Below are 71,270 nucleotides of genomic sequence, written 5' to 3'. Positions count from 1 at the left end.
GATATACAGATATTTTATTATCAGTTCCTATCTATAGGCCTTCCTTATTTGGTATAGGCTACTGACTAGACATTATTGAACAAACATACTCATCTGATAGATAGATAGATACTGTAGATAGATAGAAGGGGAAATTCAAGAATCTGTAGGCTATTAGGCTATCTCAGTAGGTTAAAGTATTTTTAGATACAGTACCTCCCTGAAATTACTTTTTGCAGGTTGTGATGCCTTAGCCTATATATTGTAAACGTTACTGCAATAAAGTGGGTAGGCCTATTTGCAAAACCGGTTGCCATTTTGATGTTGAGGCGGCGGGGGGGGCTTAGTTTAAAAAGTAACTATCTAACTTAGTTACTTTTCAAATCAAGTAATCAGTAAAGTAACTAAGTTACTTTTTAAAGGAGTAATCAGTAGTCAGTAATTGGATTACTTTTTCAAAGTAACTGTGGCAACACTGTTAAGGAAGCGCTTTGCCACCGCAATGCACAAAGTATCTTAATTTGTCTTAAAAGCCGAATTAGTTGAAAACACCTTCGAAAAATGTCCCCTCCACTTCCAATCAACTACCAGCCTACAGCAGCCTATTCATCAAACATCTGTCAAAAAAGGAGCAAACAACGAGTAGGCTATGTTATTAATTATAAGGCCACCATAATTTAAATGACATATGGTATTAGGCAGACATTCTGCTGTGTTTTGCGAGTAAATGCATGTAGCAAATAATATATAAATGGAATCTACAGCTCTTTAAAAAAAATCACGTGGAGGTCTCATTTGAATGACAGCTAGCTGAACCAATCAGATAATGTAATTACCTGTAGAATCAACTTATCTTGGATGTTAGCCTGGTCAGGAGCAGGCTAGCTCCACAGAATAAATCGCCATGGTAACTTATACCATAACATATCCTGCTGCCCCCTATCCCGCTTTTGTGCAACTGGATCACGGATAAATTGAGCCAGGATAACCAAGATATCCCGGGTTAATCCCTTATCCTAGTTTTGTGCAATAGGCCCCTGAAGACTTGTTCACCAATGGTGATTTTATTTATTGACTGCTGTTGTCGTGAATGCATGATTTTTTCTTAACGCAACTGCAGTAAAATCCACGTGTGTATGTGTGTGTATGCTGTTTAGATGTGTTCATATCTCCTTACTTATATTATATGTGAATTAATAAATGTTTGCTTGAAATCTGGTAAAGTTTAGTCAAGGGAATAGGCCTACTGTAAGTAGTGAGCTGATATTACCTCTCCAAGCTGTGAGTCCTCAAGTAGCCAACAATACTTAGTGAAAAGAGTTATGGTTGGTTGTGATTAAGAGTATGTGGAAGTGATGTATAATAAAGCTAAACAACCTATTCACTCAGACTTGTTTTTTCCCCCACAGATGGCTGGAGACAAGTAGGCCTAGCCTATGTGCAACTACATGGTGGAAGCACCCGACTGCAAATATGAAGTTGTCTGAGTCATTTCTAAATAAAATGAAAAACATCGTTTTCCTTTTGCAAACCTAATACCTGTTCCAGTGTCTTTGTCATGTTTTCATAGTAGAATGTAGCACACGGAGAAGCAGTCACCTACAGTCAGCTATTCTGTACATCAGCTTTTGCCTGTCCTCCACACTTTTGATTTAGCCCCCATATTTAGTTAAAGATTTAGATGGTAAAACATCTTGACAATGACCATTATCTGTATTTTTGGGGCAAATGTCAAAAACATGAAAACATTCTACCCTTTAAAAATTCTAGTAGTTACTGCAACTTAAGTTATGAGTGAATTGATTATAACTTCTGATCAAAGGTGATGAATTGATTGGTTTTTTTTTTTCACTGAGTAGATGACAACATTGTGAGTCTCAAATACACTCTAGGTTTATCTGTATTTACAACAGAAATTGGGGGAAAATTAGATTAATCTTGATAAATTGGTTTGTAGGGGTTACATTTAAAAAAAAATATGTGTGTTCTCCTCAACCTTATTAAAGATATTTTATACCATGTTAACAAGCTCTTTCTCCTGAATACAATGGTGGGTATAATGTATCTCTGTTATGTAGCATAACCACTATAGACTGAAAAATAACCACACAATAACCCTTTCTGTGCCACAAGGGCATCAAGTATAAACAAATGGAATGTTCTGTCGAAGCATTATGACACGCATATTTAGGAGACAGGAAGTGTGTACAATTGACCCTTCCAGAAGTCCCGCCCTCCATAGTTACTGTTGCTACGCCTGTCAAACTTTCGCACCTTGCCCGTCTATTACAATAGCCTCGCGAGCCATCCACGTACTTCCGGCCAAGGATTGCCTCCACTACGAGTCTGGCCGTGCTCCTCTGTGGAGCATTCTGCTCGGTAGAATTGTAACAGAAGGCCCCCCCTCCAGAAAGCAGCCAATAAACGAAGAGACGGGTTGGTGGGGGCGAAAGGGGGAGGGCGCTCGTGACGATGACGTTAAACGCCTGCGCTATGTTGTTATGAGTAACTATCGCCGATTGGGTGAGAGCTGTCCAATCAATTCAAACCAGAACTGGGCGTTACTTCCGGTTACTTCCCGCTTCCTGCAAGCGCTTCAGAGCAAAGAAATTCCAGACCATAATACGAAATGAAATGGTAGTATTATGGGATGGTTAGGACCAGGCTACTATTACAATGGAGGAGACACGGGATTTTTTAAACAAATGTAATTTACAAAGACATCGCACCACACCGAAAGCTCATATTTGGTCACTAGCGAGCTACATCTGTCCTCTGTCAACTACCGTTGCATTTTTAGCTATGAACAAAACCGTTCATGAGTTATTTAAACAAAAGTCGAAGGTACGCGTTGTTTTCGATGGTTCCTCCAGGCTAGTACGAATGAAACGGGCGGGGGACAAAACTAGCATAACGTTTTAAGCTATACTTCCATAACGTCAATATTTGACAACATAACATGATTGGTACTTCAAATAGGTATTATTTTAGACAGAATTGCTGACGGGCTATACATACGTCTCGTTGAATGTCTGTTAGGAACTTTTTGCCGCCATCGTGAAACGTATCTCGTGGTTATGGAAATATCACGCAATATGCAAAATTTAAAGTTAGAAAAATACGTATTTCAAACTATATCATGTCTTTATAGTTCAACATGTTATTTCACCGTGATTTCACGTGTTTGGGGGCACCACACATCCAAATAAATGCCCTTAATGGCCCACAGACTATGCAGTCTCCATAGGTTAACATGGCAAAAACTCGAAAGCTTGCCAGGCCTTGCTTGCCTAGCTACGGGTTGCTAAGCCACGATTGGCCTGTGGCGGTTTTAGGGCGTGGCTCTGGAAGGGTCAATTCCATCCCATTGTAAATGCCTGAGCTGCTTCATCTTTGGTATTTAAGTATCTTTGATTCTGCGCTTTGATTTAACCAGAGACGGCATTCCATGTTCTTTGATTTAGCAGTTGCATAGCAACCACACGCGTTCTGAGCTAGGCCTACTTCGCATAGCGGAGGAACTGGGCTAAAAAACAATGGCAAATAATAAATTATCCTTCCTAAAAATGCACTTTGGTATCTTTTTTTGTTGGCAATGGAACTGTTGTATAAAAGCATTATCGCACTCGTGGTCATGGTGTTGTTGGACTATATCGCCACGGCTGTGGTACCTACGGCACTCAGCCTTCGGGTCCGTGCCTATGGCGAACCACAGCCGTGGCGATATAGGCCAACAACATCACTCCACTTGTGCGATAATGCTTAAATAGCACGAGTGAGAGTGGGGTTGTTAATGGATATTCCCACGAGTGTTGTTGAACAACAGCCGTGGGAATATCCATTACCAACCTCACGATCACGAGTGCTATATTGCTTTTATACAACGATTCTACCACTTGTTTTGCGTATAATTCCCCATTATAAGGTAAACGTTTAATCGCTAAAACAGTCTTGTTTGTAGAACTACTTCTTTCCGCCACAAATTCTATTACTTGCAGGACAAACTACCGTTACTAGTTCTAAATGGATGGTTGCTCTGGCCAAAGGCCAGTCGTTATAAAAGGACGGTTGCTATGCCCAAAAGCCAGTCGTTAGTTCTACTGTATCTCTCCCGTTGTCAAGCAATGTAGCCTAATAAACGTTAGCTCGCATTGAGTCTGGTGAAGACATGCTTTTAGCTTTGAAACATCACTAATTAGCCTACATGCCATCCAGCTAGCTAAAATCCACCTCCGTCATATACTATGTGCTGAGCGTCTGTATTTCAGCTTGGATGCAACGTGACAAAACGTGTTTAAAACTTCACAACTTCACATTGTATCGCGTGATTTATTATTAGCTGTGAAAAGTCATAGGATATTTCAACTCGTCTCTTGGCCAATCAGAAACAAATAAACAGCTCCATAGAACTCAATTGTTATATACAACAATTGGGTGTGGAGCTGTTTGTTTCTATTGAGCTGTTTATTTGTTTTTGGTAATGGATATTCCCACGGCTGTTGTGGCCTGCGCCACTCAGCCTCCAGCCTCGTGGCTACGGCCGAACAACACCTGTGGGAATATCCATTAACAACCCCACTCTCCCTTGTGCTATATTGCTTAATCAAACAGAAGAGATTTGGAATCACCAACAGTCTGGCTGCTCAGCCGATCTAGCAATTAGAGATGAAGGGCCTTGGTCAGATAGGTAGGGGAGCGCCGGGTCAATTGAGACACTTTCCAGTTAAACGATCTTTTCAAAGATTACGTTATGTACACAAACATTTTTATCATGTGATCAACAACTCACATGTGTTGTGTCTTAGTTACAAGTGTAATTTAACACATATGTTGGATGATCGCGCTGTTTTCAAACTTTGAACGTAAGTTGACATTTGTCTCAAATGCCCCACCTATGCGTGTCGTTTGAGACACATAGGAGGGGCAATTAATACAGCATGTTTTAAACAGAAACTACTGACCTTACTCACGTTTTTATGAAGCATATCGGACAACATACTAGTGTACTCGTCATCCCGACAATGTCACATTATTTCTCGCAATATAACTAGGTCAAACAAACATTTTTGTCCCGTGCGTAACTTCTGATCAAAAAAAAAAATCTACCGCATGTAATATTTGTTTCCCTCACTTCGCTGAATATCTGTGGATTCATGTCATACACATGTTTTGTTCATTCAAAATATATGTTGTTCATTCAAACAAGTTGTTAACTCAAATCAGTTGTTGTTCCTCGCAAAACAGTTATTAATTCGGTGATTTATAGATATTGATCGTGTAATGTGGCCACATCCGGGTTATAGCGTTAGGGACATTTAAACAGCTGTACCAATTGAACCTCCAGCGACTACTGACACTTAAACCTGTTTTGCTTCTAAACTTCAAAACTATGACATTGCATACTTTAGGGTCTGTTTAAGTACGAATTCATCTGTTGTTTGATCATATTATTATTGCATGGCACCCAAAATAGAACTTTTGATCACAAAAAAACTACCGCATGTAAGATTTTACTTACCGTAGACGAAAACCGGTTCCCGCTAATAACTTTTGAATGGCGTGACGTAATTTCACGAGATTTGCCAGGATTGGTAGGTGTTATGTGCTAGACGTAGTGTCAAAATCTGACGGCTCAAGCTTGGATGGTTTTCGAGGAAATCGCTGTGTATCAATTGCCCCATGTCCCAATTGACCCGGCGCTCCCCCAATGTTCTCTATGAATGAGATCCGGTGTTCCTTTGGAGATGGGAGAATTTTACAGAAGGGAAACCATCGGAGCAACACACATAAATCAGGCCATCATGATAGAAGGAGCAGACAGCTCAACACAGCTTGTTTTAAAAAATTAAAAGATACGAAGGCACTCATCTAGTAGAAATGTTAAAAAGCCTTTATTCTACTTGGCAATTCATTGATTAACAAACGTACTCCGATGCGTTTCGGCTGGAAGCCTTCGTCAGGGAGTGAACAGTCTCTGTTCTGAGGTAATTGATCATTTTGTGAAGGTTATCAGGTGTGTTAATTGGACCAATCAATCAACCAATGAGCTGCTCCTTGACAAAGGTGACCATGGCTGTCTGAGATAACAATATCTCACCCCGCGTACACTGTCTCCGTCCGTCAACGGATCATGGAGGTTGGATCTGCCGTATGTGTATTTGCATACACGTGATCTGATTGGCTGACGGATCCGTCGCTGCCTGAAAAGTTGAACATTTCTCAACTTTCTTGACGGAGGCAACGGAGCTGAAGCGACGGACGGACCCACAATGCATTTCGAGTCCGCCCCATGCAAAGTGAATGAGATCCGTTGACGGACGGAGACATTAGGCGCGTTCAAGTTGGCTGCGCAGCACAAAAACTGCGCAGCACAAGATGCACGTGGTTAAAAATCTGTCCACGATGGTCTAGATGGGCGTGTTTTCGACTCGGCAGTCGGTATCACATGGCCTCAACTTATCGCGGGAGCAAGGCGTGGCCAGGCGGCTGCTCCGCAAAAGAGCAGCCGGTCTGGAGGTACTGCGGAGAGCAGCGGAGCCTAGACCCTGCCTTCATGACGTCAGGTCTTTGCCCTAATTGGCTTTTACATCCCTGACGTGTGTGCAGGTGTTTAGATGCCTCCCCATATCCACAAGAGTCCGTGCGGGTCCGTGCTTTGTGATTCGTCACATGGTCAAGTCTAGACCACGGGAAGTAGAGAGTGTACAACTTCATAGCAGCGTTTGTATCCCTGCCCCTGCTGCCGCCAGCAAATCTCGCTGCTGCAAAAGGTCAACTTGAACGCGCCTAGTGTGAATGCAGGGTCAGACAGCCATGGTCACCTTTGTCAAGGAGCAGCTCATTGGTTGATTGATTGGTCCAATTAACACACCTGATAACCTTCACAAAATGATGTATATCAATTACCTCAGAACAGAGACTGTTCACTCCCTGACGAAGGCTTCCAGCCGAAACGCGTCGGATAGTAGAATAAAGTAGAATAAAGGCTTTTTAACATTTCTACTAGATGAGTGCCTTGGTATCTTTCAATTTTTTGGACACTTATTAAGCCTTTGACCAAAGAGCACCATCTAGCACCACATTTTCCAGGTAGCACTCCAGCTCAACAATCTTTCTTTGTACAGCTTGTTTTAACTTGGAATAGCTATCAGGTTATTTACTATCAAAATGTGTAGCCTCAGCCTGTAACACTATTCTCATGGTTTTAGATGTAATACATTCTTATGACCATTAGTGTGGAATGTTTAGGAGTTAACTGTAAACTGTGAGTAAGGGGGCAGGGAGTAGTGGATAGCAGGTCATTGTAATCATTTCCAACCGTCTGACTCTCTCTCTCACTATCTCTCTCGCTCGCTCTCTCTGTGTGTGTGTGTGTGTGTGTGTGTGTGTGTGTGTGTGTGTGTGTGTGTGTGTGTGTGTGTGTGTGTGTGTGTCTATTCACATGACAAAGTACAAGGTAGAGGTCACCACCATATCTGTTTTGTCCAACAGGATCATCCAGATATTTTTTTTTCACTTCAAGTGGAATTGATTTGCCTAACTGCTATTGTTTTGAATGGAATGGTAGGGTTTTTATTTCTAAGTTATGAAATACTTGCTTTGTTTAGACCTGCAACCACAACCAGGGCTTTGAAACTGTTTTGTGAAGAGTTTCACATGCTCCTTTACTGGGATGTTGATTTTTGGTGCAGGTCACCTTTGCACCACAGAGGGGCGTCTGTTTTTTAGACATTGACTTTTTGAATGTTCTAGTGACTTTCCCTCCTCTCCCCTCTAACCCTCCCTCCCCTCCTGCCCTCTCCTCGGCCCGCCCTGCCAGGCAGGGCCCATTCAGGCAGGGCCTCTGCATGGGGGAGGGGAGAGATCGAAAAACCAGGAGGAGCATAAGGCTGGCCAGCCAGCGCAGCAAATAGCACTCAGGAAGCAAATGCAGTGTAGTTTGCTCTGCAAGAAGAGTGGAGAGAATAGTTAGTGAGGTTAGGAAGAAGATAGAGAGAAGAGAAAAGATTGATTAAGGAATACTTACACTCATCCATCAGAAGCAACCCTAAAGGGAAGATGGATCCCAGCAAGGCCTCTGCTCCCCCTCCTGGCTGGAATCACGATGAAAAAGCAGGAATGGCTCATCCACCACCACCCTACCAAGACCATCTTCAGTACCCAAATTCGGGGGCTTACCCACCCCCAGGGGCCATGCACCCCCAAGGGGCCTACTACCCGCCTGGGCCTGGGGGTCCTCCAGCAGGAGTCCACATGGGCCAGCCTTACCCTCAAGCCCAGTACCCTCAAGGCCAGTATCCGCAGGGCCAGTATCCACAGGGCCAGTACCCGCAGGGTCAGTACACCCAAGGAAACACGGTTATGGTCCAGCCTACGACGGTGTTTGTGACCCACTCACCTCTCACCCATCCGGTGCCGGACTACTTGGCTTATTCCATATTCACTCTGTTGTGCTGCTGCCTCCCACTTGGCATTGCAGCCCTCATCTACTCTATTTCTGTGAGTACCCTGTGTGATCCAAACCCAAACCCAAATGTGTGTGCTATTACAGCTCAGTTTAGAAAGAGGTAAAAGTTTCAATGTTCTTAGAAAGATTTCTGTTGTGTTTCAATGAGTGCCCTATTCAAAATATACTTCTTAAATATGTTTTTAACAAGCAAAACACAACTGTTTGTTTGCTTATCTTTCTAAGTGTCTTTTGACACAATTTGACTGGCCCTCAAGTTGTTGTATGATTCAGACAGATATTATAACCTATATAGTGCTCCCTCTATCAGGATCACTGAACCTCAGGAAAGGAAACTGGTCATCCTTTTCTTTCTTTCCTGTTAGTTTTTCTTGGTGCCTTTCTCAGTGAAAAATCCCAGCAGTTAAAAACAGCAGCAAACCCTCATGGAATAAGTGGAGATCAGAGGAAGTTGTTGGAGCAAAGAAAGCTACTCAGCTTACAAGCGAGAGTTAAGGAAACACTGACAGTTTGGATGTTAGAAAAAAAAGCTGTTATGGGCTTCTGTCCAGCATTCCATGAAAGAGGGAGATGTGAGAACAGCAACAGTGATGAGGACACAAAGAGAGTCCAGGCTCTCATTTGTCACGCCTCATACTGAAAGTGCGTGGATGAAGTGTGGGGGAGGTGGTTACTGCCAGGAAAAGGAGTGGTTTGTAGAGACTTGTATTATTGTTGTTTGTACAGCTGTTTGTTTATCGATTGGGGTCAATGTGGGGGAAATTGCTACAAATGTTTTATGTAAGAGCTTCAATAGTGTCACTTCTCAATAATGATTTCTAAATTTAAAGTAATTTCTAAATCAATAGTCAAGCTATACATGTGCTTGCTTACAGTACTGAATGATCACAAGTTATTCCATATCCTATTGACAAAAAGTAAAACATTCACATTGTATCAACAGCTGCATCCAGGTTTATCATTAGTTCACAGGAAGAATTATACATCCCCTTTGTGGGTTTATGACAGGAAAAATACTCATAAGCAGCTGTCTGTCAGTGTCAAAAACCTCGACACATGGACATGCTAATGCTAATTTCATCCCTGCCTGCTAATTATTCTACAGTAGAACAAAACTTGGGGGAGTGGTAGACTACTACAGTGTTTTAAGTCTTACTTAAGTTAGCTTGATGTGCTGACAGTATTTGCCATGGCTTTAATGGTCCCTTGTAAACTGTCAGAAAGTATATGTATCATCTGGTTCCAACAATAGAGGTTTGGGGTGGCAAAGAGTAAAGCAAAAGGGAATGAAATGCGTATTACTGTTAGGACTAATCTTCATTATCTACCAGTTTGGAATTGATCTACAAGCAGGTCTCGATAAAGGCCTAACAGGATCTCTGTTTAGGCCTGTAGCACACTAATATGTGCTGCTGTGTGTTATATCTGGGGAAGTTTCACAATTTTAAGATGTAAGGATCATACTAAAGTATGTTTTTGTCATTGGCAGTGATTGAGTCCAGAACTTGTGTATCGCTAAATGTTCATGTATAGTTGTTTATCTGTTTCTTGTGACACAGACAAATCAGATATCACAGGACATGTCTCTAAAACTAAAATTAGCTTTCTAAAATTATCCAAGCCATATTCTACTGACACTTTCTCTAGCAAAAGTACCATGCTCATTAAGTTTTTGTAGTTATATGTTCTGTGATTAGCCTATTTAGACACACAGTCATATAGTCTGACATAATTGTGTGTGCATGCCTGGTATGGGCCCACATGCAGACCGAGATAATTCAATTTGAACGTTGTTGATATGTTCGAACTCTACACTTTTAATTCATCCCCCCTTGTGTTAAGAAACGATAATTGGATATCTTTTGGATAATCCATTCGTCTTGTGAATCAGTTTTCTGAACAGTGCGATCTGAACAGTGGTGAATAGAACTTGCTGAAAATCCACATGGCATTGCATTCTAAGTGACGCTACAAAGTGCAGACCTCTTGCAAGGCTGTTGAACAATACCACAACTGTGGTAGTTTGGCTGAAAACAGGCAGTGTGCAAAGAAATCACGTGCAAACATATCTCAGAGTGTCATTCGGAAAGTCCCAGAGGGGTTGATTATGGATAGCAAACTGTTTTGTTTTTTTCACAAGAAGAGGAAGAACAAGAATTGTAAAGGGTATGGTTATGGCTGTATTGTGACTATGTGTGTGTGGGTGTATGGGTGGGTGGGTGTATGGGGGGTTTGATATCAGCTCTTATGTCAGAGACTTGCTTTACTGTACTGGGCCTGACCAGGGGAAAGGAAGGCACAGTTCTAAAGAGAGGCGGGGTCATTGACTGGAATTTCACCACACTCTCACAGAGGATCTTTTCAAAGTGTAGTTGCAAAGCCATGGGGCCCATTTCAGGGTGTGCGTGTGTGTGTGTGTTTGTGTGTGTGTGTGTGTGTGTGTGTGTGTGTGTGTGTGTGTGATTAGTAAATCTAGCCATATCTGGAGGTCGGAAAGAAACTGCTGTTCTTGGTCATTCCAGGAAATGGGAGGAACTAGAGATCACAAGTTAGTGATGCAACAATAGAAGTGGCCGGATTATCTATGTCAATAGAAGTTGCTAGGAGACAGCTCTCGTATTACCTTCGCTGGGTTAGGGCCACTAGTCCCTGCTGGGAAATGGCGTGTGTTGTCACATGTGCAGCTGGAATGTCTGTGAGGTCAATCCAACAGTAAACCTTCCAAAGAGCAGTTTTTTATGTGTTGGGTTTACGATCAAAGTAGACGACTTCCCGTCACTACAGGCTTTTGAGAATTATACCTGTAATGAAATAATTAAAAAAAGTATCACCCTGATGATTATGGTTATGATTATGATTATAGTTGTGGCTATGGTATTTAGCAGGTGCTTTTGTCCAAAGCCGCAAAGCGACATACAAATAACAACTTATGGTTAAATGCAATAGTGAATTCAAAAGTTGGTAGTACTACATAAATAAGGAGAATAGCAACAGGCTAATAAACAACAATGTCAATTTTATCGATAGCCTAATGAAACTAAGTAAATATTATAATATACAAAGCATAATGCATACGAAACGCTGAATAAACTAAGCGCATGTTGAGCAGATATCTTTAGACCCCTCTTGAAAGACCCAAAACTATCACAGGAACGGAGAGCACTGGGCAACTCATTCCACCAACAAGAAGCCACTGAGGAAAAGAGTCTTGAATTTGACCTACTGTAGCATTTATAGCTGGTCAACACAACAGACGCTCATCTGCAGTGGGTGGTTGGGGATACAGATTTAAAAGTCATAAAATAATGTCTGAAATCTGAAATGTGATTGTCACCACTAATATTTGAAGAGAATCCATGAATTCCGGAATGAATAAAGGAGAATTCTGGCCGTACTGTAGTACTGTCTGCGTAGCAGATGTGAAGTGGTTAGGACCAGTTGAAAGGACAGGCCAAAATGAACGATGTTCTCACACACAGAGAAGGATGAGGTACCTGCAACTCTGTTTACTGGACACAGAATAGGACGGTTTAGAATGCGCGCATGCACAGCGGCCTCTCTCCCATCTACTTTGCAACTCTTATATCGGTAACTGTAAATAATAAGTGACAAGAATCCAATATAATACGATACAGAAGTTATACAATATTAGAAATAAATAACAAGTTCATATACAATACAGGTAGGCCTATAATAGGCCCCGTAGACTATGCCTTTATCATAGGTTTTGGCTGAACACAGGCCATACATAGAGCGAATCATGTAATAAAATATGCACTATGGCATATGACAGGCTATATACCTAGATGTAAATAGATGACAGAACCCACTTCATCTTAAAAGAGAACCATTAGATGTTTACCTGGACACAGAATGAGGCAGTTTAGAATGCCAGTCTCTCACCATATGACAAATAGGCCTACCAATAAAACAGTATTTTAACTCATTTTAAACCTTATTTCCTTATTTTCTTCCGATAGAAACGGCATTATTGAATGGAAATCACCTGAAAACAATGTCATTATTAATCACTTGTTTTAGGGAATGTTTAAGAGAAATCAATAAAAGAATTCAACCAGTGGTTCCCAACATTTTAACAGGCATGTACCCCCTGAGACATTATAGATCTTCCTGAGTACCCCCACACCACCAATTGTTAACAACACGTTTTTTTAATTATTAATATTCATTCGTATCAATTTTGTCACAGACAGATCTCACACACATTAGGCCTACAACACATGTCCAAGATCTCATTAAAGCTATTGTTAACTTTTCACATACTGATAACAAGTATTGCTTTTCATATATTAATATTGTATATTTTCTTAACTTCTCTGCTATAAAGTAATAATTAAAAAGGAAGCACATTAACAATAGTTAAAATTGGAGTAAACCACACAGAATAGGCCCACCTCTCCACCCACGTCACCAATCAATGTGAGGGATGTGCCTGGATGTTCTTGCATAATGCAGCGATGTTAGGCCGAATTGATGACAGTTTCAGTCTTCGATCATTTTCAACAAACAGTCTGTACTCTTTTAAAGGCAGACCAACGCTGAGAATCCAGTCTCGCATAATAAATACGTTGTAGCAAATGGCATCAACGTCTTAATAGCTCGGTTTGCCTGGACCGGATAGGCTACTCTGCCCGCAAACTAACCCAGACATCTGTCACTGTCTTCTGACCGAACTCTGATAGTTTTAGTTTGCTATGATAGTGTCTTGACCTGAAAAGCTTGTCCCGACAGCAGGTGACAGCAGCTCCTTTGACGTTTCTGTTGTTGCTGCGTGAACCCGTTGCGTTTCAGCCATTTATCCATCGATTGCAATTTTCTTTGTCAAATAGGCTAGTCCAGAGCCATATAGTCCAGAGCCATAGTCGAAGTTTACGTGCGACAAATAGCAACATTTATTATGACGCCGAGCTGTAATCAGCGCTGCAACAGGCTGCTGTAAAGCTCTACTTTACCATCTCTGTCTCCACTCTCCAATATTTAGTTAATGCGGAGAAAATAAGTTTTTAATGTGCAGTGCAAATGCGAAAGTTAAGTTACCTCCGTGGGATATAAAAAACGTTTGGAAAGGCATATGATTTTGATATTTTTTTTCACGTAGCCTACCCCCTGAAATCGGTCCACGACGTAGGCCTACCCCTGGGGTACGCGTACCCCAGTTTGACAACCACTGGGCTAAACAATTATCTAAGTCCTACATAAAGTGGTTGGCATTCAGCAACGTGTGGAAACAATGTCATAATATTCTGTTGTGCACATTATTATCATATTGTATCTGTTATTACGTAGTAGGCTAATGTTTGAAGCTTTGAAAATAGCTGAAATAGTTTTTACTGTTATTTTTACAGTGTAGGACTGTAGTTGCCTGGCTATGGCTGCAGCAACTCTAGAACCGATTGTTTTCAGGTTGGGTTTTCGTAGGCCTGCTGTAAAAAATACTGAGTCTATTTTCTTCAAATCTTATAGTGCTGCTAACTTCTTCTCCTTAGTTGCAAAGTGGATGCTTTAACTAGTTGAAAGCTGTGATCTACTCAAGGAGAGCAAATTCTAACTTCTCTAGGCTACCTGAAATGGGAGCAGTTTATGGGGATGAGTCTAAAGAATTAGACAGAACAGCATAATAGTAATCCGCATAGGTATCTACAGAGGCAAATAGGATCGTGTCGAAACCTCAGGATGGTGTTTGTTTGGCCTTGTTGGATGTTTTGATTGGAGTATGACTAGGCTGATTACTGATGACTGAAAACTTAAATCTTTCTGTGAATACAGTTCTTTGCCGGGTCATTCTACAAAACAAATTGAAATGCTGGTCCTTTGCAGATCCCACAGCATAAATCATTTAATTTAAAGCAATAATAATATAATTATAGAGTATATATTCAATAAATGTAGACTGAGATTATAACACAGAGTCTATTGATGTAATGTTCTGTTTTTATATTTTTAACAGTTTATGCCTTTTAAATGCGTGGTCCTGAAAATTACCTGTCTCTCTGATCATACAGTATATGGAAATTAAGCTGTGCACTTTCATTAAGCTTTACTTTTTATGGATTCATCAATACAAGTTGATTAATGCTATTAAACACGTTTTGGGTAAGTTGAAAGGAATTGAAATAATATTGAAATACATTTAAGCAGATTTTCATCACCCAGATTCTACCTTTTCTATAATGAGTAAACAGAAAGTAACACATACACATACAGTAAATTAATAAAAGTTAAGAACGTTCATACATGTTCATTTGGTAAGGAGTCTTTATAGCATTTGGTACCCAACTTGTCCAATTACAATGCAAATACAGTATTATGCAGCAGACATGTGTCTACCAAAGTCACAACTACTAAATATGGTGCACTGTGTATAGTCTAGGCCTACAACTGCCAGTTCTGAAGGGTGTTTTGACTTGGCTGTCAGCTGTTTTCTCTTCTAATTTTAATAGAAGGCATGAGGCTGCAGGAATAACTCCAAAGCCACTGGCCCTAAATAGTTTCTCCCTGAAGTTTGTAGTGCATGACGTTCTTTCAGTGTCATTGTCTAACAAATATAATTCAGATCTGCACAACCCCACTGGAGTTGAAATTGAGTTAGTAGGGATTACCATAGTAACATAACCGTAACCGTAACCCATGAACCTATCATTGACCATGTGTTTATCAACATTAATGATTTACATGTATTTAGCAGACACTTTTATCATGGATAGATGTAGGCCTACTGTGCCAAAACAAAGGAGGATGAATGCTACAGCCTATTTTTGTCACTATAAAATTTGACTTCAACTGAACATGTCAGATGCACAAATGCTATAAGGATGCCCATCAGTCTGTAGAGAGACAATATCTGCTACAAATCATCAAAACATACTCTACATCTTCTTTAGAATTGCCAGTCAGAAGACCTTTATGCTGCCAGCTTGTTTGCTAGAATTGATTATCTAAATGATTTGATCAGTGAGTGTATATGTCTCGCTGTATAAGATGACGCTTGTTGGGTTGAGATATTAAGCTATGCAGTGTAGTCAGTGTTGTCTAGCATATCTTCTTTTTCTGGGCATTTGATGCATACGGATTTAGGTCTATTATGATGCACACTCTGCACCTTAGGGCGCTTTCACACCACTAATTCGATTATTTGGTCTGCTTCAGGCAGTGAAATTGTTATTATGTAGCATATACTACAGTGAGGTCCGCTTTCACACCAGAAAACGAACCAAAATTGGCCTGATTGATTTTTCCTCAATGTTTATCTTCCGGTAGAAATCGGCACCAATTTTGACTCACTATTTTGACCTACAGTCTATGGTTTGGACCCCAGTTCGCGTTCTCACCAGAGGGACCGCACCAGAGGTCGACTTTTGGTGCGGAGTCAAGCGGACCGAGACCTCCTCTTTTTGGAGGTCTCGGTCCGCTTGTTTTGGTGCGCACCCGAGTGCGATTAATGCTTTCACACCAACTGAAACGAACCGAACTAAGAGGTCTTGGTACGAATGGACCGTTTGGTGCGCACCAAACGATGTTGGTGTGAAAACACCCTTACAGGCAAATTGATATACTCTAACTCTGTAAAGTGTAAACTCTGCAAACATCATATTTTATATGTAAACCGGAAGGGGCATGCTGTGAGCCTTGTTGGTGATTGAGGCTATGTGTGACTCCGCTCTCTGAGTGAATCATTTCAAGAAATGTTTAGAGGCTACACTGGTTAAGCCAGAGGTTCTCAGTCTTATTCAACTCCCTCTCTGTCAGTGTATAGGCTAAGGACACATGGCTCTATTTTATTTAAAGCTCATCCGCTGATATCAATATGGATTGAGTACTAACTATTCTGGTCCCCTCAGAGCGCTTCAGGGTGTTTAGAGCAAGCTAGAAGACATGAAAATCCCACTTTAATTTCCCAACAGTGAGCTTGCGTAAAGTATGACGAGTCTAATATGAAACATCTGCCAGCAGCTGGTCACAATTACTGAAGAATGTTCTCCTAAATAAACAAAGAATAAGTCTTACAAAGAGGGTAAAATGAAAAAAGAGAAAATCTACAACAGATTCAAAAAATGATTTATTGTTTTTACAACTGGTTTTACTTGATGTCATCATTGGAAATGAAAGATCCAATTTGCTCAACTTTTTATTATTATGCTCCTTTTGTGTTTGTTCTTCGTTCTAAACAAATGTTAAGGGCCTCGCCCACACAGATACATTTTGTGTGAGCTTGTGTGTGTCACCCTTTGAGGCCTAGGCCAGGGGCTTGACAGTTGTGCAGCTGCTCAAAGATGTTAAGGTGTGGAATTGGAGGTTATGCTAGGGGATCAGCACATGCTGGTGCTGTGGAGCTTAATTGGGTGTGGACTTTCTGTGCAAGAATGCGCTAAAATAGGATCACGGATGTGGTTTTAAATTTGCACTCTGTAATTTAGGTCAGTTTGTTAGTCTGTAACTCTTAAAATGTTTGCCAAGCAGTGGGTTCTACTGCAGATGCATTCAATCCAACTACAGAAAAGTTATTTGGTTCTTCAGTCTAAGAAGAACACTGTACTACTTATCGTCATCTTCTTTACATCTGGGAGTTTGACATTCTAAAAATGATGAGTCACCAAAAACATGCTTCTTGTCTAAGAAATCAGCCCTCATAGTGACATGAGTATTTTATTGTGTATTTGTGCAGACTCGTGAAGCCAATAGCCGAGGCAACCGACCAATGGCTGAGAAGAACTCCCAAACAGCACGGAAACTGAACCACGCCGCCGTCGGCATTGGCCTCACCATCCTCATCCTCTACATCGTCTCGATTATCGTCTTAGGTGGTATCCACTAGTCCTCTTCTGGAAAGTTCCAAAGGGATGGCTGTCTTTCCAGCACAGCGGGATTACTTGTTATGTCTTCATTGTATACGACTTAGTACACAGCATGGATGTCTTGTAGGTTTATCTGAGGAGACCGTATTTGCCAAAATATGACTCATGCCATGATTCACATGGATGAAGATAATGTAGAAGTTCAACTAAAAGTCATGAAACATGTTGTCTTTAGAAGTGCCATTGTCTAGGCAGTGATCTTCTGACTGCTCAGAGTGTGGTAGAGCATCTTTCTATACATGCACCACTTACATAGCTCTTTTGAACAGTTCATTTCCAATTCATTTCCAGAGAAACTTGATCATATTTGTATAGGTTCTAACAATAACTGACCATATGCATTTGATTGTATGCCTTATGTCTGTTCAAATTATTCTGCGATATTCATTTTGATGTGAAAGTGGCATCCAAAAAGTAGTGTCCTGACTCCTGACCAAAATCAATCTATGTTTAGTTGAGAATTATAGCATCACATTGTAAACTATTGAAAACTACAGTATATAAGATGGTTTATTTGAAAACATGTCTCCCTTTTTTGATATGTCTCATGTTTTGGTATAGATATTATGAATGTTATTTTTGGGGCAGAATATTATTGGAGCACACATTTTATTCAGAAAAGCCAAAGCCAGACTTCACATCTTACACCGTATGTGCATTGGATCACAGACTGAACTAAACGTTCATCTGCCCACTGTCTGCACACCCTTGAAAATCATATAAATCTATTCTGTTCCACAAGTATTCTGTGTATTCTTGTGTAGGATAAATAAACACACAATACTGCATGCAAATACGTGTACTATTGCCATCTTTTTAAAGAAAGTCTTTATTATATTATGATATCCCCTCTGTGTTCCCTTTCCTTCATCATAAAATGAATGTAGTAGGCCTATGTGACATTGCACAAGGTTTGCCTCGTCATTACAGAGGAGGTTGCATGAATGTCATTTAGGAAAAAAGGGAAACGAAATACCCATGTGGAAGTCTCTTCTTCCTGTTTAAAACATAATAGCAGAGATATCTATTTTAGGAGTAAGATCGAGTGTGCACACTGCACATGCAATGCTCCTCATTACCCTAACATAGAGTCACTCCTGATTTTACAAACCACAACACCTTGGTTGTTTGTGTTATATTTTTAGAATGAAGTCTTAGGGCTGTGGCACAAGCGGCTATGGTGTCCATACCACACTAGAGCTCAAGTGGCCATGGCAACCAAAGTTCGAGTCAGACTGTCCCAGACGCTTCCCCATTTCTTTCTCCCACTTCCTGTCACTCTTTTACCGTCCTGTCTGAATAAAAGCAAAATGTCCCTACATATAAAAGACGAGTATTACTCCATGTCTATCATATTATGATGAAGTAATATACTGTATTTGCATTGAAACATTCAATGTATTATTCACCAAAAGGTTTTTGAATAATAAAACGTCAATTTCTTACAGGCGAGCCATGAAACATTTGCATATCATTCACTTGATTAATTTTTTTTTGAAAACATTTATTTATAACGGCTAAAAAACACCTCAGCCAACAAGTCACAGTATATAGCCATCACCCTTTGCAATGCTGTCAGTGAGATCCCTCCCCTCTTTTGGTGAAAACAAAAGCTTGAAAGAGAGAGAGAGATAACTTACACTTCCCTTTACATCAGCTACATTTATTGTGGCCTTCTCATATGAGAATCACGACAACATTTCAGTGCTTCAATCTTGCAGCCAAAACAGAGAGCTGGGTTATCTTAGCGAAACGGGAGGGGATGAACATCCTCTTTACAGAGTGGCCATATAATAAAAAGTATTTTAACCCTTCCTTACTGGAGGTAGTTTATTATACAAGAATAAAAGAGGGCACAGAAAAATACAAAATACAGTTTATAATTCCTTCTAAATTTTTCCTCACAAAGAGGGTTACATGTATAAGAACAGATATACAGGTGCTGGTCATATAATTAGAACATCATCAAAAAGTTTTTTGTCAGTAATTCCATTCAAAAAGTGGAACATGTATAATAGGCTATGCATTCATTACACACAAACTGTAAATGTTTATTTATTTTAATTTTGATGATTATTAATGACAGCTAATGAAAATCCCAAACACTTGACATTGACAAAAAGTAAAAATGTCAGACTCAGACTCTGAGCATCTTTTTCTCACCTTTTTATGTTTACGCTCTATCTGTGTAAAGCATGTTGTTTAGTTCTGATTGGCAGGCTTAGTGTTTCTTTCTCTGAAGGAGTCTTTTTGGTTAGCTCCAGAGCCATAGAAAGAGATACTTGCGACTCTTTCATATCGCCGCCACAGGATCAAAAGTTCCAAAAAACCTGCGCTGAAGGGCTGAATTACAGGAGGGTGGGATGTAGGCCTACTTCTGGACGCTGGAGGGTGTAATCAATTAACTCATTGATACTGACCAAGAGATTGGCTGATATTAGTTCCAAAACTCTCATAACACGGTATGTAGCGGAAAAAGCCCTATAGAGGTCTATGCAGTTTTATCTTTGTTTTATCTACCGCTCTGGTTTGGCTATGTGAGGACCCTTAGCAGGCTGCTTATGTGTCTGCACCACATCCTCTGCAGGTTTCTTTGGTCAAGTGTCCTAGTTTCAGTTTGGTTACACAAGTACAGCGCCCTCCACAATTATTGGCACCCCTGGTTAAGATGTTTTCTTTAGCTTCTGATAAATTCATTTTTTTTCCAAATAATATAGGACCACAATGAAAAAAAGCGTAAAATCCAACATTTAATACAAGTGCATTTATTTAGAAGGAAAAAAATCCCACATTAAGAAATAATTATTTTACATCAAATCATGTGTGCCACAATTATTGGCACCCCTGATGTAAATGCTTTGTACAACCCCCTTTTGCTAATAAAACAGCACCTAATCTTGTCTTATAATGTTTCACAAGATTAGAGAAAACAGAAAGAGGGATCTTCGACCATTCCTCTTTGCACAAAATCTCCAAATCATCCAACGATCTGGGTTCTCTCCTCTGCACTCTCCTCTTCAACTCACCCCACAGGTTTTCAATGGGGTTGAGGTCTGGGAACTGAGATGGCCGTGGTAGGAGCTTGATACAGTGTCTGGTGAACCATTTCTGTGTAGACTTGGCCATATGTTTAGGGTCATTATCTTGCTGAAAGACCCAGTGACGATCCATCTTCAGCTTTCGGGCAGAGGCCACCAGATTTTGATTTAAAATGTCCTGGTATTTCAAAGCATTCATGATGCCATGCACCCTAACAAGGTTCCCAGGCCCTTTGGAAGAGAAACAGGCCCACAGCATCACCGATCCTCCCCCATACTTCACAGTGGGCATGAGGTGCTGTTCTGCATACTCATCTTTTTGTTATGCCAGACCCACTTAGAGTGTTTGTTGCCAAAAAGCTCTAACTTGTCTCATCTGACCAAAGCACACAGTCCCAGTTGAAGGCTCAGTACCGCTCCAGACGTTTGTGATTATGATTTTGAGTGAGAAAGGTTGTTTTCCCTGCATGCCTCCCAAACAACTTGTTGGCATGTAGATAGTGCCTGATGGTTGTTTTGGAGACTTTGTGACCCCAAGATGCAACCATTTGATGCAATTCTGTAACAGTGAGTTTTGGAGATTTTTTTATTTCACTTACCATCCTCCTCACTGTGCGTGGTGGCAAAATAAACTTGCGTCCTCTTCCAGGCTTGTTTACCACTGTTCCAGTTGTTTTAAACTTCTTAACGATTCCTCTGACCATAGATATGGGCAGGTGTGCGAGTGGCTATTTTCTTATAGCCATTGCCTTACTTGTGAAGGTCAACACACATCTGCCTTACTTGAACAGTGTGTTCCTTTGTCTTTCCCATGTTGAAGAGAAATGGCCTCTGTGTCACGTCATATTGATAGCCCAGGGAAACAGGATGTTAAGAATTACTAATTAAATGTTCCTACATACTCTGATTGACTTTGTAAACTACTGTAGAAATGACAGAAATGACAGAAATTCTTTAATTACATTTATTTCCAAGGAATTGTTAGGGGTGCCAATAATTGTGGAACAGGTGATTTTATGAAGAATAATTATTTCTTAATGTGGGATTTTTTTCCTTCTAAATAAATGCACTTGTATTAAAGGTTGGATTTAACGCTTTTTTTCATTGTGGTCCTATATTATTTGGAAAAAAATGAATTTATTAGAAGCTAAAGAACACATCTTAACCAGGGGTGCCAATAATTGTGGAGGGCGCTGTATTTTTCATACACATTTTCTATTCAAGCTTCGGTCACAAGCATTTCCTTCATACATTTTTCGTCACACATTTTTACTCAAATGTGAACATATTTCTATCACACCTTAGTCAGTTTAGTTTTGATATTACCTGCGACGGACTCAAGCTATTTAAGTAGGCTATGACATGGTGACAAACCTCACTGATGACAACTCCCTGTCCACTTACAAGCAGTATGCCAACACAATGGCACTTTGGTTCAAGAGAAGCCCACTGGAGCTTATATCACCATGACTAATCTTTGATTGGATCTTTGAACCGATCTTGAATTTCCCTTTGGGGATCAATAAAGTATCTATCTATCTATCTATCTGGGTCATTCCACGCCAAATCAACCAGAGCCCACGCACTTGCGTCTCAAAAAAATCTGAAAAAAATACCATGTGTGCCTATGTTACCCAGGAGACACTCTGTAAAATGTTTTTGTGTGAAGATCAATACTTTTCAAGTAACAGCCAGTTTTACAGGGGGAGGGGGGTGTCAAATTTGTTCTACCTCTTTTTTTTGTCAAAGTTCACAAGCTCATTGCTCAAGAACTAGAATCTGTAGGAGGCTCAAATTTTGCAGGCTGGTGCATAAATAGGAATAGTATGCAGTAAAATCACCACGAGTAGTCTGGATGATCCTGCATGGTCATAACAGTCCCTCAAAGTTGATCAAAATGTTATTGGAGTTCTTGGCTGGGCTCTGTTTAGGCTTACAGAAGACATATTTTTACTCAACATAGGCTCTTGATTTTTTTTCTCTTATTGAGATCAGTAGAAACACTCTCCGGAAAAGCAATGAAGAGAAAAGAAAATCCATCAGGGACCGAACAGCAGACCTCACAAGTTTGAAAAATAAATTTGGATCTCATATTCAGAGCACCCTAACACCTAGTGGGAATATACAAAGTTTTTTTTTATATATTTTTCTATAATCTGCATTACCTCTTCTTTTTCAAAACACCAATTTGACTTGTCTTATGCGAATCTTTCTTTTTCATTTTCCACCCTAAACATGGACAAAATGCACCATTGAGATCAATATGTTTTGTCCCCACCCGGCAATTTCAGTGATTCAGTGATTTTAGTGGCACCTAGTGGTTACTCTATACAAAACAAATCTCTCAATAGATCTCTATGGTGTATTTTGCCCTTGTTCAGGGTGGGAAATGAAAAAGAAAGATTTGCATAAGACAAGTCAAATTGGTGTTTTTAAAAAGAAGAGGTAATGCAGATTATAGAAAAAAATATAAAAAAAATCTTTGTATATTCCCACAAGGTGTTAGGGTGCCCTGAATATGAGATCCAAATTTATTTTTCAAACTTGTGAGGTCTGCTGTTCAGTCCCTGATGGATTTTCCTTTCTCTTCATTGCTTTTTTGGAGAGTGTTTCTACTTATCTCAATAAGAAAAACCCCCCAAGAGTCTATGTTGAGTAAAAATGTGTCTTCTGAAGGCCTAAACAGAACCCAGCCAAAAACTCCAATAAAATTTTGATCAACTTTGAGGGACTGCTATGACCATGCAGGATCATCCAGACTACTCGTGGTGATTTTACTGCATACTATTCCTATTTATGCACCAGCCTGCAAAATTTGAGCCTCCTACAGATTCTAGTTCTTGAGCAATGAGCTTGTGAACTTTGACAAAAAAAAGAGGCAGAACAAATTTGACACCCCCCTCCCCCTGTAAAACTGGCTGTTACTTGAAAAGTATTGATCTTAGCACAAAAACATTTTACAGAGTGTCTCCTGGGTAACATAGGCACACACGGTATTTTTTTCAGATTTTTTTGAGACGCAAGTGCGTGGGCTCTGGTTGATTTGGCGTGGAATGACCCATCTATCTATCTATCTATCTATCCAAGGAATTGTATTGCTATAGGGGCCAACTGCTTGATACTCCTCACATTCCACACCATTGAGACTAGAATGGCAAGTGGAACAGGTTGCAAATTTCAAGTACCTATTTTGAGTGTACAGTAGGTGTAGTAGGGGGTTGGATTTTTGTATGTTTTTATATTACTTTTATTATATCCTGCCAGGGACTGCAGATATAAATTAGCCTCAGGCTAACTCTGGTACAATACATCAAATAGCAACATTTGAAATTGTACATGGTCCCTAATAAAAACTAAATAATAATAATAAGAAAAAGACTTTGATTGACCACCGTCTCACCTTCACCTTGACACCATTTACGAAAAGGCCCAACAGCGCATGTGTCTCCTCAGAAGGCTCTGACACCTGTCAGAGTCTGCCATCGCTTTCAATATCACATCTTGGTACAGCTTCCTGCAAAACAAATGCAAGAGAAAGTTGGCTAGGACACCATAGTACCTTTGTGGTTACATCATCTGTTTTAACTGATTTTCCATATTGAATGTTTTTGCATTTTCATAGGTGCTGCAGGTGGGTGCTACACATTGGTAGTGGTTAGCATTTGGTTTCCAAATGACATGCAGTCATTGATGGCAAAGGACATTCCTAAAAGTATTAACTATAATGATGATTACAGTTATAGGACAGGACAGTGCCACAGGACACAAGGTAAGGCAGTAGGAGCAAAAAACATACTTTTGTGGGTGGCGGCCGTCCACTCTCCCATGGCACTCACCAACTCTCCTGTGCCACTGGCCCATGGCACTCACCAACTCTCCTGTGCCACTGGCCCATGGCACTCACCAACTCTCCTGTGCCACTCTCCCATGGCACTCACCAACTCTCCTGTGCCACTCTCCCATGGCACTCACCAACTCTCCTGTGCCACTGTCCCATGGCACTCACCAACTCTCCTGTGCCACTGGGAACATGTGCTTGGGTGGGGATGGTGATGGGGATTTAGGGGATCCTTTTGAGTTTGATTGGGTGGTGGGAATCGTGGGATGATGGGGTGTGGATGGTGATGGGAGATTCGGTGGGTTTGGGTGGCTTGGGGAGTTTGATTGGGTGGGATGGTGATTGGGTGTGTGGGTGGTGATGGGAAATCAAAGAGGTTGGGGTGGAATATTGGTCCGGAGTCTCCATCAGGTACTGGGGAGTTTGTTGCGTACGCTTCGCTCTCAGCAGGTACAGTATATTCCACTTAGTGCATTCCATGTTGTTGTGGCTTTGTGGTGGCAAAGGAGTCAACAGAGGTCGGGAGGGGGCACAGGTACAGTACATGACCCTTCCTTTCTGATAGCCTTCCAGCAACTTGGGTTGGTGCTATCTCCCCATGCTCATTACATCCATTTGTTTGCTGAGATTTCGTGGAGTTTGACACCAGTGATAGACTTTCCGTTATTTCAGCAGCACCCATCGTATCATGTCCAGTGGACATACAGTAGCTGGACATTGTTGCTCTGGTTGTTTATGCTTCTCCAAGGTCTGCATTTCAGTGGAGGCTAGAGGGTGATTACCAGAGGGCCCCACACCAGGGGGGGCTCAGCATATCTCTGTTTCAGCTTGTGCAGTGTTTTGATTTAGACTTGTTGATGTCCTCATCTAGTTCCGAGAGAGGTGATAGTTTTGGGTTAAGATCTTGGCCCCAGTCCAACTCAGCTGTGTGCTATTTGGTCTGAAATATTTCCTGCAATTCCAGAAAAGGTGAAAATTGTCAATAAAATTCATCCCAACTAAAAAGCATGTTTTTTCAAGCCAGGTGTTTAAACTGAAAGCTTCCTTCTGCTGGGAGTGGGCCACAGATGAAAATTCCCAGCTCAAATAGGGCAGAGATATTGGACATATAGCTGCTCTTAGCAAATGTTGTTTGCTCAATAATGCGCTTACTGTAGTTGCATATTTTTACACCAGTTCTGCAAGTTCGTTTTTGTGTCAGACACTGAAACATTTTCAATCAACATACAATCCCATTCAAAAGTCTCATAGTAGAGTCGCCTATAGGACGAGGGTTGTGGGATGAATAGGTGCAGAGTGCTGCTTCTTGTCTGTGCCCGTCTTTGTAGTGGTTTGATCGCTGCCTGCTTTGGGTTTGTTCCCTGGGAAATTCCTCTCTTACACTACATCCTGGAGGTACTAATATCTGTTCCATATAGTTTTAAGGGCTCTGAGTTTCCCTTAGGACCACAAGCCCTATAGCAGTTTGCTGATCTGTCTGTATTTCTGAAGGCCTGGAGTTGACATCTGAGTTTACTCTGAGGTGCTGAGGTGACACTAGAAACACAACCAGTAGGGGGCATTGAGATCATTTTCACAGAAAGCAATCTCATCACCCCCTACTGGTTGTGTTCCTAAAGTTTAGAGTTGATGGAATTTAAATAATAATAATAATAATAATGAACAAAAAAAAAAAAAAAGATATATTTCTCCCATACCGGGAACTTAGTTGAATGCCTTCCATATGATATGCATTGCTTCTACTGGTCATACTTCATTTTTAGAACCAGTATGACTTGTTTTTTGATGGTGATAACTACAGTTGCATGTGACGTCACAATAGCCAGACACTTGCCAAGACAAATCTTGCTGTTCAACCCAACTGTTTCCTTCCTTCAGTGCTCTCAGGCTCCTCCTTGTTCTGTGTGTCTGTGTCGTGTGTGATTGATTGTCAAAGTCACTTTTGTATTGGAACGAAAGATTGGAACAAACATTCTCTACTATTTGGATAGTAGAGAGGACAGAGAGAGAGAAAGATCGTAGAGAATGGCACAGCACATCCACTCATCCACTATCAACACCATTGAGACTGGAAGGGCAAGTAGTGGAACAGGTTGAAAAGCACCTCGGTACTTTGATTGACCACCGTCTCACCTTCACCCTGCATGTTGACAACATTTACAAAAAGGCCCAACAGAGAATGTATCTTCTCAGAGGATTTGAGGTGAGACAGGACATTCTATGCAGAGAATACCAGTCACTGATAGAGTCTGTCATCGCTTTCAACATCACATCTTGATACAGCTTCCTGCCAAACAAATGCAAGAGAAAGCTGGATATCCAGGCAAACCGTAAACATCATAGGCAAATCCAACTTCATCATCCAGGATGTCTCCCACGCCCTCCACCAAAGCGTTGAGCCATTTCCATCATTATACTGTACAACAAATCCTTCATTCCCAATGCAATAAATACAGCATTTTCCAACATAGCAACATATTAGACAATAAAGCTTTTTGAATCTTGAAGAGCTCATTAGGGAAGGTCCCCCTCCAAGGACTCCACTCCTCCATGTTTGTGGGCGCCACCATCTTGTTCAACAAAACCAAAACACTTCCTCTGGGCAGGGCCTTTTTCCATTGCCACTTGACAGCATATGTCCCCCATACGCTTGGTGGTATTCATTTGGTTGCCACTCACCGCTTCATGCTACACAAAATGTAACCAAACCTGGCACCAAAGCCAAGGGTAAACTACAAAAGTTAGACACATATTTGTCTTATTTTCTTAAAAACTTGAATATTGCACCATTTAGCATTGTAGTGTAATCTTGAACTTCTTAAAGGAAATTGCAACCCTCAAGCAAAAGTAAACGGTCCTAAGGATGTATAAACTTAATAAAATGTAAGCATAGTAATGCTCTTTCTACATGACAGTGTATTCTTTGACAGTGTACATTTCAGACGGTGGGCATATAGTGAGTGACAAGCACTCACGACTTTATCAGATACTGTCTTTACAGTGCAGTGGACTGTGACTGAGTTTGAGCAGGAAAGTGATTTCAGTGTTGTGTTGCTTGTGTTCTCCAGCCCTCTGGCCAAACACATGGATGGACATATTTCTCTATGCTGGGCAGCAAATGTTTTGGGATTATGTATCACTATTAGAATAGAATTATACAGTATGTCTTTCCCACTCGCTTAATGTTTTTCTCTCCATTATCATGTCAAAAGAATACAGATTAAAAATAATGCAAATGAAAGACTAACTCAAGCAAATGATGTGTTGACTACATTTTGGTACACCACATGTCTTTACTCCTCTCTAATTTACTAGGTGGCAGCAAACAGATTCACAGATTATCAAGTCAATTAAGGTTAAAATGTGAGTATTGACTACAGTAGATCTTTGCTTTGTGTTTTAAATTAAGACTTGAAAGTGTGTTACATAACAAACTACGTCAGATCATGTCACAATTCAAAGTTAACCCAGTGACATTGCAGAATGGAGATGAACTGCTGGATGTTTTAGTATTTTGGGCTCCCTCTGCTGGTTGTTAGTGGCACAGCCTGAGCCTTGTACTTACTTTCACCATTATGACCATCATTTAGATAATACACTTTTACTGTTATCAATGATCATTTTATGATCTGAAAAGTTGCCATGTCTTCTGAAAGCAAAAGTCAGTCAAGTTTACAATGTCATTAGCCTTGTTGCCAGTGTGGGGGTGGCAATGATGATCTTGTTCTTCTTTCCCCTTGTTGTTCCACTGTCATTCACTGTCCAGAAGCCTGTAATGTCTGTAATAATAATTAATGCTACAATTTAGAGGCTATAAAATTGAGTCGCTGCAGTTTAAGGCCTACTATCTCTTCTCAATTACAACACCATTTACTCTAGTCTTTTGTTCTCACTATAGTCAAAGATTTCACACTTGGTCTTGTGCCGACTGACCGATAACAGGTGCCATTAGATAAGAGTAAGACTGAAGGGTTACACATGCAATGGAGGGCAACAGGTATTTACTCAAACCTCTTGGGCACCAGAGGACAACCTGTGAAGGTTACACTCACCTCAGTGCCTTGGAATTCCTCCTCACACAGGAAGGAAAGATCTCCCTTGATTGTGAACTTATAACAATGATTTAAATAAAGGCCAACAGAGCAATTTGACATAAACCAGGATTCACTGAGCTAGACATAGCAAGCCCACACAGCTCTGCTGAATCACACACCTCAGACAGTTTAACAGTGCTCTAAGAGTAGGCTAGCCGTGCAAAAGTGCTACGAAACCATTTAAGCACACAGTTTGCCAGAGATGTGCTATAGATGATTTATATAGAAGGAAAATTCTCTGTGCATTTACACTCAAGTAAACATGGAAAGAAGTCATGGTTAACTGATTTCTTCAATATGCCTTACTTTTGAAACATATACACAAATTGACTATTAAGTGCTAAAAAGTAAGCTTCTAATCTTTTAAGCCACAAAACTCTTTACATACTACTGTTTTGGAATCGCCTGCGTAACCCCATCTGAGTTCTACTATACAGTACTGAATGAAGGCTGAGGACCTTCTGTTTTAAAGCATGGTGTGAGTTAATATTCAACCACTGAACTAAGAATTGGCAGGAGTGGTAGGACACACTCAGTTTGTCTACACTTTAGTTTGACTCCAAAAGATATGAATTTGAGTGACAGGCAAGGGTTTGCGTGAGTGACCTACGCACAGATAAACAGTACGAAGTAGTGACAAAGGACAGCCATCTGACTGTCTGTGCCCTGTCACTGCGTGCCATGCTTTTAAGGCCATATTTCATTCATTCATTCAATGTTATTCAATGTAATTTTCGTTTGTGGGTGTACAATTGAAGGCAGCTATCATTTTCAATGTAGCCAAGATAGAAACATAAAATGATAAATATCATAACAACAGCCACTGAAATCACAACCATAATACATAAATAAATCAAATAAATTACAATTGACCCAGTGTAGATTAAAAAAAAAAAAAACAATTAGGCCTAAAATAATCAAATAAAACAGTTACAGACTAGGACAGGGAGGTTTGTTAATAATTTTAATTTCCCATAAGAAACTAAAGAGTTTAGCTTGAGGGTGTGTTGTAATGACACTTGTACAAGGTACACCAATGTAAAGGATTCAGACTAGCAAATTTACAATGGGATAGTTCAGTTCAGTGTGTGGCTAGTTCAGGGGCAATGGTGACTTGGAGGTAACATTTCACTATGAAAGTCATTACATCAATTATCATAGAAGTCTGAACCGAAGAAATTGTCTTAACCATGGATAATAAGTTACACCACTCACTGTGGTAGCTGCTACTCATATTTGATGTGACCTTGTCATTGCCAAAACGTAGGATTGCCCACGGTATGAAACGTGCACGCTTCTGTTACCTGCGTAAGCATGAAAAAAAAAATGTTTTCTCAATGATAACACAGGTAGAGTTACGCACATAGTTAAAGGCGTTGATACAAGATGGAGAAATGCCCCATCATGCCCTTAAGCTTGCTTGACATTGTCAATGGCACATTTGGGCGGGCTGTTGTAGGCGAAGGACTTTAGCTTGCTATATAAACCTATCAAGGCTGGTCAGTCTTGTTCTGTGGCGTTGGGAACCATTTCTGGACAATTGTGTGGGAATATAAAAAGGTTTCAAGATTTCGGGGGGAAGGAGTAGTGGCGTTTGGACAACAATCGATTTGGACGGTGACTCAAAGACAGGCATCATGAGTAAACAGGTGAGAATCTCTCAAATTCTCTAATTCTCTATGTTTTGAGCAAATTTTAAATTAAATTCTAACCCAGTTGAACGATCCCAAATATTAGGTCCAGAGTAAATATATCAATATTTCAGCAGGTTGCTTGACTGGAAGTGCAAGCCCAGGCATATCAGTAAATGCCTCTTATTGTTTTGTAACTACTAATTTAAATGGTGGGCAAAGTCAAAGGTCTAGCTAAAGCTAATTTAATAAGGAGGCAAAACCTATTTCCTATTTTTTTAAACAACACAAGCAAGATACCCTGTACATAACATCAGTGGAGCAGTTCACTATTGACACAAACTACACAATAGCTTGAGCTCAAGCATGATACACTGAGTGGCTTTGCAATTTATCCATCATTCAAATTAAGATCCATTATGCCCTTCAATGCATAGAACAACCATAGAAAATATGTCTCATATCAAACAGTTCTCCATTGAAAGTACAATATAAAGTTCATTTTGAAAGTTGCTTTTGTCTTCCCATAGGATTCTTATGAAATGTTTGCCGAGATGGACAAAAAGGGGGGAGACATGGATGTCAAAATCAAAAAGAAGGCCAAGAAGAAGGAGAAAATAGAGAGCATGAAAAAAGAAATGGACATTGTAGGTGACGTGACAGCTGAATAGATCAACAGATTCTTCCATATTTACTGAAATGTATTTGACCCCCTTTTTTAAATCATTGTCTTTCCCAGGATGACCATGCAATCCCCATTGAAGAGCTAGAGATGAAGTATACCACAGATGTAAACAAGGTAAACACAAAATCTGTAGTGCAGACTGGAATTAATATAGAGAAAGTTATTTTATTTCCTGCTCCAGATCTTCTGAGTGAATAACGTCTACTGAGTGGGCAAATGCACTGGGGCCTGCAGGCACAGTGGCACCTATGGCACAGTCTCCGCAATACTTGATTGTTCCCTTTTGGTCTAAGCTGCTTTGGACAAAAGTGTCAGCTAAAAATGACTAAATTGACGAACGTTTTGAGAGGAGTTCACTGAATCATGTTTTCTCTCCTAAAAGATTTCCCTAACAATTTATGACTAGAAACAATCCAAATGCGTTATGCTATAGATTCCTTTTTTTGTCCTGAACTCTCTACTCTTACTTTGACCTCTCTGACTTCCACGTCTGGCGCCATCGATATTCTTTCTTTTTGTGTGTGTGTGTGTGTGGTCATGCAGGGACTCACCACCACATTTGCCCAGCAAGTCTTGGAGCGCGACGGTTTCAACGAGCTCAAACCCCCCAAGGGCACACCGGAGTACGTGAAGTTCGCCCGGCAGCTGGCAGGAGGGCTGCAGTGCCTGATGTGGGTGGCGGCTGTCATCTGCTTCATCGCCTTTGGCATCGAGCTTGGCAAGGGCGAACCCTCTTGCTACGACGATGTATGTGTGGAGAGCAACTTTGGACATTTAATTGTTATGTTTGCATAATTGGTTGTATACAAGATAGATAGATAGATACTTTGATACACTATGGCTGACATGTAAAACATTTGTGTCTTTTTCTTTGTCTCTTGTGCAGTTGTATTTGGCCATTACCCTGATTTCTGTGGTGGTGGTGACAGGGTGCTTTGGATACTATCAGGAATTTAAAAGTACAAACATCATTGCCAGTTTCAAAAATCTGGTGCCACAGGTAGTCTTGATCCACTTTTATTTTTTTGTGATGATTGCTATCATTTTTACAATTATATAATGAAGTCAAAACTATTAGTCATTCTAACTTTTTTCTTTTTCCATTTTCGTACCAGCAAGCTGTGGTGATTCGAGATGGTCAGAAAAATGAGATTAATGCCAACATGTTAGTGGTGGGTGATCTGGTGGAGATCAAAGGTGGTGACCGAGTCCCTGCCGACATCCGCATTATCACCTCACAAGGCTGTAAGGTGGGCCCCAAAAGGAACTACTTTATCTATAACTCGTAACTCTTGCATGGATTTACAATATGACAACATCAAACAAATACCTACCCAAATACTTTTTTTTAGGCTTCATGAACTCAGTCCATTTCACCGTTGTTTGGTTTGTCAACAGCTGCAGCAAAGGGACACTGCTGTCATAAGCATACAGGTTGTTGTTGTGTGGTTGTGAAGATGCCACCTTGTCATGTGCCTCTGTCTGTTTCATGTTCAGGTAGACAACTCGTCTCTGACAGGCGAGTCGGAGCCGCAGAGCAAGACTCCAGAGTACACCCACGAGAGTCCCCTGGAGACGCGAAACATCGCCTTCTTCTCAACCACCTGTCTAGAGGGTTAGATTAAACAGCACTCAAAGCACTCACGAAAGTACACACACACACACACACACACACACACACACACACACACATACACACACACGCATGTACACACACACACACACACACACACACACACACGCGCGAACACACACAAGAGGTCATTTGAGGTCAAACACACACAGATGCATATCTGTCACAATCATAGTGTTTACCTCACTTGACATCAAACACTGCAGTGATTAAAAAAAAACTCCAGCCATCTTGGTTTTGACCTTTCTATTATCTTCTGTCTCTTCAGGAGTTGCCACTGGAATTATTGTCAACACAGGTGATAGGACAATCATTGGGCGAATTGCCACTTTGGCCTCAGGAGTGGGAAATGAGAAGACACCTATTGCCATTGAGATCGAGCACTTTGTGGACATCATTGCTGGCCTGGCTATCTTCTTCGGGTTCACGTTCTTTGTGGTGGCCATGTTCATTGGTTACGCCTTCCTGGAAGCCATGATTTTCTTCATGGCCATTGTGGTCGCCTATGTGCCAGAGGGTCTGCTGGCTACTGTTACTGTAAGTGCACATACTGACAGAAACAGCATCAGATTCAGAAACATATGGCTACTGATTGCTAATTGCATGAGCTGCATTTACATACTACAGTCTAGATGCACTGAGATCTATGTCTTAGGTTTATGTTTATAGTACATAGCAGGCGCTTTTGTCCAAAGCAAAAGATTTGACTGAGTTGCATGCCCATCATGAAACTTTGTGCAACAGTCAAAGAAACAATATCTAATTATTTTGGTGGTAGGTGACATACTGCCTACATCTCTGCCTACAGCGAATATGCAGAATCCAGTCTATACGTTTGGGTCTGACTAAAACATAATATTCAACCATAAAAAAAAATAAAAAAAATAGAACAGTTTTTAGTATCCTTATCACCTTGTTCCTCCCTGGTGATAGACACCCCATCAGTCACTCTATCCCCACTCTGCCATCAGGTGTGTCTGTCTCTCACGGCCAAGCGTCTGGCCAGGAAGAACTGTGTGGTGAAGAACCTGGAGGCTGTGGAGACCCTGGGCTCCACCTCAGTCATCTGCTCCGATAAGACTGGCACGCTGACCCAGAACAGGATGACCGTGGCCCATCTGTGGTTTGACAACATGATTCATGCTGCTGATACAACAGAAGACCAATCAGGTGAGGTATAAAGTCCAACTGCTGCTTTTTTAGTCAATTTGAACCATTTTGTTTTCTCTTCTGGCTCGCACACATTTAATAACTATAAAGGTGAGTTTCTAGTCTAGATTCATGAGATTATCCCTAATACATTTTGTTCACTATCTGGATAAGGTAAGTGCAATTGCCATGAAAGATATGAAGCGTCGCCAAGAGTTTAACCAGGAAGAGCAATTGCCATAAAATTTAGGAAGTGTCGCCAAGGATCTGTCACCCATCCAAACACCGTGGAAAGTGTGACAGAAGATTTATCTGATACGTAAATAATGTTATGAGGAAGTCAACTGAGACTATTTTTGCCTTTTATGTAGGCCAAAGCTTCGACCAGTCATCAGAGACATGGAGAGCCCTAGCAAGAGTAGCTGGTCTTTGCAACCGAGCCACCTTCAAACCCAACCAAGAAACTGTCCCTGTGCCGAAGGTGATAATACACAGATCACTTCTTCAACACATACTCTAACACACACACACACACACACACACACACACACACACACACACACACACACACACACACACACACACACACACACACACTGATGCAGATGCATAATTCGGGAATGATTAACACTTGTTTCATCCACTCAACTCCTATAGAGACTTGTTGTGGGTGATGCCTCAGAAACAGCCCTACTGAAGTTTACAGAACTGACTGTAGGCAATGTAGTGGACTACAGGGCTAGGTTCAAGAAGGTCACTGAGGTGCCATTTAACTCCACAAACAAGTTTCAGGTAATCTTGAATATACACTTCAATAACACCACATTGTTGCTTCGTTTCCAATTAACTTGTTTATTTACAACAACAAAGTTCTAAAGCAAATATGCTTCATATCAAACCACCAAAATCCCTCATTGAGAGCATTCATAAGAAGTCATTGTCTACATCTCTGTCAAACCTCTGTCTCCCCCGTGTGGCACACAGCTGTCAATGCATGAGCTGGATGACCCACTTGACCTGCGCTACTTGCTGGTGATGAAGGGAGCCCCAGAGAGAATCCTTGAGCGCTGCTCCACCATTTTGATTAAGGGCCAGGAGCTCCCCCTGGATGAGCAGTGGAAGGAGGCCTTCCAGACGGCCTACATGGATCTGGGAGGCCTGGGGGAGAGAGTGTTGGGTAAGACGTCTTGGCGCCTGGGGAGAGAGTGTTGGATAAGACCAGCCTAAGGGCCTTAGGGAGAGAGTGTTGGGTAAGATGCCTTAGGACCTTAGGGAGAGAGTGTTGGGTAAGATGCCTTAGGGCTTTAGGGAGAGACAGTTGGATAAGACCAGTCTAAGGGCCTTAGGGAGAGAGTGTTGGGTAAGATACCTTAGGACCTTAGGGAGAGACAGTTGGATAAGACCAGTCTAGGGGCTTTAGGGAGAAAGTGTTGCGTAAGACCAGCCTTAGGGCCTTAGGGAGAGTGAGTTGGATAAGACCAGCCTAAGGGCTTAGGGAGAGTGTGTTGGGTAAGAAGCCTTAGGACCTTAGGGAGAGAGTGTTGGGTAAGACCAGCCTAAGGGCTTTAGGGAGAAAGTGTTGGGTAAGATGCCTTAGGGCCTTAGGGAGAAAGTGTTGGGTAAGATGCCTTAGGGCTTTAGGGAGAGAGGTTTGGATAAGACCAGCCTAAGGGCCTTAGGGAGAGTGTGTTGGGTAAGAAGCCTTAGGACCTTAAGGCCTGGACACACCAACCCGACCGGCCGACCGGCGGCAGAAAAGCAGTCGGACTATCAGTCGGGCTCTCGTCTCCCCTGGTCGGTCAAAAAAGTGCCACTGCACACACCGAAGCGACGCCGACACCGATTGTACGTTCTGCGCGTGCGTGAATTCTGATACATTACCCATAACTGCAGGCTTCAGAGTCAGCCGAGCCGAGTAGATATCATGCAGGATTCGCGGAACTAATTGCAACTAGTTTTCGGACTTCTCTGATTAAGCAATAAGAAAATATAAATAGAATTATATAGTGTGTATTATTTTATTGCCATTGCTTGTGTGTGAGGCCAACGAAACACTCTCTTGGGCACGGAATAAATAACTTTTCGCCCGTGAACCTAGCTAGCTTGCTAGCTAATATTAGCACAGTAAACGAAAAGTGAATGGGAAATAACCTGAAATAACACACGTTCAGAAACTTAGTTCTAGCAGAAATAGTTAAGAAGGTTTATCAAAATGAGTTTGAAACTCACATCGCTGAATGTATGGCTAATGGTTAGTTTAAACGAAGTCCTCTGCTACCTAGATGTTTCAAAGGGTAGACTCAACCAATCAGATTGGTAATTGAGGCCGACGGACACTGGGTGACTCTACATGTCAGGTCGGCTAAAACTGGCCAAAATTAGCCCCGACGCTGACGCCAACTCCCGAGGGCACGGGACACACCAAACCGATTCGAGTTCCCGACCGCTCCCGACTACCCGACGGCCGATTATCGGGTTGGTGTGTTCAGGCCTTTAGGGAGAGAGTGTTGGGTAAGACCAGCCTAAGGGCTTTAGGGAGAAAGTGTTGGGTAAGATGCCTAAGGGCTTTAGGGAGAAAGTGTTGGGTAAGATGCCCAAGGGCTTTAGGGAGAGAGTGTTGGGTAAGATGCCTTAGGACCTTAGGTAGAGAGTGTTGGGTAAGACATCTTGGCGCCTGGGGAGAGAGTGTTGGATAAGACCAGCCTTAGGGCCTTAGGGAGAGAGTGTTGGGTAAGAGGCCTTAGGGAGAGAGTGTTGGGTAAGAGGCCTTAGGGAGAGTGTGTTGGGTAAGAAGCCTTAAAGGGACACTTCACCGATTAGCATTAAGCTTTGTATCTTTAGAAAACCAGTCATGTTTTTGAATGGTCGTGCATCATTCCCTCAGTTTGCCTTGAGATGGGAGAAATACGGATTTCAATGAAACTCATGAATAGGACTTCCTGCTTTCAGTGATGTAAAATGATGATTTTTACATCATTGAAAGCAGGAAGTCCAACATTAAAATCCGTATTTCTCCCATCTCAAGGCAAACTGAGGGAATGATGCACGGCCATTCAAAAACATGACTGGTTTTCCAAAGATACAAAGCTTAATGCTAATCGGTGAAGTGTCCCTTTAAGCAGAGAGTGTTGGGTAAAAGATGTTCTATAACCCACACAAATTATATAGGAACCTTTGGGGCCATGACTTGCAGATATTGAGACGAAGCATGTAGTAGTACATCAACATACTGTATGTGTCATTATGTGGATTAAGCATAACTAACAGATCTAACAGATCTTGTTAAATAAAATGCTCCTGAGAACTCTTGTAAAAAGATATGTATCCCCCTAACAGGCTTCTGTCACCTGTACTTGAACGAGAAGGAGTTCCCCCGTGGCTTCAATTTTGACCCCGACGAGATGAACTTCCCCACCGCTGGCCTCTGTTTCGCCGGTCTGGTCTCCATGATTGATCCGCCCCGTGCCACTGTGCCTGACGCCGTCATGAAGTGCCGTACTGCTGGGATTCGGGTAACAAGGACTTCCGTTAACAGCACGGAGTGGTGAAAATAGTTTGTGCGCACCAGTCTTGTGACAGTTATGTATATCATGCCCTTTTTTTTCTATTTTACAATCCTCCTAGGTAATCATGGTGACAGGAGACCATCCAATTACTGCAAAGGCTATCGCAGCAAACGTTGGCATTATTTCCGAGGGAAGCGAGACAGTGGAGGACATTGCTGCCAGAAAGCGAATCCCTGTAGAGCAGGTCAATAAGAGGTGGGTACCATTTTCACCAACATTACACCAACACTAACATCTTACTGTACATCACATTCAGTCCCAATTGTAATATCCAGTCCTCTAGCTACACACCAACACAGTAATTACACAAAATTACCATTTTGATCCTTAGGCAGTTTCTCTCTATGAAGTAGCTTCAGCTAATAAAATGGGTGCAGGATCAATACATACCTCTATGAGAAAAAAACAAACTATTGAAAATGTTTATTAAAACAGTTTACATGTATTTCTACCGACACCCTTTCATACAGTATATCACAAATGTGCTGGCATTAAAATATTCATTCAGAAATAAGAACGTAATTCTGACTCAATGCCAACAGAGATGCCCGTGCCTGTGTGATCAACGGTGGTCAGTTAAAGGACATGAGCAGTGAGGATCTGGACGAAGCCCTGAGGAGCCATCCAGAGATGGTGTTTGCCCGCACGTCCCCCCAGCAGAAGCTCATCATCGTGGAGAGCTGCCAGCGCCTGGTGAGGACTCACTATTACCCATTGGGTAGCGTGACATACTAGCCCACGAATGGACACTGAAGGGGAGACCAAACGCAATTTTGAAATAATAATAAATTCATTAAATACAGATAACAGAGAGTATGATTAAGGAGTAAAGATAAAAAACTGTAGTGCAAGTCAGTGTGATGGAGAGTAAGCAAAAATTAAGTCTCGGGGAAAATGGTAAAGAAAGTAATGATCATGACAAAATTATTGAGCAGTGCGCTTAATTGCAGCCTTTGATTTGCGTTAGTTCGAATTGGGATTTCAATTAATACAAATACAAATCGAATCGATTGTGCAACCCTAATCTAAAAGACTGTGATTACCAAGTCAAGAGGAGCGCTGTTATGTCACTTGTGTGATTATGCTTCAAGGTGACACGTGACAGGGTCACAGACTTTCTAGATACAGTATGTTTTTAAAACATCTTGTGTTTTTTTATCCATTTGCATTTTGTACTGTCTTCTTATATATCTTATATGGGTTGTATTGTACTGTCTGTTGTGTCTCCCTGTATGTTCTGTCCCCAATCCTGAGCCCTACACTAAACACAAATTCCAGACGATGCTCCATCATGTTGGCATTAAAGCGTTGACTTGATCTGACTTGACTGCTCTCCTCGTTCAGGGCTCTATTGTGGCTGTGACAGGGGACGGAGTGAACGACTCGCCCGCCCTGAAAAAGGCAGACATTGGCATTGCCATGGGCATCTCTGGCTCTGACGCTGCCAAGAATGCTGCCGACATGATCTTGCTGGATGACAACTTTGCCTCTATTGTGACAGGGGTGGAGCAGGGTGAGTTCGGCCGAGTGTCTGGCTTTAACACACCAAGCTGACTCATGGGTTACATTGGACAAACCTCCTACACAAAACTGAAAATTATAAGATATAGATAGATAGTACAGGTATACTGTCTAAAGGCTGCTCAAAATGACTTGGCCATAGGAGAGCCAAACCCCTCTGTGTACAGCAACATGCAAACTTTCTGGTCTACAGGTCGCCTTATTTTTGACAACCTGAAGAAGTCTATTGCCTACACTCTGACCAAGAACATTCCAGAGCTGACCCCGTACCTTATTTACATCACCGTCAGTGTCCCACTACCTCTCGGCTGCATCACCATCCTCTTTATTGAGCTGGCCACTGACATTGTGAGTATCCTTTGACCTTCAACATGCTGCCTATGTGTTGAAGAGACGTATGGTCTACGCTAAACACTATTATACATATAAAATTATTTAAAATACACTAAACTTACATCCAGTGCAGTTAAGGCATACAATGCAGTTGCATTGTTATTGTGATTGGCTAATTGGATACTTTTGACAAGAATAAATATGGTTACTATGGCTGTTCTAAAACTTTGATTTTGATGCATCCCTACATTTTGTGTATTCTCATTCTCTCTCTCCTGAAGTTCCCCTCGGTATCTCTGGCCTATGAGAAAGCAGAGAGTGACATCATGCATCTCAAACCAAGGAACCCCCGCAGGGATCGGCTTGTGAACGAAGCTTTGGCTGCCTACTCATATTTCCAGATTGGTCCGTATGAATGCATGTCTGGCTGCATTAAAATGCCTACACTATAATTGTCAGATGATATCTCACAGGATATGCAACTACAGAAAAGCCTTCACTGACCTTGGCCTGCTTCTTCCCAATGTCCAGGAGCGATCCAGTCTTATGCTGGCTTCACTGATTACTTCTCCGCTATGGCCCAGGAGGGTTGGTACCCGTTGCTATGTGTGGGTCTCAGGGCACAGTGGGAAGATGTCCATCTACAAGACCTGCAGGACAGTTATGGCCAGGAATGGGTGAGAGGAGCAACTGGAGGGTTTTTTGGGCAAAATTCTCTCTCTCTCACATACACACACACGCACGCACGCACGCACGCACGCACGCACGCACGCACGCACACACACACACACACACACACACACACACACACTGTTTGTATTATTCTAATGAACTACATCTGTATTTGTATACCGTAAGTATCCTCATAAAGATGTATGAACACACTGAGCATTCCTTGTAACAAATATGAGATGGCACCTTATAGGCTACTAAGTTACACTAAAAAGAAACACCTCTCTTACAGACTTTCAACCAACGTCTGTACCAGGAGTACACCTGCTACACTGTCTTCTTTGTCAGTATTGAGATCTGTCAGATTTCTGATGTCCTGATCAGAAAAACTCGCCGTCTGTCTGTCTTCCAGCAAGGCTTCTTCAGGTCAGTATAGGCAGACCAATGACTGGCCTGTTGGTGGTCTGGGTCTTGAAAGCCATGGTGCTTTTTTTGCCCTGCGCTACTGAGACAGCAGAAACCCATTACTTCAGTCTCCAGAGTAAATTTCTATCGTTAACAACATCTAGAATGCCTCAATACATTTCAGATATTCGCCATGTCATAGCCTCTTCTTTTTCTGCACGACATGCTATGGTAATTAAGTTAATGACTATGTTGGTGGTGTGTGGAGATACAGTATATATTTACTGAGATGAGTGTTGTTTCCCCTGGGTCACAGAAACAAGGTCCTGGTATCTGCTATTGTTTTCCAACTGTGTCTTGGTAACCTGCTCTGCTACTGCCCTGGCATGCCAAACATATTCAACTTCATGCCCATTCGGTAAGATCCCTCCAGTAATCCTTTCTGTTTTAATAATCATTATCATGAGTGCAAGTTTATGTCTAAACACACTTACCGCATGACTTTGTCTCTCTCTCTCTCTCTCTCTCTCTCTCCCCCCATCTTCCATCTTCCATCAGAGTGCAGTGGTGGTTTGTGCCACTGCCCTACGGAATCCTAATCTTTGTCTATGATGAGATCAGGAAACTTGGAGTCAGGAGACATCCAGGAAGTGAGTTTATTTATGTGTTGTCTTAAAGCAACAAATAACATGTTGTTGTTGTTGTTGAGGCAAGACGACAGAAATAATTGGATGAAATGAACTAATCTCCTTCTTATTCTTCACAGGCTGGTGGGACCAGGAGTTGTATTACTGAAAGAAGACTGTTTATCTAAATATTACTAATCTAAATAATTATTACTGTTATTTTATTCAAATATTCAACACAAATGAAAAATATTATTAAGGTTTTTGAAAGCCTGAAAGTGTCAGTATAAGAACCGAAATGCATGTGTTAAGTAAAGCATGATATTGTAAAAGTGTAGGCCTATCGGTAGGAAGCACTATCAACATTGTAGCTATAGGCCCAGGTCGAATTTCCTGATGACCGCGTTCTTTCTTTCAAGACTTCACTGAAATTCAAAATTGTTAGCATAATTGAGAGTGTGGTTTTTCACTGTATTCTTTGAAATCATTTGTGATGTGCCTGTTTTAATCGTTAGACTTTGCTTATGTACAACATGTTTTAGAAAATCTGACAGATAGGTGTGTAGGATGTGTGTGTGATAGCTCATTGTTTGAAAGATCTCTGTAACCTGTTCAATGTAACAGCTGAATGTGACAAGTTGACTGGCCTAAATTAACAACTACATTTTTACAAATAAATTAGGTCTGAGAACGCCTAAGTTAGGCTAATTTTGTGAATATTGTTATATCAAAAATGTTGTTGCAAGCCAAAGTTAGGGCCTACATTTCTGCTCTTCTAAAAACTAGTCCTATACCGTAATTGTCCACAAGAGGGCATAGCCAACTATTCTGGTTGTCAGGGTGGTTGATATATCACTTTTCGATTTTGCGTCTGACACACAATATCAAATGATTGGGTTGCTAACACCATCGGATAGGCCCATAATGTTGAGTAGAATTGTATTTCCTCCGAGTAGCCTAACTATCATTTTTTGTCTTGTTCAATATTAAACCAAATATTATTCCGTCTCGTCGGTCAAATTAACCTGGGCTTAATGTGTCTGTCTAGGGAACTGGCAGAAAATGAATGTGATGTCGTCTCAGCATCACCAGAGCTGGCATCATCCAAAGCAACTGGTTTCTAGGCATTCTAGGCCTGGGCTACGCACAAATGCGCACGTAGTCCACTTCAGGATGCGTTGGTGTGAGCGTGGTGTCACGTGCTTCAAGCAGCGTGGAATATCTTTTACTGTCTATGGGAATTCATAGGCATTTCTATTAATTGACTAATTCTATAGACTACTTATTTTGGCCGTATAATTCTGTAACAACATTAGCTATGTATTTCACGATACATATGGATGAATTCAGGCTAGCCTACATCTAAAACATCTGCGGCCATCACGAGCGCCTCCAGTTCCTTACCGCATTGCCTAGCCTATGCCATAGCCATAGCCTATGAAGAAACGTCATTCTACAGGGTACACGGTGTAGGCTACCAGCTGTATCTAGATAGCATCCTATGGATATGCACACCATCCCTTGCTCTACAGTTTCCATGGCAGCCGTGACCGTCCACTCGTTCCTCGTCTGCTCCTGTAAAAATCGTTCCCTGTCGTAGAACGTGACGTCACGTTTCCAGGGAGACTGAGCGGGTGCACGTGCCTGGTATAAAAAGGGGAGGCGTTGCTTGTAAGCTGAGCAGACACTGCAGCATCTTGTTGGAGGTGAGTAGAAAGAGTCACTGCATTTCATTTCACAGTATTTTATTCCTGTCTGATCACTATTGTTTCAAAACTGTAGACTATTGAAAACGAATAACTATAGGCTTGGTTCATTCCGCAGTGAGACGGATGTGAACAAATTCAATGGGAGAGGATGCGCCCCTCTGTTGGCCTTGTCGCAGTAAAGATGTTATGTAATCTAAGGGATTGCCTTTAACTTCTCTAACCACCGACGATTACCTCGGCTATAAAGTAGCCAACCAGACTATTTGGACATTTTGCGTTACATCCACTTAATATTTGGGTTTTAATTCAACGGATGGCATGGGACACGTGTAACTTGAAACCACCCGAGTTTAAATGGTGAAAGCTAGCTACATTTTGCGGAAGGAGGTATCTCGTGATGCAACGCAGTGTGTAATGATGAAGAATAGTATTAATTTAAGACTATGTATGCGCATTATACTGAATAGTATTATTGAAATGCATGATATACTAACTAAATAATAGTAAAGTCGAAAACTGTGAATGGTTGAATGAATGAATGAATGGACATCCTACAAGTTAGCAAGTCCGCTAGGTGCCAGGCGCACCTCGACATAATTCTCAAATTGCGTGGAAAAGCTGGAGGATCAACGAGTACGTGGTCCAAGTAGTCTTATCTTTAGGTATATGTCGTATTAGCTTGTTTTAAAAAGTGAATGTCGTTTTGCCTGCCAATATTCTTAATACATAAATATCGTATTGTAATATTGTATCATTAAATAGGCCTACTGTTATCGATCCAGTTTGATCCACTATTAAATTGAGTGTTGCTAAAATAACTTGAGTGCTGTATCCGACCTACTACATAACGCAACAGGTAAATTGCCTAGGCTTCAGTACCGAAAAGATGGTAATGTAACATTATCCATCATCGAGAAGTCTGCCTTTGATGAAGGTCAAGGTCAATGTTGCTAGGCCAGTAAAGATGCTGCATAATGATAACGTTGTAAACAACTTGCCCAAATGTATTAATATCCTCTCTCTGAAATAAGCAAAGCTATTCATATTTTTTTCGAGATATTTTAAAGTCACTATTGCGCGGCTATGGGAAGCTGTTAGCCGACAGTCCACACGGTGGAAAAAGAACAGCACGTTTGTGTACGTGCTCAGCATCATGTAGCCTACATGGATGCGCGTGGTTTGAAGCGATGCGCTTTTCAGATGATCTTACCTTTTTTTCTCCCCCTTTACGTTCATGTTCGATTTGACTTGTTCGATTATGTTGCTCATGCTTAGCATAATTACTCATTCATTCCTATTTGCTGTCTGACAGTGTTACGCCCTCTTCCTGTAGTTCTGAGCTGTCAAATTCTTACATCATGCTATCAGCTCTAGCTCTCCGGAAAGCTAATTTGGAATGAAGGCAGATACTAATTGACAATCATTGATGCAGAATCAACTTTTAAAATATTTAATGTTTATTGATGTAAACCTTTTAGACTGTTACAGTAGGCACACACTGAGGCCTGTTAGGAAATCTGCAACACATGTACAGTATGTGAAATGGGCATCAACAAGAGACCAAATATCTCCTTTTTGAGATACCTTTATTTTTCTTGTACTGTAGGTGTTCTTGTAGAGCCCAAACTGGCCATTGGCCCTTGCTAGGTGTCGGTTACCTGCAGTGTGACACAGCAGTGTGCACTGCAGGAAGATCATATGAAGGATACAGGCCACGCCTCCCTGGCTGGCTCTCTCTCTGCTCAGCAGTTAGCAGGCGTACAGGCATCTGTTCCCTGGCATTACTGTCCCTGGCTTTAATGTCAAATCTATGAGTAGGTTTGTCCACTGCCTGTCCATGTTCACAAATGTAGGCAGATTTAGTCTTTTTGTGAATTGCGTTGTGAAGTAATTACCTCTAAATATCTCAAGTTGGCTAAACACAATGTACTGGCCTGCCATGTCTCATAGACTGAACACAGCATCCTGTTTATAGTAGAGTATTATCCTAATTAGACCACAACAGTAGTTACAAACCAAACTCTTATTAAACCTACTGTAGGGCGTGGCTGCGACAGCACCTGTAGATAGACACCATGAGGGGCTATGCAAGAGGCCGTGGTTGAGCTAGCCTCCTCCCCAGGCGCCAGACTATCGGTGGCATGTGGAAAAGTACTGGTTTGTGCTCACAGAGAGGAATGTAGGAAGTGAAAGTGAGTCAGAGTGGTAGGTGGTTGGTTGCCCAACCCCTCTCTCTGTCTCTCTCTCTCTCTCTCTCTCTCTCTCTCTCTCTCTCTCTCTCTCTCTCTGTCTCTCTCTTTCTCTTTTTGGTATTTAACTATTTAACACTCTTCCTCCTCTCTATTGTAAGGGATTGTTTGTCCAGCATTTTGTTGGTCTGGTTGGAGTGTCCTGTTTGGATGACCCTCTTTTATAAAGGGCTCTGCATGACACAGCACTTCCTCAAAATGGCGTCGCTCCTCTGAGTCTGCAGACATGCGTTGTATCCTGTAATATGGTGACTCGCAAGGACGGGCACACACTCTCACACGCTCGCTCGCTCTCACACACACACACTCACGCACGCTTGCACACACATTATCCACACACATTATCCACACACATACACACACACACACACACACACACACACACACACACACACACACACACACACACACACACACACACACAGACTCTTCCACTACAGCTATCACCGACACCTACAACATCACTCATTAGGCCACAAGCAGTCCTAAGTATAAATGAGACAAAATTCAGCCATCACCCTCTGAAAGCATTAAGTAAAGTTCCCCTATTTTTGTCCTATTGTTCGGTTTTTGGTCCATCAGGCGTCTGTGAAGCCCCGGGGGGATTGACCCAGTTAATCCGGGCTCCCCTTTTTTCTGTTGTCCTGTTTCACAGAGGGAGAGACGGGGGCAAAATCTGGGCTGGGGCTGCAGCAGGCTTTTGTCTGGCTTGTTGGTGGGGGTGGGGGGTGGGGGGGGGTGGAGTGAGGCGTGGCGTGGCACGGTTTTAGAGGTGTATGCCGTCTGTGGACAAATTGATAACACGAAAAGGGAAGCATTCCAGAAACAACATAGCCTAAATCAAACACAGTGAAAAAAATTATGAAGTTGTGCAAGAATGAAGGTTAACAAAATGGTTATTAGGCTACTATTTCAGTTAATAAACACCACATGGTGACAGTTACGTGGTGGTGCACTGGAGCACGTGGTTATCACTTAATTTGGGGGTTGGGGAGTAAATGGTTCAAATTTGGAGAGATACAGAGGTGGACTGCTGTGGCCTTGGATCATCACATGTCCACCTAATAGGAGACACCATCCTTTGGCTGCCACTGCCAATATTATGCAGATTTGCACTTAAGGCCGGTACCGATCGGGTTGGTCTGCCCACAACAAAGAATGTCACTGGTCAGCCCACATTTTTCACCAGAATAAAGAACAAGAAGGGACTGTGTTATGTTTCAACAGTGTTGCGTACATGCAAACAAAGAGATGCACTCACAGAGTGGAGGCCTTTTGGAGGCCAAAGAAAGAGTTGTGAAGTGCGAATGAACTTCAATTACAGTTAAAAGGAGTGTGAACTCTTAAAGCAGCAGATGCTACTATTCACTTTTTGACTTATGTTCTAGTCTACCACACAATCCAGTCTCTCCGAAAGAACCATACATATTTACAATAGATAGAATTTCAGCTTTACTTGCATGCTACACTATATCGAAAAGTGGAATACTATTCTACAAGTGAAGACAAATGGATATTTCTGATTACTTCAAGACCTTGCAGTCCTACTCTTAAGGCAATGCACATACTGTAGATACACCAGTCCAAATATAGGGAATTGCAGATGCCACTTGGTTGGACATCGTGCCAACTGTGAGCTAGAATCTTTGAGCCAGGTTCATCTAGGGCAGTCAGTCAATCCATGCGCTCAGCTCAGGATACTGGGGCTCTTTAAAAAGACCTTGCAATCGTTGCTAGTGAGATTAGGATTATACAGATGGGTTAGGTGCCTCACAGCCACCCCCCCCACCACCACAAACACACACACACACACATGCACAAACACAGATTAGGAGATTATGGATGGGGATGTCTTCCTCACGGGTAGATGCAAGGGCAATCCTTTGTGTCCTTTGAGAAGCTCAGTTTGGTTCCACACAAGTGCCCCTGCTGTAATTCTTTGCCTTTTTTGCAGTCCTTTGGCGTGTGGGGAAGACATTACATATCCCGAGGGGACTCCAGAAGGCACCTGTCTGGGCCCTATGCAAATTCTGCACAAGACATGGAGTTTTGCATTGATTCTCGTGTGGAATGGATTGCCTTGCCTCCCATTGCAAACATTCTGCAGTGTCATGGTGCATAGTGCATCTGTCATGTTGGTGGGCAGAGGGAGGGTGGTACCAGGCCGCAGTTCTGGGTGCTAGACTGGTAATCGGATAGAAAAGCCATAACCATTAAGAGAACGGTGGCTGAAGTGTTAGTGTTCGATTGGTTTGGGGGACCCGGAGCCTGAGGGTGGTGGTCACCTCGGTACAAACACCGCGTGAGCTCTTTCCATTGGCCCATGGATCGCTCGCCTGTCCTCAGAGCAGGGGGTATAAATTGGGTAAAGGTGACTGGTAGCTGTGGTCCTCGGAGCAGAGGGTGTAAATTGGGTAAAGGTGACTGGTAGCTGTGGTCCTCAGTCAGTGCCAGTGGTGGATGCCAGCTGGTTGTGTGAAGTGGAGAGACGAGTGGAGATCAATTTGGCCCAAGGGTTTGATAAGATAGGAACGAAGCGACACTTCACTTAGCTTCACATAAGCGCATGCTGTGCTAACATGGCAAATGTGTGTGGCCGTGGGCACTGATGAGAGAGATGTTTGGTTTTGTAAGTGTTTTACAGTGAGGATTTGGTATGACGGTAAAATGGAAAAAGCTCAGAATATGCCAAAGTGAAATGAACTGACTTTTGGCCTGCCCTGTCTCATGGGTTGATGGGGGAAACTGGGATTGATTTTAAAGGTGTCCCTTTCGGACAGTTCGATTGGACCTCAGTCCACCCTGCACACATATCCAAAAACCAGCAAATGTCAGTACAAGTCAGGACAAATCAATTAGGTTCCTAAGTAACATTAACTTGCTCTGCTAATGGACTGGTGAAAAAGCAATAGGCTGACACGATGACCTCCAAATGGTTGAAGACTTCTCTTTAAGGTTGAGGTTTAACTCTTAGTACCCAGTAATCAAGAGTTTTATTAAATCACACATCTACATAGTGTTAATTTGAAATCATTTCAGTGCGATTGAGGAAAATGCTTCATCAATTGCATGTTAAACATTGGGTCAAAATTCCTGTGGTGTCCGTTTGAATCTATCAACCCTTGTGGTTCATCAGATTTCATCATGTTCCACTTAAACAGTGTTGCAAAGAGCTCAATCAAGAACATCAAGTGTTTTTCGTAACTTCTCTTGCAAGAAGTTGTGCCACTGTAGGCCTGTTGATTTTTACACTCTCATCGCTTTAATTGCTAATGATGGACAAAATCTCTCAAAAAACACAATCATATTGCAGTCATCCTGTTAGCATTTATTCATGCTAAACCAGATTCTGTATGTTCCAGTTCTGAGCAGAAAATAGTCCAAAAGAAAAAAAGTTCTTTCGTTCTCAAACTAAGGACCTTTGCTTCCTATGTCCTTGCCTTGGTTCCTCCCCCTTCCTCTGCTCTTCCCTATCTAATGGCACCTCCTTATAAGGGCACTGAAGTTAAATATTTGGGTTCAATCCAAATCTGTCTATCTTGTAGTTGATGGCTTAGCCACATATCCTTTCTCTCTCTGTACTCTTCCGCCTACTCGCAAACCATGTTTCTGCATGTTAGGCATAACTTCAGGCAAGGCCATCAGGGCGACCTTGCTTGCGCTGTCTTGCTTGCCTTCCATTTTTTTCATTGCATACTGTGCAAAGTCTTATATGCTTCCTGCACACTACCCCCAGCCACCACCACCACCAACCCCCCTCCCTAATACACACCGGAACACCAAATCTGGGTTTTGTACAATTCCAGGGACTTGAGGCTTAGAATACATAGAGTTGATGAGACGTTTTGCCTATTCTAAAACAAAATATCACTGGAAAACCAAGACCCCAGCAGCACAGCTTATATAAAAGTTTGGGCGGTTGCCTGTAGCATATAGATAGTTGAACGGGAGTGTTTTGTCAAGCAGGTTCCAACAGGCTGTGTGCCTATGTGCTGATCTTTGCTAGCTGTTCCATTCCTCTGGATGGCTCACAATGGGCTGTTGAGCTCCTGCCAAGTGCACAAAGGAGGCTTGGCATGAGTTTCCTCGGTCTTGGACCTCCCCGTGCAGCATTCAAAACAGGTCCCTTTAGAACAATCGAAGCTCCTGAAACCACGGGCTGTGCTAGAGACACGCCTCTTAAACTTCCACTTAGAAAAGGGGGTGGACAACTGTACTTTATGCCAGTGTTCAGGCTTAGTCTTGCCAAATAATTGCAGTTTAGTGTGAAAACACCGATAATGTAGAGATTACAGCACTGTTCAGTAATGGTTGAATCCATTATTCTTAGTAGCCTGATGATTAAGATTTATATGTAACTGTTTCTTACTAATATTTTTATATGTATATACTGTATGTGTGTGTAATAAAGTTGGAATACTTTTCAGTGCAATTAAATAGTGTTGTGCTCAGTATTGCACAGATCCACGCAAGCTGTTGTTATTCTCAACACAAACCTGAGTACTGGCAACAACAGTGTGTGGTGACCTAGCCTGTGGGTTGTACTGTACACTCTGCCTGTGGTGGTTGTCTTTGTAAACTGACCCTGAAACCAATCTGAGGTGACCTCCTCTCTCAGTGCGAAATTATGGTGAACAGTTGACTCATTGCCTCTTCTCTTCCTGTAGAGCCACCAGAACCACGACCCACTAAACAGTCATCATGTCAGATCTCTGCGTTGGAATCAATGGGTGAGCCGCCGCCGCCTCCTCCTCCTGCACACGCACTGCACGATAGGATTAAAGCCTTACAGCTTTTACCTGTGTGCAGGGTTCACATCTCATGTTACAGGGACTGCCATGCACTGGAGAAAGTCAAAACATTTAATGGAAACTCATAGATGAACTCTTACTCATTAGAGATAGTAGCCTGGGCATAGCCATACGAACCTTTGACAAATTTGGGATTTGCTCTGCAGGTCCTTCTGGCCAAGAGGCCGTTGAAGCCCATTTCCAGTGTCCCTTAAACAGGGGCACCTAAATATAATCGCTAATCCGGCATGGGCGTGTATTTTTGGAAACGCTGAGTAAGAAACTGCATTAAGTTTACTAATTGCAGACTGAAACGGTTTGATGAGAGTTTAATGCACCAATTTACACGCATTCATTTAGCAGACACTTTGCAATTCAAAGTGATTTGCATATACCAATCATATAGCAAAAACCAGTGTCCCCGAAGCAACTTGGGGTTAAGCGCCTTGCTTAAGGGCACAGCTGCAGAATATTGAACCCACAACTTTTCAGGCTACTGCAGTCGTACGTCAATGAACCAACGAACCTTTTCCAGACTCACTCACTCAATTACAGTTGAGAAGGTCTGTGGGCTAACCAGGCTGTAGAGAACCCAACTGAGCATTAATGTGCTCAATTACAGCAATGGCAGCAGTTATAAGATATTTGTGCGTAGGTGTTCAGATCAGTTCTCACCTACACTGGCCCCTTCAGTGGACAAGCACGCCCTGCTGAACATTTGGCCTGAAACAGCAGCTGCAGCTTTACAATCAGTCGGCCTTTCAGCAAATTGAATGAGCTACCTTACTGTAGTGAACACTATGCCAGTTGCATAAGAGGAGTAGTGAGGTGTAGTCCTGAGGCAGTGAATAGATGGCAGTGATGCTGCACTGCGCCCTCCCCTGAAGACCGGTGACAGGGGGAGGTAACAAGATGTTAGAGTCAGAGAGCAGCTACCTCTGGGGTGATTATTACAACAAGATTACACCAAGTGGGATGAACAGTAAGCCCACCACAAGAGTGTGTGTGTGTGTGTGTGTGTGTGTGGTGGTTGGGGGGAACCTGCACGTACACAGAGATGAACTGCTGCACACGTGCTTGAGGACTGAAATTGCATAACTTGGCTGAATACATGATGTAGAGTCAGTCACATAAGGCTATACTTGCGTGTCTGGGCTTGTGTCCTTATGATATTGGTATGACTGAATGATTTCAGTCATACCAATACCATTATACCGATAACATTTTTCTTTATCATGCATAAATAGTTTGTACTCTTATTCTGTGTAGCCTTGCTGATAGCGTAGTCTCACATACAGTTATGGGTGTCATGCCGCCACAGCTCCCTTCCCTAACGTAAACAATATTACTTATCAATTCTAGGAAGGTTTTGAGTTTATACTGAAGGTTAGTTTAAACATGGGCATTTTCAGCTTTCTAGCTAGATTGCACCACAGCTTCAAGTAAGACGAGGCTTTACTAATTACTAACATAGAGTTGCGGTAAGACTGCAGTGTATTTGCTGTCTATCCTGCAGACTCGTATGTGTCTGTGCATAAGGCTTGGAACCAGAGGGACGTAAGTTACATTTGACCATCTTTACAGAAGGTCCAAAACAACACCAATTGTTCGTTGTGTTCAGTGTTACGTTCTTTAGTTTTTCAATAATAACTCTAAAATTATTTTCTCCATTTGACAATCGAAAGAGCTGATGCAGAACATTCATTTGATGTAAATATCTCAGTTTTGCCAAAAATGTAACTCGTGTGCCTCTGGTTCTCACCCCTGTATACCCGGGGGAACCGCTGGAAATTTCCACAACACTTCCAATAAACAGCAGCCCCATGGGAGGTTAAATGCAGTTGTGATGGCCAAGAAACAAAAAGCAAAATGCACTGGAGATATATATAAAAAAAGTAAATATATGAAATTATGATATGATTAATTGATAATCTGTATGTAATTATACATTACTAAGCAGTTACAGGCTTGTGGTGCACAAAATGACACAAAAGATGACAAAGTGTAGAGAGATGCGAATGCAATGATCTCAGCCAGATGCTGTGCCAGATATTGCAGACTCTACTTTGTCCAGTCTGTTATTGTGGTCATGGTCCTCTGAAGAGGTTGGTTGACCAGTGAGTAATTGCCGTTTTTGTCTTTGATTGTGCGCAGCTTTGGCCGTATTGGCCGCCTGGTCCTGAGGGCCTGCCTGGAGAAGGGCATCAAAGTCACCGCCATCAACGACCCCTTCATCGACCTGCAGTACATGGTGAGTCACGCCAGACCCTCTACAACACACACACGTCACTCTTCTACAGGCAAACACCAGACCCTCTACAACACACACACGTCACTCTTCTACAGGCAAACACCAGACCCTGTACAACACACACAAGTCACTCTTCTACAGACACACCAGACCCTCTACAACACACACACGTCACTCTTCTACAGGCAAACACCAGACCCTCTACAACACACACAAGTCACTCTTCTACAGACACACCAGACCCTCTACAACACACACACGTCACTCTTCTACAGGCAAACACCAGACCCTCTACAACACACACACATCACTCTTCTACAGACACACCAGACCCTCTACAACACACACACATCACTCTTCTACAGACACACCAGACCCTCTACAACACACACACATCACTCTTCTACAGACACACCAGACCCTCTACAACACACACACGTCACTCTTCTACAGGCAAACACCAGACCCTCTACAACACACACACATCACTCTTCTACAGACACACCAGACCCTCTACAACACACACACATCACTCTTCTACAGACACACCAGACCCTCTACAACACACACACGTCACTCTTCTACAGGCAAACACCAGACCCTCTACAACACACACACATCACTCTTCTACAGGCAAACACCAGACCCTGAACAACACACACACGTCACTCTTCTACAGACACACATCAGACACTCTACAACACACACACACACACACACACACACACACACATCACTCTTCTACAGACACACCAGACCCTCTACAACACACACACACACACACACACACACACACATCACTCTTCTACAGGCAAACATCAGACCCTCTACAACACACACACATCACTCTTCTACAGGCAAACACCAGACCCTCTACAACACACAGACGTCACTCTTCTACAGGCAAACGCCAGACCCTGTACAACACACACACATGTCACTCTTCTACAGGCAAATGCCAAGCCCTCCACAGTACAATTACCTCACCCTTTTACAGACAAATGCCAAGCCCTCCACCGTACAATTACCTCACCCTTTTACAGACAAATAGCAGGCCCTGCCTAACACACGTATATGTATCCATCACCTTTCTAAAGGCAAACACCAGGCACTTGATTGACATGTGCCCTTTTTTACTCATTTTTTTGTCTAACGAAAATTATAAAGCAGTTATCCTGGAGGTTAGAATATGTCACTTCTGTATTACAGTGGATGTTTGCAGGAGCTGTTCTTGACCCATATTTCTTTTGCGTTTCTTTTTCTTGTGCTTCACAGGTCTACATGTTCAAGTATGACTCCACCCACGGTCGCTACAAGGGCGAGGTGAGTCACGATGGCAACAAGCTGATTGTCGACGGAAATGAAATCGCCGTGTACCAATGGTGAGTAGCCTGGAATGGGCACATACACAACTGTGCACATGCAGCTCACTATTTGAAGGCCTCATATTCTAGTATATGTGCAAAAAGTATTGGCACGGAGGAGTGCAGGGAACAGTGTAATTGATAAGCCCTGCAGTTCTCACTTATATAGACAATGTATAATATATCCATTGTTTATATGTTGTCATTGTCTATTTACTTTATCGCTACAGCAACATCAACAGCCGTAAACAATTCCTTGCGTGTTGAATATAATCCTTGACGAATAAAATGCGATTGTGATTAACCTTCATTGGGTCTTCTTCTTGCTGCTTGTTGACCAATGGCACCTTATCATCTTCCATCTTCTTCTCCCATCCAGTATGAAGCCAGCTGAGATCCCATGGGGTAATGCTGGTGCCCTGTACGTCGTGGAGTCCACTGGTGTCTTCCTCAGCATCGACAAGGCCTCTGTGAGTAAAACCCACCTCAAGAACCACACTGTGCCCAATGCTAGCTTAAAATAGCAATCAGCAAAGAGAATCCTTGTTCACTTTGTGATTAAATACTATGATTCCAGTGTGTTTGATTGGATAGCTCATGCACAGACCATCATTTGTCTCTGGTTTTCAGCCATTCATGAGTGCAAAGTTGTAATCATTTATATTTTATATAAAGCATGACAGTGGTATGGATAGTTTTACTCATATTACGAATATCATTATCATCATGACTGTAAAGCTATCAAGACGAGATGTTTTACGTTATTTAAATATTGCACTGTGTGTGTCCATCTGGTTGCAGCTTAACTGAGTAGTATTTTGTTGTCCCTACAGTCTCACCTGCAGGGAGGTGCCAAGCGTGTGGTTGTGTCTGCCCCCTCCCCCGATGCCCCCATGTTCGTGATGGGAGTCAACGAGGACAAATATGACCCATCCAGCATGACCATCGTCAGGTTAGCACATACAGTACATGTAGCCATTTCCCTTTATTTCCCAATGTGAATATATGTTTATCAATAACTTATGACTTACATGTACCACTTGTTCATTTACAGTACCTACTGTACTCAGCCTGTCAGAGGATATGTAGGTTTTTAATGGGCCTATAGCTCCACATATTAACACTAGGTTCTATGATTGGGTTTCATCCACAGCAACGCATCCTGCACCACCAACTGTCTAGCACCTCTGGCCAAGGTCATTCAGGACAACTTCGGCATTGAGGAGGCCCTCATGGTAAGAGTTAGTCCGTGTGCTACCAACATTGAGCATCTTTGTTGTCACAAAAATTATGTGGATTACACAGCTACTCAGAATGTGTTTGTTGTCCAGGTCAGGTGCTTCTGTTAGTTCTGTTAGTGTTAATCCCTGTCGTTTGTTTTTTCTCTTGCTCTCTGTCAGACCACAGTCCATGCCTACACCGCCACCCAGAAGACAGTGGACGGCCCCTCTGCTAAGGCCTGGCGCGATGGACGTGGTGCTCACCAGAACATCATTCCCGCCTCCACCGGAGCTGCCAAGGCTGTTGGCAAAGTCATCCCTGAGCTCAACGGGTCAGTATCTGAGCTATTTCTTCCATCTTATTCCTGTCTCATTGGTGGCTGTAGTAGAGCTGTAGTAGAGCATCATAATTGTATGAATGCATTGTATGTATGCATGTATCATTTATTTTTGATGCCCTTTAAAGGCAAAATGGACTTACAGACTTAAGAAGGCATCCGTGAGGACACTGAAACTAAACCCTTCTTCTCTTCTCGCTGCAGCAAACTGACTGGCATGGCCTTCCGTGTGCCAGTGGCCGACGTGTCCGTGGTTGACCTCACCTGCCGTCTGTCACGGCCCGCCAGCTACGCTGACATCAAAGAGTCTGTAAAGAAGGCCGCACACGGGCCCATGAAGGGAATCCTGGGATACACAGAGGACTCCGTAAGTTTGGAAGAAGGATTTAGGTGTGTTTTTAGGTGGTTTTGAGTGTCACATGGGCCCCAGTATAATGGTTATGTGCTTGTCTGTGTGTTTGTGCCTCATAGGTTGTCTCCTCTGACTTTGTCGGTGACACCCACTCTTCCATCTTTGATGCTGGTGCTGGAATTTCCCTGAATGACAACTTTGTCAAACTCATTTCTTGGTGAGTCACCATGCACTGAATAAATCTTTTTGATACCATGATCACAAGAAAGTCATTTAAAAATCCCTGCTGTTGTTGTTTTTTTTTTTTAACAAATGCAATGTGTTGCTCTGTTGCAGGTATGACAATGAGTATGGCTACAGCAACCGCGTAGCTGACTTGCTCTTGTACATGCATACTAAGGAGTAAGCTTCTGCCTGACTCCCCACCTCCACCTTAGAGAAGAGGCAACAATGGGACCACCGTTCCTCCTTTTACATGCACTCACCTCATAGCTCAAGCCATAGTGCCCCCACACTAGCACTCCCTTTTCCTCTCCTCTGAAAACTCTACAAGGCGTTTTTAGTCTCTGTAGCAGTCTGTGTGTGAATCTTAGTTTGTTCCTTTTACAAATGAGTCCCACTTGGAGGCGGAACTTTTGAATTGGCAGTATTTGTGTCTGTGTCGCCCCCCGCGAGCATTTGTTGCTGTAGATGTTTCCATTCTGGGTGTTGCCATGTTATATTGGTGTTTGAGATTTAACGGTTAAAAAAGAAAAGATGATGGTCAACCTGTAACGTGATTAAAGAGGAAATCCGAAATAAAAATGTTTTAAAAATACAAAATATACTTGCGGTTGTCCATTTTGTCCTTGTTGTGCTTGTCATAAAATGTGATCAAATGAATCATACAGTTGAAAATGAAGTGCCAGTAAATGCTAATAATAGAAAGGTCTTGACATTTCTGGTTCTAAAGCCTTAAATGAACATTGTGTCTTTTCAAGCTTTTACTACTAGATGAATCAGTGAAATATCTGAGCAAGAAGGGCACTTGAGAAGCGCAGATCTCCACCTAATTTAATTTCCCTTCATTGCAATATTGCAATTCAATTAATTAATGGAACTGCTCCTAAATTGGATGGACCACCACCATCAAATTCCATAAAAGTCAGTTTGTTAGTTCTTGTGTAATCCCCCTCCAGAGAGAGACACAAATAATGTCTTTGGTAGGGATAACGAAGGTCGGAGATTTATTTATTTGTTTATTTATTATTATTGATATTATTAAGAGTACAAACAAAACCCTCATAGTCATATAAAAATGTGTACAATACTAGCCAGGAGGTACAGTTACATGTCATTAATCAAAATCAAGTAAAATGACAGAACACATACACATACATACATACATACATCAAAGAAAAAAGGGAGAAAAAAAAAAAAAAAAACAGGAAAGGTTTTAATCACAAATATGAAAGGAGCCCAGGAGGAGAGTTGTCTTAATGGCCTTGGGGCTGGTTAAGGATTGAAGTGTGTTAATGTACACTTTTATGTCATTTAGGCTATAAACACAGAGAGGAGTGGCTTGCTATTGGAAAATTTACATTTATGAATAAAGTACTTTGCCAGAAGAAATATTAGATTCACAATGTAAAACACATTTCTTTCTTCATTACTGAAATCATGGAAACCAAACAAGACATGCTTAAAAGAAAAATCAAAGTTCCGTTTTAAACTGGTGTAAAGAAGGGTCGACAGGTCTGTCCAGAATCTCTCAGGCCAACGACAGAACCAGAATAAATGCACTGATGTCTCTGGGGCTTCCTCACAAAATGAACATGTTTCATCAATGTCTTTTTTCATTCTAATTATAAAACTCTTGGAGGAATAGTATGAATAAGTTTATATGAGATTTCACGAAGGTCGGAGATGGATAGATCCGGATGATCCTCTACGGAGCAGACTTATTCATGGGTTTCATCAGGTCCCTTTGCACAGGTGTATTAATCAAGCACCATGCAGTCTGCATTGATAATCAAGGTGCTTGATTGTATACACCTGTGGAAAGGGACCTGATGAAACCCATGAATAGGCGTTTAGGGACATCTAGTGGTAAAGAATCTTACTGCAGTCATCTAGTGCTAGTACATTTCAAAATCTCACTAGTAAAATTCTCTGCTTTTGTCGGAACCTTGCCTGCTTTCTTTTAGGTCTATGGCTACGACAAATACAAAAAAGTACGCGGTGGTCAAATATTTGTAAAGGTAGGCTACAGAGTCCGTGTAGGGCCACTTTTATTTCTTCAAATAAGGCATCGACATGAAAATAATATTCCAATGCAGTAAATATATAAATAATTTTGAAACAGAAAAAAACACACAAACTCTAAATCCAAGCAAGAAAGCAATATTACTTAGCCTACATTCGTTGGCCACTGAGCGATGGACATAGATGGCATGTGGAACGAATAAGCGATTGTCTTGACTGTGTCCGTGATTTTTCAGTGTGGGACCGGCGTAGAACACTAGCACTTCCGCCTCGAGATCAGCTAGTTAGCTACCCCGGCATTAGCTATCCTCCATTTATCCCATTTATCCTGTCTTGCCCAGTCTATACATAAGTGTTCGAGGAATTTCATCGCCTTCAATCCATTGCTGGATCTGGTAGAAGACAACAGTATTGAAATTAATTTGCACAAGTACGTTTAATGTTTGCTGATTTTTCTTGAGAGCATGTCGAGGCATAGGAGCAGAAGCAACTGAACTTAAGCATGCTAGGCAACATTTATCACCTTAACGTTAACTAGCCAGTTTGCCAAATATGTATTTTGTTGAATCGAAGGTTCCTCATTTTCGTGCATGTTGTGCAGGGGCTGTTAGTTTCTATCTCTCCCTACTTTAACCACATTTTACGTTAGACTGCCCTCTAAACATGTATTATTTCATTGGCAGCTAACTTATGACTGCTAGCTATCTAAGAAGCTGACTGTCAAGTCTGTGTAGATCTGTCTGGGAATATGAATTAAAACGAATCTATATGTTTATCAGGGTGGAGGACCATGACGCTTTTTCACTTTGGAAACTGTTTTGCTTTGGCATACTTCCCTTATTTCATCACGTACAAATGCAGTGGGCTGTAAGTATCAACATGATTTGACAGTTTCTCTGTCGATTTGTCTTGATCTGTAGAGTGATTGTTAAAATGAAATGATGTGGAAATATTACACAATATTGGATTGTTTAATGAAACGATGGGGAAATATTACACAATATTGGTTGAAAGTTGGAAATTGTACAGGATATTTCGTTGTTTGAACAAACAACCTGGTAGATTAGACAGACATCTGAAGGTTGTACCCATGTGGCAGTTTTACTGACAGCTGAAGAAAATAGCCCATACGCCTAGTTGCCTAGTTGCCTGTAGTTTCCCGGTAGTTAAGTTTAACTGTAGCAGCTACCCCTTAAAGAAATGTGAAAATGGGAGGTGATGAAATATGTGAAACGTGTTTCCATACCAGGCATATGCTTGGATGGGTTTTGCTTAATCCTCTTATGTAGTCCACACATGCCTAAGGGTAAGGGTAGGAGTTGTTAGCAACATCTTGGGTTGGGATAAGCCCCACTGTATAGTCTATAGGTTATTTCTTTGTCTAGATGCGGATTACAATTCTATGTTTGGTCCTAAGCCAATCCACAACCACACATGACAATGGCAAGCCTTTAACGTTATTCAGAAGAATAACACAACAGTGTTATTTATTAGAAATAAATGGATATCATAGAATCATTCACTCAGATGATCTAAAATATTCTAAATTAATTAGTTATGTTCGACAGAAGTTTCACAAAGCCCTTCTGAAAGAATAATTACAAAAACACTCTCCATTTCTGAATCTGAATCATTGATATAAAATGTACTTTGTAGGTTACTGTTCTCTACCTTGATACTAACATAGTGATGTTGGTAGTTTATTAAGCAACACAATTGTATTACACAATTATAGAGGTCCCTCTGCCCTGTCTCTCTCAGTCAAGGGACCTCTGGCCTAAAAAGGTGGAATACATCAGGTTTAAATCAAGTGCTTGTAGTTATAACCTCTTTGCCCACCCAGGTCTGAATACAATGCTTTTTGGAGATGTGTCCAAGCAGGAGCAACCTACCTATTTGTACAGCTTTGCAAAGTGAGTTGCTGTTTTCTGTCACGCGTCTGTTTAAGATTTTAACAGACAGATATGTTTGAAAAGCACATGACAAATGACTTCAAGGAGCTCCGAGATGTTTCAACCTAGAGCCCTTTTGACAGAGCTCACAGAGTAATGCCTGCAGGAAAACAACATTGAGGTAGCTGCCATGGTAGTGGAGAGAATGGCCAGACCGCTATAAAGCTTCCTTATGTGGCCAGAAGCACAAAAGCACACTGCTTCTTCTTGTGCCACTGAAGCCATTGCAAGTGCTCTGCAACATGGACAGGAGCTTAACATACCTCAGTTTTCTTTAGTCACCTGTCAAGTCCATACTATTTATACTTGTTGATTTCTGGTACAGTCACCCAATTTATACCATTTCTTTATTATTACTAAGCTAGTACTGTTGCACAGATTGTTTTTCCTCTTATTGTTTTCCAGCAGGCCTCTGGGTTGAAACATGCTGGAGTCTCCTTGTAGCTTTTTCAGTTACTTCATTACTACTATGTTATTATATTACTTTAATGTATATTTTAATAAATGATATTCATGTATAGTCCTGTCCTATAGTCCTATAGTCCTTCTTTCTAGGAATTTGAGTCCACATTCTCAATGGCTCCTCAGCTGGCTTAGAATATGCTGAGGTGTTTGGCAACAGGTTAATCATTGCACACTTTCATGATGTTTTCAGATGCTGTTCCTGGCTACTTTTTTCCCTACATGGGAAGGAGGGGCTGGTGTCTATGACTTTGTTGGGGTAAGAGAGTGCTCTCAGAATTGTATTGATTGATTTTTATTGATTGAATTGTGTTTTGAAATGATATCTTCGGTTCATCAATTCTGCTGTATCTAAGCTCTTATTTCTGAAGAGTTAATGAATATACGCCTTTAGATGCTTTCACCTGATGTACAGTAACATTACCTGATATACTGTAGCATGAGCTGTTATACCACATCATTTATGATACAAAAGTAACTCTATTGAGTAAGTGATTTTAGTTTAAGATGACTGACTTGTCTACATTGACTTGTCCCCTTCCAGTTAATCTCATTAGTACCAAATCGTTTCCTCAAAACTCAGAAAAAAGAGTGAATAAAAGGGAATAGAATTAGCTTGATATTTGTTTTGGGGATGTGGATGATGTTTTAATTCATTTTTGGTTTGTATGGACTGTGTTTTAATTCAGATGAGTGCACATGGTGAACTCTATTGATTAAATGTACAGTATGGGTTTCTTCACTCACCAGTGTTGTTGGAGAAATTAAATCTCATACATTGTGATTTTAGAAGCTCTCAAAAATGCAATATTTGTTTCCAATCCATTGTAGTCATTAGACTGTAGGAACAGAAATCATTTTAATAGATCACCATTTACAACATTGTGCAATACCTTCAATACCTTGAATTTCCCCTTGGGGATCAATAAAGTATCTATCTATCTATCTATCTAGTCATCTTAGATCAACAAGTGCCCTCTAAATCTTAACTGAAAGAATGAACCTGGGAGGGAGTGGGAGATCGGTCAGTATGTAGGCTGTGGGTAATACATGTTATCTTTAACCTTCTCATGTGTCCAACACAGGAGTTCATGAAGGCCACTGTTGATCTAGCTGACCTGCTAGGCCTCCATCTTGTCATGTCAAGGAATGCTGGGAAGGGCGAGTACAAGATCATGGTAGCAGCCATGGGCTGGGCCACTGCTGAGCTAGTAATGTCAAGGTGAGCAGCATACAGATATTCTCAGCATGCACATAAACGGTTGAATGAATAAAGTGCTATTGGCATTTTTCTTGCAGTGAAATAAAAGGTATCACTGGAGATGCCTTCCTTTCACTGCATGATCAATTCTCTCCCTTACAATTTCTTACATGAATTCCCTTATTTTACATTCTCACAATAGGTGTATTCCATTGTGGGTGGGAGCACGAGGAATTGAATTTGATTGGAAATACATCCAAATGAGCTTTGACTCTAACATAAGTTTGGTAAGTAATTACTTTCATCTGTCTTGTGATATCTCACATTTGTGTCAATGGCATTAAGACTGATTACTTTCCCTCTATCTGACTGGTCAGGTGCACTATATTGCTATGGCAGCGGTTGTGTGGATGTTTACCCGGTACGATTTGCCCAAGAGCTTCCGTCTTCCTGTGACAGTGCTACTGGGACTCTGTGTATATAAGGCCTTCCTCATGGAGTAAGTATCTTAACATAACCCCCACCCAGTACACAGTACAGTACTACAGTATGCATCCTGATAAAGTTCCCTTGGCCCTTGGAATTAAAATAGCCCCACCCTTCATTATACCTAGAGATTGGCATGGTTTTCTTTCAGTTAGCCTAATCGCTGGTTTGATTTGCATTGAGAGATAATCTTATGGAAAGTACCCCAACCCAATCTCTAGGTATGATGAAGGGTATGTGATGATTTGGCTATTTTAATTATTTTAATTCCAAAGGCCAAGGGAACTTGATCATGAACATAGGATCATGGATCCATGAACAAACTGGCCTTTAAAAATAAAAATCTGCCTGCCTCTATGGGAATTGAGTATACTTAAACATAAGTTCCTTACTTATTAAGATCAAGTTCCAAAAGATGATTTTTTTTTTTATTCCTCTTTTTAGTCAACTTTAGCATGGGTGTCTTAACTTACATTTTGCATGTAGGCGTACAACAGGTCATAGTCACACCAAAGCTATAGAACACAGTTGAGGCAGAGGAAGTGTTTTAAGACTTAGCATACCGCCTGTTTGCATCAGAGTTAGTTGCATTTCCTTCCTTAAAGATGACAGAGAATCAAAAGCTGTTTTTACCTTGTCTTTGTTGAATAACGGTAGTCTACCCGCATTCAAGAGGATACGAAAAGAGGTAGACATTCTGATCATCTCCGTTTCATAGAAATTCCTCTTTTTGAAATGTTTGCCAGAAATTGGACCAATCTGGACAACGGATACAAATTACGCAAAATGTATCTCACTGCTCCCCCCACTCTCATTCCATTTCCTCCTTTGCACACACCCACCCTTCCACCCCCTACGGCAAGTAAATTGCAGCATTGTTTGCGAAGTTTAAGGCAAACGGTGGAACTTTTCATTACCTTCCCACCGAAAGAAATACATAAGACGCACGACTGCTGTTCATTTTTAATCGGATTCCTACTACATTCAGATATGTCACACTCATGACACATTGGTGAGTACAGATGTATTTGTACATCTGTACGGAACTGTATAAGGTGTTAGCACCGGTTGTATATGTTGTGGGCGAGATCAGCTGGCACCCAGGCTAATGTTATAGACTATAGAGTACAAAATAGAGAAGCTACTGACAGGAATGCAGCAGACTGCTGTCGGTACATTCCCTCATCCCGCTGCCTCCACATACTACAAGCTATACTTATTCTATGCGTTCAAAAACAATACAGTTGGCATGGCTAACATTTTGATAACAGAAATTCCAACAGAAAAGCAGAAACTTGTTTGCCGAACAATTCTTATTCAAACGTATTGCATGTGTTTAAAGCAAAACCCCAGAGTTGTGATAGAAGGTAGAAACAATTGGCAAGCCCAGCACTTCCGGAGCTCACTCTTTTTGGCCCCATAAAGTTATTATCTGTATCCAGTCCAGTTACTCTTTTGCTGAAATTACGATAAGAGCTCTGCACAGTGCTCTAACTGTCTGCTCTGTGTGCTTAAAATATTGTAAAAGAAGACCGTCCTGGGCTGGCTCTGTAAAAAGAAACCAGACTCTGTTCACGATAAACATTCTCTGGCTAATCTAAATGTTTTGAAAAGGAGGACTGACATTTGTTTGGCTGTTGAGCTCAAATTTCAACAGCCTTCCAGTGGACCCTATCTTTCAGTGACCTCATATCAGTGGGCTGGACTTGGCGAGCTAGTCTCACTCTTAAACTGTTTGCCGTTGTCCCATTCCTAACGCACAGTGCTGGAATTTTCTCTTCTGCAGATTGTTTGTCCACATGTTTCTGCTGGGCAGCTGGATGGCGCTGCTGGTGAAAGCAGTACTGACTGGAGCCATCTCCCTCTGTTCCCTCCTCCTCTTCATCACTCTGGTTCATAGCAACTGAGCCGCTGGGGGACGCTGCGTAGCTCCAGGCATGCTGAATTTACCAGGAGTCGTTTCAGCTGTGTGACAGCTACAACTTTTTGTTGAAGTCTGAGGATGGGAGATGAGATTATGAAAATATTTATGACAAATGACATTAAATAACAAATTTAACAGTGATGTCACCACTTGGCTTGATGCTGTAGTCATGTTTTGAAAGGACAACGAACGAGATGTTGGCTGGGACATTTCAGACCTTTCATTCATCTGGAGTGAACTAGATTGTGTGTGTGTGTGTGTGTGCTATGTTTCTTTTGGCATTATATTTTGGACACATTCTCAGTGACAAAAAAAAAAAAAAGACTGGGGAGGAGCTGTTTGTTTCCCATGTGTTACATTTGTTGCATTGCGTTGACTTTGTACAGCGTTCTTGTCCAGTTCTCCCAGTCTTGTCCAAGGCGATCTACAGTATATTCAGTGTTTCACAGACATCATGCATTCCTTAAGAAGTGAGCTGATCTCACTGGGGGGCACGCATTCTTAACTCGCCTGATTGAGCACCTCTGTGAGCTTACCGAGGCAGCTGCACATCTGCACATCTCGTCAGACCTTTGTGCCGTGCAAGTTAAATGGCTTTGAGATTGGCAAGATTTTTTTTACTCTTAATGTGACTGTCACGTAACCAGCCTTGAATATGTTTAATAAATTTACCTTTTTGAAACAAGTGCTCTGAGAATGTGACATTATTTACTCCAAATGTTTATTTACTCCACATTTGGATTGTTTTGATTACAGTACATCATTCTGTTTGACCTGCCAGTGCAGTCTGCCGTTAGTCGGTTTCCCAATCTCTGCATTTCTCTCCTAGTTCATGGAATCGGGCGTACCTCGGGGACTTGGAACTATTGCCTTAAGTTATTTTTCCCACGTGGATCGTTTTGCTCCGGCAGTAAGAACTGCCCCCTGGAACGCCTTCTGTAAATGGGGAGAGGATCTGGTTTCGCTCCCGTTAGACCGAATGTCCTACTATCCATGCATACAGAATACAGTGCCTTTGTTATGCGACTTGTAAATGCTTCCCAATTAAACCTAGTTTTGTGCCTGACCAGACATCGGTCCGTCAAGTTACGAACAAAGATCTATTCATTGAAATAATGTGAGCCGTGACTAAATAATTGATGGAGGAATCCGAGCCACCAAACAAAAAGCATCACAAATACAATAGGCCTACTCTGGGTTTTTTTTTCAGATACTGAAAAGATCCATCGCACAGTGATAGGGCGTACCATTGCATTAATTTGCTAATCTACCCGAGACCCGTCAAACCTACTTGGAGGTACGGCGCGCGCATTTCGCTTCGTTCCAAGCGTAGGATTGGCTACACACCAGCATAAATGTAGAGACGGAGAGAGGTTGGTACAACATTAGGCCAAGTAGCCGCCTTCCCCACAAGCGCACGCTAAAGGAAATTAAAGATGCAGACCTGGACTAACACAATGGAATGCAAGTATCTGAATTATCACGGACTGCCACTTCCAAGACTTGCGCACTCTGAAGATAGTTTGAAATATTTCGAGAATTTTCAGGTCAACGATGACGATGTCTTCGCCATCACTTATCCAAAATCGGGTAGGCATATTTTTTTTGTTTTGTTTAACTGTTTTACATAAAAAGCAGCAATCCATAGTGTAAAAAAAACCCAACACGAGCTCAGCTCACTATAGCAAATGAAGGGTTCAGATGCATTAATTTGTCATTTTTTATATTGACAGAGATTTCGTTGTAGGCCTTTAACTTGATCAGTCAAACTGTTGGGTTGGTTTTAGATTTTGATTAATTTTACTTAACACACTAAACAAACAAACAACCACATTTCAGTTGGATAGAAATTAGACTACCTGGGATTGACCATAATATGCCCATTTTGCATTGGAAGATGTTTTGACCCCATGTGTTACACGCTAACAGGTTTTATGTCAAGAATGTGGTGTGCAATTGGTTGGGATGTTTCTGGTATGTGCATGTAAAATACGATGCAGCAGACACGCACACGGCAGTATTCATGCATAGGGAAAAGGGGGGGGGGGGGGATTAAGCTCAACCTATCCTTTTAGGCACATGGATCACAGCTCATTAGGTGCCTACTTGATGAGAGCTTTACGCGGCCCATCTGAACACACTCCACAGCAAGACCAGTCATACTCGTCCAAACTCAAAATACTCCCCCTATACTTTCAAAAAGGTGACCATTTTGGCTAGCCAGCTAACATTGGACATTGGATGCTGGATGCTGGATGTAAGGTTTTACCAAGGCTACATTGTTTATGTGATGATGATGTTTGAAGCCATAGTCTACATTGTCTAAGCCAATCAGAACAATTATCATGAATGTAATGTTACATGCCAATGCCACACAATTATTATAATGGACTTTTATAAGAACACTCACAATTCTTGCGTTTTCTATTTATTTTTTCCCCTACAACTTGCTGAGCCTCCCAACTCCCCAGCGCTTTGAAATCTACTGTCATAGTATTGAGTAAAGCGCAGAAGTTTCACCTTGGCTATGTGAAGTTATCCATTAAAAGTAGAGCGAGTTGTCAGAATTCAAATAGGTGGGTGAAAATAGGACTATAGGGTATACTTGATGCCAGCTTTTGCCTGTGCTGTTTTTTCATGATTCAAAGAATGTATTCATGGTCATAAGCTGTAATGTTGGGCCTACTGCATTTGGTGTAAGCATTTTGGGTCTAATGCATTCGCTGTGAGAGTCAAGGCCATTAATATCTTGAGCAAAAAAGACCAACAGTCAGAGAAGTGGGGTTTTGGAGGACACGTGTTCTCTCCAAGAGAGGACATCTCCGGTGCTGTTCGAAGGTCAGGGGAGAGGTGAGATCATCAGCTGGTGTGGAGAGAGCACATAGGGGCCTGGTGCATGATAATGAAGTAAACAAGATGAGAAGAACCTCTCTTTTCTCTTGTCTGGGACAGAACCAGGAAAAAAACAGATTACACTGTATGTAGAATGTTGTGCATGATAACGATGGATGGTGATTTCCACCAATTGACCTTGCTCAACACTGATTGGCTAAAGGATGTTTCGGGATGGTGCGAGAGGGGCACCTCTCAGGGCAAAGGAGTATGAAAGGCTGTAGCCATCCAGAGTTAGATCTCATTGGGGGGCCCCGGCAGATGACCTCACCTACTCCCAATTGCCCTGACGGTTGGTCTGAACATTGTTTAGGCTGTACTAGAATAGAATAGAATATATACTTGTTTGATCCCGTGAGGCAAATTCGTTTCTCTGCATTTAACCCAATTTAACCGAATTAGTGAACACACACAGCACACAGCACACAGTGAACACACAGTGAGGTGAATCACACACTAACCCAGAGCAGTGAGCTGTCTGCCCAACCAGCGGCGCTCGGGGAGCAGTGAGGGGTTAGGTGCCTTCCTCAAGGGCACTTCAGCTGTGGACTGGTCGGGGATCGAACCGGCAACCCTCCAGTTACAAGCCCCAAGCCCTAACCAGTAGGCCACGGCTGCCCCAAAACTATCACTATCACTGCAATACGAGGAATAAAGATCTAACAGTCTTCAGAGATCTCCTGTCTGCATTGTCTCCTTTCGGACGCATTGTTCTACAGTAGGCCTACTAAGTGTGCTAATTAGTATATAGTTAAGTGTGAATTTGGATTTGGAAAGTGGAAATGTTTTCCACAACATGCCCTTATCAAAAAGTCCTAGAATTCCAATCAGATTTTGGAATCAAAGTCCTATACAGGAAGCAACAATTTTTTTTGTTGATGAATAAGTAGCCCATTTCATTTTTTAAAGCAGTAAAGAGTAAGCTTCTAACGCCTTCTGTCAGATTTTGATTTCTTGTGATTGTTAAATAGTGACACAAGGCCGGGGAGCCAGAATCTCAAAACCAAAATAAAAGTCAAATACAAGTTGGAATCTGACAGTAATGCTTTAGTCTGTTTGACTTTTATTTTATATTATTTTGGCTCAGCCAAGTGTCTTTAGGTCTTTGACACCAGAACTGAGAGTGGGTCTGGGGCACAATTGGATAGACCTAAAACCAATCAGAGCAACGAATGCAATAACTGCTTCAACGTCGCTCTGTTATTGCCATCGTGCAAAGCTTGTGATTGGTGCCTCGATTGGGAAAATTTGGAAATGGGCTTGAATGGGCTCTTGGCCAGACGGACTTGCAGAGCAAATACCAAATTTGCCGGAAGTTCACCTTGGTTTTCCCAGGCTACTCTGAAGCTGCACTGGCCACTTTTGTGTCCCAATTATCTGGCCCGGGACTGTATAATATTTTGAGTGCACATGGGCTAGAGGACCTAATTCACTAGCAGAAAATAGTGGCTTTGAATTACAGATTGCAAGTATCCTGATCTGAGGCATTTGCATTCAAGACATCTAAAAAATGTAAGAATGAATTGAAACAGCATAATCACATAAAGCACCAGCATGATGTTTTGTTGTCTTACTACTGTATACATTCAGGTCTAAATATTTCATACATGAACAGGCTTATAGGTTTGACTGTATTATGTAATTCCATTCCAATGCCATTTTCTTATGATATTTAATGTTTTGTGTTTTTTTGTCAGGCACCACATGGATGCAGGAGATTCTGCCCTTGATCCTCAACGGAGGTGACTTCACCCCAGTGCAGACCATCCCAAACTGGGACAGAGTTCCCTGGCTGGAGGAAACACGTGCTGCTCTGGTCATGGATAAAATTACTCCACCAAGAGTGATGGTGTCACACATGCCTTACAACCTCATGCCTCCCTCTTTCTTCTCGTCCAAAGCCAAGGTAATGATGGTCATTAGTCCAGACCACTGGTAAAGTATTATTCCACAACAGTGCATAATATAATGTAAATGCACACTGTAAGATACAGAGGATATGTTTGTTAAGTGGCACTAAAGAAGATTTGCTTTCAGGGGTTGGGGTCCCCCAGTTGAGAAGTACCCTGGAAATCCAGATTTCCCACGGGACCACAATTTGAATTTGCTCAGCGAGTCACTCTCAGTAATGCTGCTCTTTACAGTATCCATATTTCTCAGGTTATATATGTGGCGCGCAACCCCAAAGACGTGATGGTGTCATCATTCTTTTTCCATCAAATGGCCACTTTCCTCGATGATCCTGGCACTTTTGAAGAGTTTATTGATAAATTTCTGGCAGGGCAAGGTGAGATTATGCTTTCTCAAGATCAAGTTGTTCAGCAATGTAATAGCCTACAATACAGTATATTAAGTATATAATATATGTACATTATATGATACATATGTATATAATATATGTACAGCAAAACAGTTACTGTGTTATTTCTGCTTAAGTGTTATTTGGGAAGTGGACAAATCATGTGAGGAGCTGGAGAAACACAGATCTGGGCAATAGAATTCTGTACGTCACCTATGAGGAGATGGTTGAGGTAAGACACAAGGTAGAGTTTTGACATATATTTAGAGGCATTAAGATATTAAAAACTAACTTATTAAAACGAATTTACTCTCTCTGTAATGTAAACAACGGGCAAAGTGAAAAGTCACACAATGAACCAAGTGTCTTGTGTACAAAGTGAAGTCATTTTGGGACATGTGAGCATTGAGCGGACCAACTTGTGTGCAGAGGATCTTGCTCTCATGATGCTGAATTAGCAAATGGATTTTGCCTCATTCTTAAATTAGTTTTAGTTAGACTTAAGATTGCCCTGGCCCTCTTAGTGAATGCACATTTATGATTTTCTCTTCCAGGACCTGAAAGGAGTTGTTAGACGCTTTGCTGATTTCCTTGGTCAAAAGATGAGTGAGGAGATCCTGGACAATGTGGTCAGTCATTGCACTTTCAACACAATGAAGACCAACGCTATGTCCAACTACTCACTGGTGCCACAACAGGTTTTGGACAATTCAAAGTCAGCTTTCCTTCGCAAAGGTAATGACAGAATCTAGCCACAAGATGACCTAACCAAGTTTCAAAACCATGTCAAATGAAAAGTTTCATGCTTTCTTTTGAACTTGCAGGCATTTCAGGAGACTGGAAAAACCATTTCAGTCCTGAGCACAAAAAGAAATTCACCGCTGTCATTCAAGAGGAGATGAAGGGAAGTAACATTCAGTTTCCCTGGGATGACGACCAGCTTGAAGCTGTATGACAAGGCTCCTGTAAATGTTGCTCTCTTTCTAAACTGTGTATGGGTAGGGTCCGCTACATATAGGCTACAGTAAGAGAGTTATGATATGCCTTAATGTTACATTGGAGAGAACTGGGAAAAAAAACCCTGCTCACCGTCTATTTCACTTGTAATATTCATATGAAAAAAGGTCTCGTTTTGTGGACTTCCGCCAGTTTATGTGGCCGTTTAGTCTATATGAACCATATGTAATTCATAGTAAATTAATATTGAAATAAACAGTATGCAGGAGGTTTTTTTCAGCTCTATTAGTCCTCTAACTAGTACTTGTCCACTCAAGAGAAGTGCAAACTCTTTTTTCTTGAACATGGAAGGGAACTGAAAATGTTCATGTAGAAATGTAGAATTAAAATAAAGAACACAACATACCTCAAATACAAATGCCCCATATGAAATAATAAGATATGTATTTATATCTTCATATTCTTTATGTTCATTTGAGATGCCATGACCCTTACATTTCTTTGAAGGATCTCCCTATTTGCAAAGTGGGTAGGCCATACTCAAACAACCTAGGGAAAGGTTACCTCCTAACTGTCCTGAAGGCCTGATGATAGCCAAAATGGATAGCCAAGCTGGTCCGTTCTTATTACAAAAGTCATTTTCAACAGATCCTCTTTTTTCAACATCCACATTGTGAGAGATTCTGTTGCAACTAAATCTTTGCAACTCTTCATTCACTTGGCGTTAATAGGCTAGTCTTTATCAGGATATTATTACATTGTTAACCTTTTCTCTTAATCTTGAATTGTGATCAATTATTCATTAGCGTCTGATACAAGTACGCGATCTTTACAATGATACAAGGATACAAGGATGTTTATTTGTCACATATTGCTTATTCTGTGCGAGTTTGAGAAAAAAATAGATCAAGAAATATTAAGAAATATTTAATAACTAGCAAGAGAGAGTATAAAGTGCAAAGTGAAGTTAATTTGGTCGTGTGCTTGTTCAGAATATGGATGGCTTGAGGAAAGAAGCTCCTCCTCAGTCTCTCTTTTTTTTTTGTTCCTTGTAGGTATCCTGCAGGGTTAGGAGAGGTGCTCTGTGCATTTTGCAGATCTTTACAGAAGTCAAAAGTAATTTCTATAGATATCATATCCTACCTGTAAACTAATTCTTAAAAGTCTGTGAAATAGCCTATACTGAAACCATGTTTATCTGTTACTTTTGCATTTTGGTGTATTTCCATTTTATGGTGGTATTTGTCATATACATCTTATTTCATTCATCTTTGTTGATATTCACCTTTGTTTATCTTTTAAAATTATGTTTTTATTCATTTTAATAGTATATAATTCTATCCACAATGATTCCTCCATATATTAGTTAACTCCATATATCAATTATTCTAGTAAAGAAAAGTGTTTATACAAATAAAACGTCACAATAGTATTTAACATATTTGATCACTGCTCATAGAAATGCCTACTGTATGCTGACATCTCATAATAATACATGAAAACTTTCACACACTATTATGCTACTTACCGCCATAATATTTTCACTGCTCTTCTTAATACTATTCATCCTCCTAGAAGGAACTGACCACACACTTCCTAGTGGCCACTCACTCAATGTCTTGGAGATGCATTGAGATCTGAGTATGTAGGTGCACGACATCTGACGTCACGATATATAGGCCTCCACTAGGTGGCAGCTATGCAGCCATTTTAAATTGGATATAAAGTTTCACGTTATACCACATGACAACACAATTTAAATCAATTCAGCCTAGTGCTGCTGTAACAATAGTTTGGCAATTGAACTGAAAATCCAAACAAATGTGGGGTATTTTGGGATGTGGTTAACAGGAAATGGATAACAGGAGCATTAGGCCAGACATGCTTCTGCGTTGTCATTCCATTCTGTGGGTTCATATGAGCACTTCCTGTCCTACATGGGCATGCTCCAGGTCATTAAATGAAATAATTATTTACATGTTTCGCAACATTATCCACACCATAAAGGTCATGAATCTTGAGCAAAAGATGGGAGGATATTACTTTACCCTCTCCTCTCCCTCCATTGTT

The 71,270-nt window shown here is 41.5% G+C and overlaps 5 protein-coding genes across 6 annotated transcripts; all 5 read left to right on the top strand.

The window, feature by feature from the left end:
- The first annotated feature begins 7,877 nt into the window (after positions 1-7,877).
- On the top strand, positions 7,878-18,113 carry LOC134082745 (trafficking regulator of GLUT4 1-like). Its single transcript, XM_062538689.1, has 2 exons — positions 7,878-8,478; positions 17,130-18,113. Exons 1-2 carry the CDS (start codon positions 8,038-8,040, stop codon positions 17,277-17,279), a joined length of 591 nt encoding a protein of 196 aa, XP_062394673.1. The 5' UTR covers positions 7,878-8,037; the 3' UTR covers positions 17,280-18,113.
- A 12,577-nt stretch (positions 18,114-30,690) lies between these two features.
- LOC134082744 (potassium-transporting ATPase alpha chain 1) lies at positions 30,691-41,192 on the top strand. The gene is made up of 21 exons (XM_062538688.1): positions 30,691-30,719; positions 31,149-31,352; positions 31,492-31,605; positions 31,721-31,855; positions 32,103-32,220; positions 32,465-32,775; positions 33,210-33,408; positions 33,759-33,868; positions 34,045-34,179; positions 34,372-34,564; positions 36,724-36,899; positions 37,012-37,148; positions 37,496-37,646; positions 38,298-38,466; positions 38,668-38,822; positions 39,089-39,212; positions 39,339-39,484; positions 39,772-39,905; positions 40,201-40,302; positions 40,443-40,534; positions 40,651-41,192. Exons 1-21 carry the CDS (start codon positions 30,693-30,695, stop codon positions 40,677-40,679), a joined length of 2,961 nt encoding a protein of 986 aa, XP_062394672.1. The 5' UTR covers positions 30,691-30,692; the 3' UTR covers positions 40,680-41,192.
- Positions 41,193-42,143: 951 nt separating this feature from the next.
- gapdhs (glyceraldehyde-3-phosphate dehydrogenase, spermatogenic) lies at positions 42,144-55,605 on the top strand. Its single transcript, XM_062538686.1, has 11 exons — positions 42,144-42,216; positions 49,136-49,198; positions 51,413-51,509; positions 52,785-52,891; positions 53,253-53,343; positions 53,707-53,825; positions 54,027-54,108; positions 54,274-54,425; positions 54,636-54,798; positions 54,903-55,000; positions 55,120-55,605. Exons 2-11 carry the CDS (start codon positions 49,170-49,172, stop codon positions 55,187-55,189), a joined length of 1,008 nt encoding a protein of 335 aa, XP_062394670.1. The 5' UTR covers positions 42,144-42,216; positions 49,136-49,169; the 3' UTR covers positions 55,190-55,605.
- A 1,682-nt stretch (positions 55,606-57,287) lies between these two features.
- On the top strand, positions 57,288-63,737 carry tmem147 (transmembrane protein 147). The gene is made up of 8 exons (XM_062538685.1): positions 57,288-57,457; positions 57,807-57,894; positions 58,871-58,940; positions 59,635-59,700; positions 60,527-60,663; positions 60,845-60,929; positions 61,020-61,141; positions 62,915-63,737. The coding sequence occupies exons 2-8, from the start codon at positions 57,818-57,820 to the stop codon at positions 63,033-63,035; spliced, it is 678 nt and encodes a 225-aa protein (XP_062394669.1). The 5' UTR covers positions 57,288-57,457; positions 57,807-57,817; the 3' UTR covers positions 63,036-63,737.
- Positions 63,738-64,347: 610 nt separating this feature from the next.
- On the top strand, positions 64,348-70,519 carry LOC134082741 (sulfotransferase 2B1-like). 2 transcript variants are annotated; one of them, XM_062538683.1, is made up of 6 exons: positions 64,348-64,642; positions 67,642-67,850; positions 68,105-68,231; positions 68,381-68,487; positions 68,798-68,978; positions 69,068-70,519. In XM_062538683.1, exons 1-6 carry the CDS (start codon positions 64,489-64,491, stop codon positions 69,196-69,198), a joined length of 909 nt encoding a protein of 302 aa, XP_062394667.1. In that variant the 5' UTR covers positions 64,348-64,488; the 3' UTR covers positions 69,199-70,519. The 2 variants fall into 2 exon arrangements, with proteins under 2 accessions (XP_062394667.1, XP_062394668.1); XM_062538684.1 differs by having other exon boundaries at positions 64,362-64,642; positions 68,381-68,475.
- The last annotated feature ends 751 nt before the right edge of the window (positions 70,520-71,270 follow it).

Source organism: Sardina pilchardus, chromosome 6 (assembly GCF_963854185.1).
Source record: "Sardina pilchardus chromosome 6, fSarPil1.1, whole genome shotgun sequence".
NCBI classification, from domain to species: Eukaryota; Metazoa; Chordata; class Actinopteri; order Clupeiformes; family Clupeidae; genus Sardina; species Sardina pilchardus.
Note: the sequence above shows the minus strand (reverse complement) of the source record. Positions and strands in the feature narration are given on the sequence as shown.

Coding starts and splice junctions, on each gene's coding strand:
- LOC134082741 (XM_062538683.1), top strand. CDS start 64,489: ATGCAGACCTGGACTAACACAATGGAATGCAAGTATCTGAATTATCAC. Junction 68,232..68,380: donor TAAATTTCTGGCAGGGCAAG/GTGAGATTATGC, acceptor TTTCTGCTTAAG/TGTTATTTGGGAAGTGGACA. Junction 68,488..68,797: donor TGGTTGAGGTAAGACACAAG/GTAGAGTTTTGA, acceptor TTTCTCTTCCAG/GACCTGAAAGGAGTTGTTAG.
- LOC134082744 (XM_062538688.1), top strand. CDS start 30,693: ATGAAGTATACCACAGATGTAAACAAG. Junction 38,467..38,667: donor TGTGACAGGGGTGGAGCAGG/GTGAGTTCGGCC, acceptor TCTGGTCTACAG/GTCGCCTTATTTTTGACAAC. Junction 38,823..39,088: donor TTGAGCTGGCCACTGACATT/GTGAGTATCCTT, acceptor TCTCTCCTGAAG/TTCCCCTCGGTATCTCTGGC.
- LOC134082745 (XM_062538689.1), top strand. CDS start 8,038: ATGGATCCCAGCAAGGCCTCTGCTCCCCCTCCTGGCTGGAATCACGAT. Junction 8,479..17,129: donor CCCTCATCTACTCTATTTCT/GTGAGTACCCTG, acceptor GTATTTGTGCAG/ACTCGTGAAGCCAATAGCCG.
- gapdhs (XM_062538686.1), top strand. CDS start 49,170: ATGTCAGATCTCTGCGTTGGAATCAATGG. Junction 51,510..52,784: donor TCATCGACCTGCAGTACATG/GTGAGTCACGCC, acceptor TGTGCTTCACAG/GTCTACATGTTCAAGTATGA. Junction 53,826..54,026: donor TCCAGCATGACCATCGTCAG/GTTAGCACATAC, acceptor TTTCATCCACAG/CAACGCATCCTGCACCACCA.
- tmem147 (XM_062538685.1), top strand. CDS start 57,818: ATGACGCTTTTTCACTTTGGAAACTGTTTTGCTTTGGCATACTTCCCT. Junction 60,664..60,844: donor GCTGAGCTAGTAATGTCAAG/GTGAGCAGCATA, acceptor TTCTCACAATAG/GTGTATTCCATTGTGGGTGG. Junction 61,142..62,914: donor TATAAGGCCTTCCTCATGGA/GTAAGTATCTTA, acceptor TCTCTTCTGCAG/ATTGTTTGTCCACATGTTTC.